The sequence below is a fragment of the Adiantum capillus-veneris genome, chromosome 16 (genome assembly GCF_014529385.1).
Source record: "Adiantum capillus-veneris isolate H3 chromosome 16, ASM1452938v2, whole genome shotgun sequence".
NCBI classification, from domain to species: domain Eukaryota; kingdom Viridiplantae; phylum Streptophyta; class Polypodiopsida; order Polypodiales; family Pteridaceae; genus Adiantum; species Adiantum capillus-veneris.
In genome coordinates this window covers 134,086,643-134,154,327 of record NC_140946.1, presented here as the reverse complement: position 1 = coordinate 134,154,327, position 67,685 = coordinate 134,086,643, and the positions used below count along the sequence as shown (strand labels likewise).

Sequence of the window (67,685 nt, the reverse complement as noted above, 5' to 3'; positions counted from 1 at the left end):
TTTAAAAACATTTAGAATGATACCTCATTCTTATAATGTTGTACAATTATGAATCAAAGACTGAGTTGCTTTTGTACAAAACTTTGCCTAGTCATCTAAAGCCAATCGTTTTTCGAACGTCATGTTCTTTGGTGTATATGTATTTAAATTGAAATAGCTACACACACCCCTAAACACCAAGGCCTCCCACGCAATTGGGTGGACCGGGGCACTGGCTTTAGCTATTTCTTTTGTATAGGCTTTGATTGACCCATTGTCTATAATTCCTTGTCAGCTTGACATGTGTTAGTGGTCTCGCCTTGACTATAGACTGGATTCTTGCTCACGACTATGGTAGTCTTTTGGCTCAGTTTGTTTTAGGTAGCAGGTTAATTCAACTTTACTCACCCATGCTTGATTTAGTTTATTCGGATGATATGAGGAACGTGTTACTTTTAAACAAACTACACATATGAGGATTTCTTTAAGGGACCAGGAGCAAAGGCAGTATCGTCTAAAGACTCTGAATGACAACCTTACTTTTTTAAAAATGGCTGCTAAGGCTTTAAAACTCCTACAGGAGTAATGTCTTCCTAGAAGACAATATCTGATATTGTGTTGATAAGACTAACTTTACCCTCTTCGAGGACACTTCGGCCCTGCACATCTCTGCTAATGCCTCATACTTGACTTTTGTTACTCTCATTTACTTGATAAGGTAGTAGGCCCATACACAATGGGCCTATTGCCAACCCATTGTGTATGGCACCTGGGATAGGGCGGGCGCGTGCACACACACACACACACACACACACACACACACACACACACACACACACACACACACACACACACACACACACACACACACTCACTTGGTCACTTCATCTAACATTAACTGTTGCATCCAACCACACACACACACATACCTTCTGGCAATGCATTTTTACTTTGGTTCTCCATTGTGTATGGCACCCGGGATAGGGCGGGTACACACACACACACACACACACACACACACACACACACACACACACACACACACACACACACACACACACACACACACACACACACACACACACACACTTGGTCACTTTATCTAACATTAACTGTTGCATCCAACTACACACACACACACACACACCTTCTGGCAATGCATTTTTCCTTTGGTACCCCTAAATAACTCTTGGTTTGGCACTTCATCGGGCTGTACTTTCTCTAGCACCTCATCTGGAGGGGTTTTGATTGTGCTTTGAATCACTTTATCTGGCTATGAATAGTTACATCCAACTATATGCACTCGATTTAAACTTGAGTTGTTGAGTTAAATGATGCCTTGTGGGAGATTACCTTGTGCTTTACTATACACCTCCCTTAAATGATGACTACTAACTTTTGTTATGCAGAATAGAGTGGATAAGTAGAGTTGTCCACCATAAAAATTTTGTCTAGTAAACCTCGCACCCATTTGGTTACCTTATAGGATGAACCCCTTAATATAAGTCTTACTAGGTTTTTTTAAACCCCTTTTTTGGCCTCGTGCTTGGGTGAGAGTCAGGGCTTCTGATTCGGTCGGGATACCTAAGATTTAGCACTTTGGCATGACGGGTCTCTTCCAGTCATGGTGCGTCACGATGAACAGATCTCATTCTGATAACCTAGCTTGATGGTGGGTGGCGTGGCACGGATTTTTGGCGATTTTCTCTTGGTATGATACTAAGCGGTAAAACCTCCATAACTGAGGACTTTTGGTGTTTTCCCCTGCCTCTTCCTCTATCACTATATAAGGTGAGGGATTTTTTCTCCTCTCTCACTTAGACTTGGTGTAGGAGAAGAATGCGTGAATGAGGTCGAAATGATGCTTGGCTCTGCAATAGTCTACATCTGCTGCTACTTTGATGATTATTAGGATGGCTTCCACTTCAAAGATTTTATTTATTCACCATCAATAATGTGTGTTGTGCATTCTACCACATTGGGCTTTTACCTAATTGGCTTCTGTTCTAAACTAGTCTTTTACTTAATCCGGTGCTTCAGGGATATTTTGGAACTTAAAATCCTACATTCCTGCTCTTACTAATTTGTTATATGCCTATAATGGGAAGACTTGGGTATAAAAAATGGTGAGAATGGTTCTTAATAGCGGTCTTTTGTATAAAATAGCTACAAAAGGGTCTTCTGTATTAAATAGCTGAACACTGGCCCTGTTCTATGTTGGAGACATTTTTGAGAAAAGTTGATATACTAAATCTAAGCTTGGTAGGACCTTGTGCTTATGATGTATGGAATAAAAGATGGGGGATTCTAGCAGTAGCTTGTGACCAACATATGGTTATTGATCTAGTCTTGTTGCTTTACTACTTAAAATTTAGCATAAACAGAGATTCTGGCTGGCTTATGGTTACTGATCTAGTTTTATGATGTTGTGGTATCGGGAAACCCGTTTGCATATACTTGCAGAAAAGATTGACCTTCAACCAATTGATAATTACTGGAATAGTGTTTGAGTTTGGCTTAAATTAAGTTCTTAGGTAAACCAAATTATATTACCTTTTCAAGCTCTTAGGTATGATACTTCCATGAGATGGGGGTATCCTTTTACAGGCATATATATTCAAGTAGGCTGATTGGTTACTGGTTGACTGGTTGTTGATGATACACTTGGCAATCACATGGCTCTTAAACTCTTTATTACAAATTCTCTAAACACTTAGAGGTTGTGGTTTTACTGAAAATTTCTGAAATTATTTCTTTTATGATCTATAAAAGAATGGGAGCTCTGCTCACATGGTCTCTGTTTTCTAGCAGAATACAATATTGATTAACTATGATTCATATGGCTTGGGCACAAAACATGATGGAATTTTTTCTGTCCAACTATTATTGGTCCTCTGGCTAATGTAGCAAATGTCTAGATAGTTGGACTGCTGGCATGCTCATTGAGGTTGACAGTCTACTAATCTAAACTTTGATATCTCTATTGATGGATTACTTGGGCACAAAATAGGATTGACTTGAGAGATAGTTTTTGACTCTTAATTATTGAGTGTATTTATTGGCATGATCTACTATATGGCTATGATTATTGGGATAGTTCTGAGTTGAACTTGGGTTTTCACTAGTAACAATCCTTGAAATTTTTGGCTGAGTTTCTTGTCATGCTGACATGGCAAGATCTTATACTTCTAGTACGTTGACTTTGTTGGATTCCTGCTGGTTGATAACTTACTTGGAAGATCTCGTCTATGGCTGGACCTTTGATCATGGTCCCTAACGTTTGCTAGTATGGTATCTTTTGATGGGACTAAATTCTACCTAATGACCTGGCTCTGTTTACTCATTATCTGTTGGTGAGGAAGTGAAATTTATTTTCTTTCAAAAAGAGAAAAAACTCCACGAAGTTCATCGCCTAATAAACCTCCTTATATGGTTTCTCAAGCTCAACCAGAGGAGATTATGCGGCAAGTGCACGAGTTAGTTGATGAGGGCATGGTTAGGCCTAGCTCATCTCCATTTTATTCACCGGTTTTATTAGTTCAAAAGAAAGACTGCACATATCATATGTGTGTCAATTATAGAGCACTAAATAAGATCACTATCAAAAATAGGTTTCCCGTTCCACGTGTAGAAGACCTTTTGATAAGCTACAAGGGTCTACCTACTTCTGTAGGATTGACCTAAAAAGTGGCTACCTTCAAATAAGGATAGTTGATCAAGACATTGTAAAGACCGCATTTCACACTACTTTGGTCTTTTGGCATTGTCATGCCTTTTGGCTTGACTAATGCACGAGCCACGTTTAATTGCTTGATGGAGAAGCTATTCAAGCCTCACCGAATCTTTACTGGAGTGTTCTTTGATGATATAATCATCTACTCTAATTCACTAGACGAACACAAGCAACACCTCCAGGTAATATTTCAAGTCTTACGAGAGAATAAACTTTATATCAATCGAAATAAAAGTAAGTTTTTCTTACAAGAGATTCATTATTTAGGTCACATTATCTCTCAAATGGCATCCAAATGAATCCATCAAAGCTAGAGGTAATAAAAGGATGGCCTAATCCAAGGAATCTACATGAACTAAGAAGCTTTACAGGTATGTGTGCATACTATAGACGCTTCATAGAAAATTTCTCACAAATTGTGGGACCATTACATGACCTAACAAAGAAAAACGTTAGGTATACATGGTCTACCAAGGAGAACAATGCTTTTGAAAAGCTTATGTCTCAACCTGTGCTTACACTGCCGGATCTCTCAAAGCCATTTGAGTCCAATGTGACGCTTGCGGTGATTGCCTTGGAGCTGTTTTTCTCCAAGAAGGGCACGCCATAGCCTATGAAAGTCGAAGGCTCGACCCTGTTGAGCAAGCTCTAGGCATATATGAAAAGGAACTCCTCGCAGTTCTACATACCTTAGACACGTGGAAGCACTATTTTTTGGGGACTCCTTTCATTTTGTGGACAGATCACAAAAGCCTTAAGTACTTCATGACGTAGAACAAGCTCTCCGACAAACAAATGAGATGGGCAGATTTCCTTTTGCAATTTCATTTTCATATTGCTCACATTGCTGGCAAGCATAATCAAGTAGTTGATGCACAACGCTAAACTTCTCTTTGGCCTATCAATAGCAAACGGATGGCCAAAGTGAAATAGATAACCTAACACTTCTTGATCCACTAAAAGCCTATGTAATGGAAGTAAATCAAAGGTTCCAATGGGAGAAGTACTTACCGTTAGTGGAATATGACTACAATAACACTATACATACCTCCACCGAAAAAGCACCTTTCGAGGTAATTGCGGGAAGATCTAAAAGTCCCCTGATACTTAAGGTATACGGGAAGATCTTCGTTGCAGTCGAGACCTACAAGAATCTTTCCAAAAGATTAAGGATGCTATCTCTATCTCACAGCAAAGGCGAAAGGCTACTGTTGATAAGCATAGAAGATCTCAAGGCTTTAAACAAAATGATTGGGTCTTGCTTAAATTTCCCAAGGCTCAATAAGGCACACAACGGGCAAGAATCCTATGGGACACCAAAAGTACTATGCTAAATTAGCAAAAAGGTACTATGGTCCCTTCCAGATTCTTAGATCAATCAATATGAGATAGCCTATCAACTCAAGTTTCCCAGTCATTGGCTCATACCCAATGCTTTCCATGTGAGCCTACTAAAGCCTTCCAAAGGAGAGCCACCTCAAGAACTAACTATTGAAGACCCACCAGCGATCGAGGACCAAGAAGAGGTCTTGCAGCCGCCTGAGTCCATTCTCCGACATGAAGACAAGATATTGAGAGGCGGTAAGATTATCCGAGGGTATCTTATTAAGTTTAAGAAGTATCCTTTTGACGATGCTAGATGGACGGAAGGCATACAATCAAAGGATAACCTAAACCTTGTCAATGCTTACAATGCTTCCCTAGAGTAAGAAAATGTAAAAATGTTTAAAACGAACAAAGTTTTTGTCTTATAAGACTCTCTTTTTCTTTATTGTGCACAAATGTTGAGAAGTATGCATGCTTAAACACCAACTAGAGCTTGTCACTCTACTATGGAAGATTGATAGGACTAATGCGCAGGCATGCTTGCGGTAGCTTAGGCTCTCAAGCACCAAATGGATTAGTCATCCATTCTAGAACGATGTCGTAGGGTAAAATAGGGATCCTCTACCCCGTAGAAAAAGGACTAATGACTAGGCTTTATCTTCTGTACCTCATAGTCGAGGACGACTATGATTTCAAGAGAGAGTCAATGTCATAATAACTAATATCTAATTCTCCTAAATGATTTTCTCATGTTAAACTGATCATTTAATATGGGGAAGTACCAGGGGAGAAAAGGCTAGAATATTGGTTAGGCTCGCAGACCGATCACAGTAGGGATACAAAGGGGGGCCATCTGCAAAAGGGCAATGTGCATCAATGGGCTTTAAAGACCCTAAGGTTCAGCCCATTAAGACTTGCAAAATGCTAAGGTTCCAAAATTCAAAGGTTATGTCCAATGGTCAAGCTTAGGGTAAATTGGATGCTTGTGGGAAGACTCAAAAGTCTTCCCACATCCCTATCCTTGAGGGGGCGAGCCCTTTTAATAAGGGATGAGAGAGAAACAGACACACACTCTTCCAAAGCTCCCTTTACACAAAGGGCATAGTGGACACATGTCAGCTGCCTAGCTTAGTTTCCCCCAAGGTGCATCCAAATCCTATTGGATCGCCATAGAGGTGGACCAATGAGAATTAGGTTTGAGTAAATTTTGTTTAATTAATTTGTAAAAACTTGATAAAAGAACCAATAGAAATTAAGCTCTCTAGAAGACTATTGGACAGTCTCCCTAGGGGTCCAATGAGCATTCAAAAGCCCAATGGCTTGCCTGATTCCTATTGGCCAGAAGACTAAGAGGTCCAGTGAGAGTTTAATTGCATTATTTAAATACCTAAATCTCTCACAAAAGGGGAAAGGGGGACACATGTCACAAGGCTATCACTTATGCTTCTTAATTGTCATTGGCTAAGCTTTGCAGGGGCCAATAGGATGCCAACATGAGTAAATAGCAAGAGGGGTCGACCAAGAGAGAGAGGGGGCTGATTTTTGCAAGGCATTATCTCTCTCACACACACACACACACACACACACACACACACACACACACACACACACACACACACACACACACACACACACACACACACACACACACACACACACACACACTCTCACACAAGCTCATGTGTGAAGTAAAGAAGACTATCTCCTTCTCAAGCTTTAATGGAAAGCTCATCATCTACTCCAAGCTTGTGAGAAGGGAGGCATACACCAACAACTCTCGGCTTTGTGATGCAAATCCAACCAAGAGCCAGGCTCCAATGCATGCTCATCTCCTCTACCATGCTAATTACTAAGCTATGCTAAGCTATTAAGAGTGATTATGTGAGGAGACATACTTCTTTTGCGTAAGAATGCTCCTTCTCAATCTACTCTCATACCCCGCTAGCTCTCACCATCTTCGAATGTGTGTGAGGTCTTGGGTTTGAGACCGTGAGGAATTGATGTTGTGTTTTCAAGTGTAAGCTTGGTGCTTGAAGCTTCCATCTTCATTGCACCAGCAAGTTATTGAAGGAACACAAAGTATTGTATTGTAAAATGTCTCCGTTGATGGGGGGAAACCTATAATACAAAGCCTTTTGGAGGGGGGACCGGCTCCATGTAAATCCGGTCCTCAACTATTGTCAATAGCTTAATTTCTCTCTCGTTTTGAAGTATTGTTCATGCCTATCTAACTAGGTGTTATGCTTTGTTTCTCTCTCTCTCTCTCTCTCTCTCTCTCTCTCTCTCTCTCTCTCTCTCTCTCCATCCAAGCACTCTTGCTATGCTCATTAGGAATCTAGTCTTAATGAAATGCTCACTATGTCTATGTTATTTTTTGCTACACACAACTTACTAGACCATTAAATGTTACATTTTGACTTCTCTTGAAGATAATTTTATTCACTACTTAGATGACGTGCAATCTTCTAGTGCTGCCTGGATACAACTGGAGAAGGCTTTTGGTGCTCAAGTTAAGTATTCAATGATGAGTTAAAAGATGGAGTTGTACTCCTTACTATGCATGCCGATGAAAACATTACATCTTTAGCTCACCGATTGAAGAGTATTAAAACTCAACTTGTTTATGTCGAAGCCCCAATGCCAGAAGAAGATCTCATAGCTGTTTTGTTAAAAAGTTTGCCTGATAAATTCCATCGGATTGTTACTGTTTTAAAAGAGAAATATCGGCTGCCCTCCTTGGATGGTATCATCAATTCATTGCAAGAAGAAGAAAGAAGGGTATCTTGTAACAATTCTCCCATTATTCCTAGTGCATATAAAATCTCCCTTGCAGTATCCCCCATCAGTTCTTCTGGTACTACCAGTGCCTATATAGTCGCTAATTATGCCTTTACCTCAGATTTATCTCCACCATCCATTGGTACCAGATCTTATGCCATTTGTGGATGCAACAATTAGTAGACAAAAGACTATTTCAAGAACATTCCTTGTGTTCATTGTGGTAAGGCAAACCATCCTTCAAATAAATGCTATCGAAAGGGTAAAAATCAGATTCATGTGATTGATGGAGACACCGAATCTCAAATACTTTTTGTTGACAACAATGATGTTTTTTAGATCAAATCTTTTTATGTTTTTCCTAGTCAAAAGAAATTGTACGGGCTATAGACATTGCCACACATGAGTGGTAAGACCTCCCAAACTATCAATTTTTTGTTCAAGTCCTATTTTGTTCTGCTATTAATGAGGTTACTGGGTACACCTTAAACCCAAACTTTGGCAGTGAACCAAAAACTCTATTTATTGATAGCTAATTTTTTAACTTACACCCTATCTGTTCAAGGGGGGGTTCACTATCATAGCACCAGGTTATGGATACACCAAAATCCTTGGTTGTGAGAGAATTTAAAACTCATGGTTGATGAATACACCAAAAACTCAAGGTATCATGAGAGTGATGTTCGGGCTTGAGGGGGGGATTGTTAGGTTTCCAAGCCCTATCAGCTTGTTGGCACATGCTCCTATGTAGCATGCAAGCAAGATCAGTTAAAAGTGGAGTTTACTTGGTTAAAAGGTTTTTATAGTTGTAAGGTTTTCTACAAAGCATATGCAATACAAGGCATTATTTCTTGGTGTCTAATCTCTCTCTCTCTCTCTCTCTCTCTCTCTCTCTCTCTCTCTCTCTCTACCTTCTACTCGCCATGGTCTCTGCACGCCTGCATCCACCCAAGTTTGCACTCAACATTGCTGAATTTAAGGCTAATTTAAATTAAATGCTACTTTCAAGATGAAAGATTTGGGACTGTTGCATCATTACTTGGGCATACAATTTAAGTAGTGTGATTTTGGTATTGCCTTGTGTCAAACAAGTTACATAGAGAAATTGCTATGTAAGTTTGGACTTGAGGAATGCAAGCCTATTGCCACTCCCATGGAAACAAGTTTGAGGTTGAGTCTTCATGATGCTGGTAATCCTACCAATGTCAATCTTTATCGTGGTGGCTGTTGGGTAGCGTGAGCTTTTGGGCCAGATGGTTTGAGATTGAATCTTTTCATGTAATTGATTCTGAGAAGGCGCAGAGCCTCTAAATATGTATCAAAGGTCTCTCTTCTGTCATTTTTGCATGATAGCACTGAGTAGAGAGAACCTTCATACTTTATACTTTGCTCAAGATATAATATAATAAGAAATACTAAAAGGGGCCATAGACTTTAGGGCCAATACCTTTGGGCACAAAACAATGTCAGGATGTGTGTCGTTCTCTAATAGAATTGTGATAAGATTTCTTTAAGTATTTTCTCATGTGTCACGCCAAATTACTAACTTGCGATGTCCAATTCTGTTACAGTGGTATCAAAGCTCAGTTTCTTCCAAGGAGAATCCGATCCCTTTTACCACAATGCACATGGATTCAGTCGAGTCTCGCAAGGATCAGAACAACCCACCTAACAACTCAGGCTCAGGTGAGAACATGGAATATTCAAATAGACAACAACCACCTTCTATTGATTCAAAAGAAGAGTACGGGCCACCCCGACCCACGAAGTATGAATGAATGGAGATGCAGCGTCAACATTGGCTGATGATCCAATATTCTAAAGATCCTCAATATGCAATTTTTTGACCAGGCACCCGATTGACGAGATGCATTCTCGATGCAGTATGGCCATCAATTCACCTTCGAAGTTAGCTTTGAAGAAAGCACATATTTTGTGGGTGTACACTGAAGATGAACTTGACGACGTAGTGGAAAGACAAGTGAATTCTCTTGAACACCAAGAAGCCTTCAAAGAAACAAGTAGATCAACAGATTACCTTGGCTACTTAAGTCATAAGTCTACTTTTGAAAATGCACAAAAGATAAAGAAGCGTGTACACTTTGAGGGTGTGCCTAGTTTGTCCTCATCCTCTTCTGATAGTTCCGACAACTCTTCCTCCTTTGATTCTAGTGATGAGGACAGAAAGGACAAGAAACAAAGAAAGACCCAAAGACACAAAACGAACAAGAAGAAGGCTACAAGGAACTGATTCCTCCAAAGATCTCGGAAATATTCAGATAGCTTCGAGGAGGATTCATCCTCCTCTGAGAGTTCGGACTCCGATGGATGGATGTTTTATTCTAAGAGGAAGCATTTTTATAAAGACAACCATTATGACTTTCTTGAGGAAAAGAGGAAGAAAACCAATGATTTCAAGGAGGGTGGAAAGCACTACGGTTTGATACTTTTTCTGGCTTCCAAGATACCCACAAGACCCTTGCCTTTATTGAACATTTTGACATGGCTTATTCGGGAGGGCACTATTCAAAGTACTCCAAGATCCGGAGGGCGTCATCATACTTGAAGGAAATCCATAGACTTGGTGGTCCACTCTTTCGTTATGAAAGGAAGCGCCGACAAAGTGGCTACAATTTAAGCAGATTTTCACTTCCTCCTGGCTCACTCAGGAGTACAAACGTGATGTGGTTACCACTTGGAATCATCTTTGGATGATCAAGGAAGATACTGTAGATACTTATTGCCAGACATTTTGGGACACTTTCCTACCGGCCTCTTCTTTTAAAAAGATCACTTTTAAGGAACAGATAGAGCGATTTTGCTGTGGACTACCCAAAGAGATACGAGATTACTGCTTACTACAGAAGTCCAAGTCCATACTTGTAACAATTGATGGGATATGCTAAGCAAGGGTTTGCTATGCATTCAAGTAATCTTACTTATCCACTGATCAACTTTTGACAACGACCGGATAAAATTTGACTAATGGTAACAGAAGAAGAGGAAATTTTTAGAAAAAGAAGGATACATGCCGCTGATTTACTGATAAACAATGAGCTGAGTATCTCAAATCTGAAAAGTGCTTTGACTATGGAGAACATGGACATGTGTCAGGATGGTTCCCTAAAACGACACCCAGAGGAAAATTAGAAGATAGGCCAGAGAGTTCTAGAGAAGCCGAAGAGCACGCAAAGAAAGGAAAGACGAAAGCGGGACTAGTATCAGACTGTGTGGGGACCGATCTTGATTAGATGGATGAAAGCACTAAACTTTGTCATGCATAGGAGAAAGTACGAGATCAAGAAGCCCTAATATTATTTGATAGAGGAGCTAAGACCAACTTATTTCATCCAAATTGGCAACTCGACTTGGAATTACACCCAAGGAAATGGGGCCACAAGCAGAGGCTGTTTTAGTGGCACCCGAATGGGATGTTGCCATTACACTTGACATTGGAAAAACTTGTTTGCATTGCTAGGGGTATTTAGGGCATGATGACTTTTACATCATGCCTTTGGAAGGGTGTTACATCCTTCTAGGAATCCCTTGGTTCTAGAAGAATAACTCCGTGGTTGATTATAGGGCCATGAAAGTTACTTTGAAGAATGAGAAGGGCCAAGAGATTGTACTTGATGTAAAGTTGAAGGTCGAGTACATCCCACTTATGTTGGCTTTGTTCATTTCCAAATTGATGAAATCTAATCTTTTTGTTTACTCGATCTTCTTGAAAGAGCTGAATGATGAACAAAGGTCAAATACGTTGTCGTGCTGTGACACGTACATAGTGGGAACGCATGCTACAAGATCTATCTTGTATTTTTTTAGATACATAATTATATTTCCTATAGTGTACATATGCATATTTAAGTATAATAATAAGCCTTCTATCTCATCCTATTATTTTTCTCAAGGGTAACATATCCTTACTTTACCATCAGAAAATACTATGGGAAAAGCATCAATAGCTCCGCCTCTTTAACTTGGGGCAAAAAGCATTGATTCTTTATTTCTACTATTTCATTATCATCTCACACCCTAGCTAGATCCTATATCTAGGGTAAACTCCAATATATATATATTCTATGTATTTTTTATACTTTTCTTATATTTCTTTTTAAATAGCTACTAGGAGAGAATCAAATCCTAGTGGCACACTAGGTGGCATGATTTCAAAGATACACTTATTTTAATGCATTATTGCAAGCATGATTACAAAACTTTGTCAAGGAGCAATGTCATGCTTTCATATGGCATGAGGTGTCCTTTGGAATTAAATGAAAGTTTAGGCTAAGGAGACCACATGAAGACTTTTGCTGCCATAAATGGACCCTATTTTGATGAATTTTTTACACAAGGTTCCAATCCGAATTGGAAAACGATTTTAAAATGAAAATCGTAGCTAATGAGCTGAAGTTTTTGCCCATATTTTTACTTTTTTATTTGGAGCAACGGTTGAGGAGATATGATCAAAATATTGGACCCCAGTCTGCCCACATCATGCAGGGACAGCTCATTTCCAACTTTTCCAATTCCTATTCACACTGGCTCCTCTCTTCTTGTGTAAACCCTTGGGGGTTCCCTTCACCTATAAAAGGGGACCTCTTCTTCCTTCGAAGGAACTGAAGCATTCAAGCAATTGATGAGAGGAATTCTCGAGGGAGTGAGTAGTAATGCCTAATTGTACTTAGCCATTAACATAAGCCCAAGCCTACACTTTCTCCTAGAGGGAGACTAGCCATTCTTGCAACAAGCTAACCTTGGAAGATCAACTCTAATCAAAGAAGGTCTTGCACTTGGTGTATCAATCAAAGTGGAATTATCCACTCTTCTTCTCTCTCCCATCAATAATGGTGCCGAAGGGTTTCAAGTAAGATGTGTTCTACATTGATGTTTTCTTGATTTCTTGTTGTTTTCATTTTCATCTCTAATCCAACATATATATCTATATATATATATATATATATATATATATATATATATATATATATATATATATATATATATATATATATATATATATATCTATATATATATATATATATATATATATGTATCTAATCTCATCTCCTTAACCAAACCTATCTCTCTCATTCTTAGTAATTCACCCTCTCTAGGTTCTCTTGCTACAGGTACATCTCTGCCCGCAGTATCCTTATTGCCTACGTGCAAGAATAGGGCTTGGTAGGGAAACTTCTCATCTCTTCACTTCTCTCATATCTACATTTCTCACATACTATCCTAGATGAATAACCCACATGATGATCATTTCTATCGCTTTCACTCTGTACGATCTATTAGAATTAACGTATGGATTAGCCAAAAAATACACTTTCAACAACGTATAGTGTTTCTCTTTGGCCCAGAAAGGCTTAATGAAATACTTCTATCACCGGATCCCATCATACTACCTCTCATAGACTATAACTTTTCTTTTGACGTAAGCGTAGTTATCTTGCTATGAACCAAGAGGATTTGTACACACAATTAATCCCAATCACTAGACAAAATATATATATTATGGTAAGCACAAAACTACAATTCCAAAGAACAATTCGTAGCCTATTTGGTCAGTCAAGATTGGATGCCATTAACTCATCTATTAACCCTTTCATATTACCCATGATACGATATGACCATAGCCTTGATGTTTTCATGTTCGTATTGTTTTGACATTATCTTTTGCGTTCTTTCTTTGTGTGTGTGAGTGCAAGAGAGAAAGAGTGAGTCTTCTTTGATTGCACTTCTTTCCAAACCCTAGTCTTCATGGCATCTATGGTTTAACTCCTTCATATAGTTTTTGTTGAGTTCTCTCACAAACTCTCAGAGCCATAAGCCCGGTGCTTTCCTGGCAAGACCACAAATTTCTCGACAACGTCCGATCTAGAAAAAGAACGACAAGGTTTTATACATGCAGAAGCTGACTATTTCTCTAAAGGCCGACCAGGCGAGTTACCTCCTTTTCGTCTTGAAGATCACACGATTGATTTGATTCATGGTAGTACACCACCGAACCGGCCACCTTACTGAGCTAGTCGAGCCCTTGTTCTCGCTATTTTCGTGATACATCATTACAACTTCAAGGATATGGTAGATAAGTATACCACCAATCCTTACTTTGTAGATATCTTTCATCGGATGAAGTGGGGAGATAGTTGCAGGCTATTCCATATGAGTCGGCTATTTGATGTGAAAAATGATGTTGTGTGCTATACAGCCTTTGAGGAAAAAGGTTTTGATAGAGTGCCACTGTCCACCTTTTTTTGGGCTACCGCGGCATTTATACCACCTTGAAGGGTGTTGATTGTTACTTCTACTGGCCGAGGCTCAAAAAGGATATGGACGAGATTGTTCGTGATTGTTTTGGTATGCCAAAAGTCAAGTTTGACAGGCATAAGGCGCCATGACTTCTATAGCCTTTACCCATGTCCTCCCGTCCCTAGGAAAGCATTGCCATGGATGATGGCATTTGGATAGTCATTGACAGATTCAATATAAGTAGGCCCACTTCCTCTCGGTAGAAGACAATTAAGCCTGACCATTTGGTGAGACTGTTTGTTTCACAAGTTTTTTGGTTACATCGCATGCCTGAGTCTATAGTCTCGAATAGAGAACCCCAATTCACTAATTTGTTTTGGAGTACAATCTTGAAGAACATTGGCACATGGATGCAGTTCTTATCCTCATTCCACCCACATATAGATGGGCAATTTGAGATAGCCAATTTACTGGTTTTGGATTTATCGAAGTCTTCAAAGTATTTGCCCTTAGTGGAATTTTCCTACAAGGACACGATTCATTCATCAAAGGCGAAGGCACCATTTGAATGCCAAGGTTTGTGAGGCTCTTGAGAAGTCTCAAGCACGGCATAAGAAGGCATTCGATAAACATCGACGTGACTTGCAGCTGAAGCAAGATGATTGGATGCTCTAACAACTTAAGAAGGCATGCCTGAGAAAACAAAAGGGAAAGGAGTGTCTTTTTCCAAAGCTAAGTATGTGATACTATCGCCCTTTCCACATTCAAGAGAAGATAAATGATGTATCCTTCAAACTGAAGTTGCCAGATATTTGGAATATTTACAATGGGTTTCATGTGTGTCTTTTGAAACCTTTCAAGGATGAGGTGCCAGTCAACAGGGAGCCTAAGGAGTAACCTGAAGTAGAAGAGAGCAAAGAGATACTCGTCCCAAAATATATCCTAGCTCACAAGGAAAGGAAAGTGAAAGGTAAAGTGATACCAAGTTTCTTAGTGAAATTCAAGAACTATCCAGCATTGGATGCGACGTGGATGGAGGAGGAGGATCGAGCAGATACTCCTTGGATACTGGAGCTTTACCTTGAAGCTTTTGATCTAGCTTTATCTATTCTAAGAGATCCTGCAGATCATTAGGGTTGAATCAATTGTAGACGAGATTGCACAAGAGGGGAGTCACTCCGCTCCTTTGTCAAAGGTTACCTAGATAGAATAAAGTCAATGAGTTTCCTTTGGATTTCAAGGATACTGATGATCTGACAGTATTCTGCTGTATGAATTTAAGAAATAAGTACTTTGAAATGGGGATTCCCAAAATGAATCTAATTTATGTGTGCTCTCATGTGGGTCGTGTCTGAGTGCATGTTTGAAAGATGAAATGACTGCAGCCTTTTGGTCTTGAGATTCAAATGAGATGATATCTCAATGGAATTTGTGATGTGATTGGAATGTTCAGTGTTTGTCGTCTATGTGCAAGTGTTGGATTTGTGTTGACTAGTGCGCCAATACTTATAGTCAATGTCTACTGCACTAGTTTTTTTGGCTTGTGTTTGATTTTGCAGGGATAATCGAGGGAGATACCCTTTGAGAAAGAAGCAGATGAAATTTTACCAATTCGCAAAAAAATTTGAGAGGCGTATTTTAAAGACTTTGAAGCCTATAAGTTGTACCAACTTATGGTACCTCTCCAAAGGGGCCGAAGGGGACATAAAGGATTAAAATTTGTGCACCAATGCTGATGTAGTAGTGCTGTATGGATGGCCCGCGTTTTACATTGATTGTTGACATGTCATCGTATGGGTTTTTGTGAATTGCACTGGCTGCTGAGCAATGCGAGCTTTTGGGTCAGAGGCTTTTGAGACTGAAGATTTTCATGTATTTACTTTTGAGAAGGTCCAGAGCCTATAAATATGTAGCAAGGGTCTCTCTTCTGTCAGTTTTGCTTGAGAGCATTGAGTAGAGAGGACCCTCAGACGTTGTACTTTGCAATGTAAAAATAAATACTGAAAGGGGTGCTAGACTTTGGGGCCAATACCTCTAGGCACGGAACAACACCGGGTAGTGTGTCGTCTTTTGTGATAAGGTTTCTTTAAGTATTTTCTCGTGTGTTGTGTCAGATTCCCGACTTGGTGTGTCCAAGTCTGTTACACAAGCCCTTTGATTCAAATGAAGCTAAAAAGTATGATTTCCCCTGTTAGGAAGCTCGTCATGAAACCTTGCAATATAGCCTTGAATTTGCATAGCAATTTCCTAGAGAACAACATTTGGCCGTCCACGGATTAGAATTAGGTCCCTCTTTTGCAGAAGAGGCATGTCATGGGTTGCATGAATCTAGATTGGAAGGGACCAACTTTGTGCAGTCAAATAATTTGCCAAGTGATTGATCTGAACTACTATATGATAATTTGCATCTACGTAGATTTATTAAGTCCATTGCTTCTAATGAAGAAGGGAAGGAAGACCTTAACAAATAGAAGGATACAAAGAGGGATCATTTTGCTAGAGATGATCCAATCTTGCCATGGAAGTAGCTTGTTATCAATGGGACCATGGGATCAATGCCAAGGCTTGCAAATATAATAAGCTCATCTCCAAGGTTTCGATAAAATCTTGACACAAAGGTGTTCAATATACCAAATATAATAAGGTAGAATCCCTTTCTGTCATGCATATATACTCGGAAGATGATTTGCGTGTGTGTACATGTGTGAATGCTCTCCCTCTCTTTGTAGTAGAGCACACATAAACCCAAAGTGGCTCATCAATGGATGTAGCAAAAGGTGATGGCCAATAAATGTGGGTGAGGGTGACATACTTTACAAAGAGAAATGTACTTAGCAGAAAGGGCTGGCTAGCCAACCCTTTATGCTTGATGCTCATTGTTGGAGCACTTGATGCTCATTGGTGCATACAGAACTACAAGTGCTAGCTGAAAGGTGTGGGGCCTTGAGTTTTACTCGCCAACTAGCCAAGGTAGTGAGTCATAAAGTGCTTGCCATGTCACCAAAGAAGTGTGAGGGGAGTTTTTTGAGGGCACCGACCACCCCTATGTGCTAACTGCACGAGATAAGAGAGAACATAACCTAACTATCATTAATTGAATCACATACATGGGGCATGGGGAGTGTTAATGCAACTCAATTCTTGAAGTGTGGTGGGAAAGTCTTCAAGATCTAATTCAAATGCTCACACATGTGACCTTTAATCATATCACTACCGCTCTTCTTTCTTTCTCTTCCTTCTCTCACACTTAACGTGGTATAGATCACATTTACGTAATTTTCATATTGTGATACTTAAAAGAGGGGGTGTATTAGAGGTTGCAATATCCTATTGGCAAAATATTTTAGTCGCACACTCCAACCATTTAGGCTCCATTGCAAGAGTCTAGAGAGAGGGGAAGTGTCTCTTTGTCTGTCTCCATATTATATATCTTTCTAGGGGTGTTTGAGGTTTGGGGTTTCCCTTTTACTCCCTCCTCCCAGATAATTCTCAGACACACCCCTACAAATTTTGGTTCAATGTGGATCTCATATGATTTCCCAAAATGGCCTTTCTTTGTTACGTAGTTGGTTCTGCACTTCATAGAGCAAATATGGTTGTTCAACCTAGTTTCTATTGTCCAAATGAGTCCCAACCCAAATAATTGGGCATTTAGGGATTAGGGAAAGCTCTCTGGATGGTCCCCTATCACAAATGCAAAAATGGAAAATACGTACATATTTACCTCCTAGTGCCTTTGATAGGTTCTTGGCTACTTGAGTAAATTGTTTCTTTTGTACATGAACTAGCAAATGGCCCTCACACCTGAGCCAAATGTCATTGAGATCAAAACCCATCGGTCAAGGGTCTCTACCCATTGACATTGGAAATGATTAGCCTCGAGCACCTCCCGGAGCTAGAATCTTGTAGATTCCATAGAGACATGTGGTCTCTTAGTCTTACAAATCTTGCAAAGTGGGAGTTATGTCACATGCCACTCAACCAAACATAAATCTAGATCCATAGAGCCAAAAGCTCTCAGCACATTCTCATGACTACAATGCATGAGCACTTAGCATGATCATGGCAACATAGAGCATAAATTCATGGGCTAAAAATCATTGATTAACATTGTAGGGCATTGGGGCAAGAAACCAAAGGTACGAATGTTGGTGGGTAATCCATGAGTGGATGAAGCAATATAGTGAAAACACAAACCAAAAATAAATGTCAATTCGTGGATGTATCTGACCTGATTAGGGCATGAAGTCTCCAAACATCATCTATTGACGTTGGGAAAAATGCATGAGAAGACTGAGCATGATATGAACCTAGAATTTCACTCTAACAAGGCACTCAAAATAACTAACTTACGAGCTAAATGTAAAAAAATACCTTACCGAAAGAAGACCAAATGCAACCAAAATAGAGTCATGAGGTAAACAGACCATGACAAACATCTGGTGAAGTCAGATCTCAAATTTGATAGGCACACCAAGATAGGCTGGATGACACCACAACATAAACCTCAAGAAAACTGATGATTGAAGCTATGGACCTATGCACTCTAAATAACTATGCTCTTGGAATCCAAAAATACTGAATGCATGTGATGAAACGAGCCTAAAAATGTCATAGGCAAGCACACTCACAAAGAGATTTAAACATAGACTAAGCATTGAAATTAAAAGTAATGACTTATAAATCACAAGAGGCTAGGAGAAGAAGCCCTGGAGAAGGTATTGTTAGTTATACAAAGTTTAATGATAAGGTTTATAACATTGTATTGTATACTTGGCCCAAAGATTCAAGTGGCCAACCAAAATGTGAACCTTTTACTAATTGTAGGGTCATTGCTGAACTCCTAGGTTGACTCATCATCTGTCATCAATAGTTACAAAGATATGTAGCAAATTACAATTGCCAGCTTAAATAATAGTTTTTGCAATTTTACAAAGGATTTCCAAAACAACAAAAAATATTAGAATTGGGAAATTTGAAGTGATGTCTAAATGTGTCTTCACTTGATCGCATCCATCTCACATTTTGCACCTCTTCATGAGCATCTTCATATTGGAATCTTTGTGGAATCTTCTATTGAAAGGGAAATCTTTTAATAGTCTCCCCTCCTTATTCTTCTTGTCCTCGACACGAGTATTTGTCTTTGTCATGCTTGGGGTATTTGTTGTCATCTGTTTGTTTTGTTGCTGAAGTTGACTTCTTTTTTGGTGTAAAGCTTTGTCACTACATCATTATTGGATCCACATGTTTGAGCTTTGTGTTATCCTTGAAGCTAGAGCTTGAACCTATACTTGTCATCATTTGTACATTAAAGTGTCTTGATAATAGAACATTGGTAGTAGCATTCTCCCCCCTCCTTTAGTGGTGTATATATATCCATGATGTGTACTAGATGGATTCATTGAGTAGGGGTATGATGTTGAGAGTGATGAGTGCTACAAGCTTTATTGAGAGAAAGGATAAAGACAAATCTCAACTAAAGGTGTTATTAGTCTAATCTAGGGTCTTTATACCTTGATAACCAAAGGGGAAAACCCCAGCGGGAAAAAAATTGCCTTTGGCTTGATGTGCATATAAGACTATAAGTACTTCAGTACTTCAAGAATTTGAGGGCATGATTTATCAACCAAATGTGAGTGTTCCCTTCATAAAATCCTTGTGTCTCAAATAGTTGGGACGATCCCATCCGCTGCCTGCAGTTCGCCACTGGCATTGGTTTGCATTTGCCTTGAGTTGTAGTAGTGCCAACTACTTTCTTTGGAATCCATATTTTCCTTTGTCTTGTTGGCTTGGACGTTTGTTTTGTTGGCCTTTTTTGTGACTGTGCATAATCTCCAAATGGGATATTTTGTCGATTCTTCTTGCTAGGTGCTTTTTAATTCAAAACCAAGGTGTACTCCCTTAGATGGGTAGGTAATTCCATGCAGTAATCTTTGGCAACCTAGCCCATATGTATTCACTTATTTTGAAGTAGCATTGTGCATTGATATAGTTTTGTGGGCAATCTCACCTAATTAGGAATATTCAGTGGTTGGCACATTGTGATGCAATATAGATGCTTACATATACATGCTACAATACATAACAAACAATGCTGTTAAGCACTCCTCCCAGAAAGAAAAACTTAAACATAAAGGTACAAAATTACTACCTCCTCACTCCCCCTGCAAATAACATAAAAAGGTTCAGGCCATAAGCTTAGAGGATTGATACAACTAAATGCTCCCCATACCATAGACTGTGTGGCTGAAGGCTCCAAATACATCTAAACGCTCCACAAACCATCAATCTACATCGTTCAAAGGTTTTCTCACTAGGTTTGTAAAAGTGCTCTAATACGCGCGGAAAGTAACCTATTACATGGGGATTTTTTCTATGAAGCCTTCTACTATCGTTATGTTGCCAAAATTGGCCTAGAGTAGGCAATGTTCATCCCAATATAAGTGGGACAGTGCATAGAGGTTTACAGGTTCTCTCCAAGACCGGAAGGGGTGCTAACCTTTGGGGCCAATAGGGTGTCATTGTCTACTTGGGAGCACTCTAGTTACCAAGTAGTGATTTGTTGTGAAGTGGTAATTCCAAAATTTGTGAAATCACTTTGTGTCATAAAGTACAGTAAAGTTAAACAACGTATAGATCGGGGGAAAGCCAAAGTTTACCGCCCTTTAGTGATGCTATAGGCCGGTTTCATGGCTTCGTCGCTTGGACAATATCACTTTTTTCTCAAGAAGTGAACCTTGGTTGGTTTTTGAAGAAGACATATAATAGAGCAACCTAGTGTTTTAGAATAGAGGATTACCAACAACAGCACCCCCATCGTTTTTGGGCCAACAATCAACCTAGCGCTTTTGGGTGGATCAACTAGCAAAGGCTAAGGCAAAGGCATGAGGCGACGAGTAGAAAGAGGAACGAGGTGGGCGAGGCAGCGCGAAGCAGGTGACTTGCACCTCGTGTGAATAATTTTTTTTAAAAAAATATTAAGGCATGCGATTGTGAACACTATTTGATCATGTGCTGGTTGGCTAGAGCCGTCCATGCAATCTTCCACGCCAACTGTGGGGGTAGAAAAGTTGATCGTGCTTGGACTTCTATTTCAACAAGGCAATTAGGTCTTCCCAAATGAAAAGCCTTTAAAAACATGTTACGTGCATAAGTGAAGGGTGAGTTTAGGAAATGAAGAGACCCATGGAAGTGGAAAGTAGAAAGGCTTCTTGTGTCCATATAAATAGAGATGGTTGAGTGCACTTTTATACATTTGTTTTTTTCTTTCCTTACTAGTATGTGACCCACGCGCTGCTGCGGCTAAAGAAACATCCTTTCTATTCTTGTAGGTATATCTTCTCGTCCAAGTGAAACACTATCAATAGTCTATTGCTACATGTATATTCTATTACATTTCTAAAAGTAATGCATTCCACAACCTCTTGAAGATTCTAACATATGTAAGATTCTACAAATCATTCTTTGATACCAAGCTTGGGAGCTTCTCATAGACATTGTTTTTCATAAGGTGCTAGCCCTTGTACAAAAAACTTAGGAGTGCTCTACTTCTATTGTGGTATACAAATCATTCTTTGATACCAAGCTTGGGAGCTTCTCATAGACATTGTTTTTCATAAGGTGCTAGCCCTTGTACAAAAAACTTAGGAGTGCACTTCTATTGTGGTAGAGAGAGAGAGAGAGAGAGAGAGAGAGAGAGAGAGAGAGAGAGAGAGAGAGAGAGAGAGAGAGTCTCCTCCTTTTGGTGTATCTTGGTTTAGCAATGCTACCAATGTTGATTATACAGATTAGGTAGTTAGCATGGTGTGGAGAGATGAAAGACGTCTGAAACCAATATAAAATAAAGCTTTTTTTGAAAATGGAGTGGGTTCTAGAATTGGTTTCAACAATAGGAATACAATTGAATTTAATGTCTCTACTCCACTCTCTTACTTACTTCTATCCTTGCATCTTTTTTATAAGCAAGACATGGTAGAAGTGAACATCATAACTTCTTATATGGCAAGAAGACCATCTTTCCCTTGGTCTACCTAGAGTTGACAAAAGTGCTACCAAGTTGAGAAGTACAAACTGGGTAAGCCAGCAAGCTTTTAAAGATGAAGGCCCAAATTGCTACAGTGTGTACTTATAAAACTTTTCATGTCTAAGAGTAGAGTTGTGAAAATATAAGGGCTCATAGTTTCCAATGTACCAAAAAAGCTTCAAGTTTCAAAGAGATGAGATGAAGTTCTTTTAATATTAAGAATGTGATTACATCTATGCTTCTCTCTAGATGCTTCTCTTGGATCTCTATCTATGTTCACAAGCATGGTAATGGTTTACGTCATCACCTAATCACAACAATACATAAGCAGCTTAGTATGATAAGGTGCACACTATTTGTGATAGAAATGAAAGCAAAATAAGGTTGCTCAATTGTTTATTTTTATAGGAGTTTTGGCCATTATGCTAAACTGAAGGACGTGGTGTAAAATTGAGGCTGTGACTAAAATAATGCATGCCAATGATCTCTATATATCTTTATCCTCTAATTACAAAACCATATTCCTCTTTGAGAGAGCAGATTGTATTCAACCAACTTGAGCCTATTTCCTTGCGCACAATCTACATTATACCAACCATTTGGCTTAATTGTTGCTCTGTTAAATGTGTGATTGGACATTGAGGCAATGTAGGACAACCTCTTTTTGTGTACACATTAGGTTCCTTGAAAATTTGAGAATATGATTATCATACCCTACTTGAGTACACACACATACACACACACACACACACACACACACACACACACACACACACACACACACACAAATACATACTATATATATGTATAAATATATACACATACATATATAGACACGTGCGTGTGTGTATACACACACACACAGAGCCACACATACATGCATATATGTGTAATTGTGTGTGTGTGTGTGTATATATGTGTGTGTGTGTGTGTGTGGGTATGTACACATATATATTCTTATATCAAAATTTGTCGCATAGGCCTTGAAGCCTCTTGTTGTTGTTATAGTACAATAACTATGACATTTAAAACTTTTCTCCTCCCTTCATGCCCCCTCCGCCCCCCCCCCCTCCCCCACCAAACCCTCTCTCTCTCTCTCTCTCTCTCTCTCTCTCTCACACACACACACACACACACACACACACACACACACACACACACACACACACTTGTTCAAAGTGTTGCTTACAGAAAAAAGAGCCTATCGTAAATAAGAGCAGATAAACCGCCTAGGTTCCTCTTACATCACGGTTAAGCCATCCATTACATGATCACACAAACAACTATCACAATAGAAACATATGGGTGGTCGTTCAGTAAGGGGCAGGATACGATTAGCTAATGCCACACTTAAACCTCTGGTTCGGGGAGAATAATCAAAGTATCCTCGTAAGTAGGGGCCAAAATGAGGACATAAGAAGAGCTTGTGATGAAGAATAAATTGTGCCAGTAGGAATAATCGCTCTGAGAACCCGCGCTTCATAGACTGCTCAATGTAATAGTACTTCGGACCTAAACCCATGGCATCTTTTACCATTGCCAGACTAATGTTCTTCTTGAAATGCTCTCGACCCCATAATGTTACTCTGGTGAGTTTATCTTGATATGTCCACCACTGTGTTTGGGCTACAGATGTTCCCTGGTTCGGAAAGAGGAGGCTGGCATATTTTTTGACAAATGATCTGCGAGCTAACTCATTAGTCTGCTGCAGGTGTTGGATTGCAAAAGCTAATATCAAATTGGTGTTTGTTGCCATGAAGGATAAGTGTAAAAAACCTTACTAACTTCCTGTACTAGTGTCTGATGCCACTCCAATGGCTTCCTTTCTCTTATACTAAATAGGGTATAACTATGCTATGCCCTGACTCGGGTTAAAACACCAAATAATAGGTATGTGGAAGATATGACCTATCCTTGATAGGTATAGGGAATAATGTTTAAGAATATTTTGAATACCTTGCATGTAGTTGCTTATGAAGTGATATAACCTAGTGTTAAAAACCCTTCATCTAGTACATATGTGCTGATGCCACTGGCTTTATACAAAAACAAGGAAATACCTTAGAACACCTAACTTGGGTGTAGGTAAGATTTTTTATAAAGGGACTTGGAAAAATATGCATTACCCCTTGAAATACTAATAGGCAGGGAATAATTGGTTCTTAGTACCTAAAAATATCATCGGGTATGGGGCCTTTAGCCTACCAAAGCTGTAGTTATCTGGAAGATATGACTTAGCCTTGATAGATATATGGAATAATGTTTGGTTTTCCTTTGAATACCTTGCATATAGTTACTTATGGTATTTTTTTTTGCATATAATCTAGTATCAAAAAACCCTTCATCTAGTACGTGTGTACTAATGCTACTCAGGCCTGCTCTACACAGTACGAGAAAATACTATAACGTTTTTGGCCTAATCCCCTTAAAAAAAGAAGAGAAGCACACCTAACTTATATTGTATAGATGTTGTGGTCTTTGTATAAGGAGAACTTTGAAAAATGTGTAGTACCCTTTGAAATACTAACTGGTTGTCTACAGTAGGATTGGAATAATTGTTTCTTAATACCATCATCAAAATTGGGCTGTAGCCTACCAGGGTATATTACCTCTTGTCTACCGCTCAGAACTTCTATGGTGCATGGAAATGCTGGCTTAAAATGGTATTTCCTTCTTAAGGGGAATTGGTAACTACTACTTCTCATAAAAGTTTAAATTGGACTAAGAGTGGGTCATTATCTTCTGCCTTCGAGATACTTAGTATTGACAACCCACACCCTACACGGCTATCGATCTACACGCCATGCCACGGCTTCTGCTTGGCTTTGTGCACCTGTGTCATCCTCTCGTAGCAGTATGACAGTATGCATATCTTGTGGGATTACGGGCTGACGAATCCGATCTTGTATAGTACGCTCTGTATTGAAACCAAGGCTATAAAAACTTGTGAGTATTTGCACTCACTTGGCATTTGTTTACTGTATATGGTAAGGGAATTTGTAAATGTTTTTACATTGAGGGGTGAGAACTGTTCTGCACTCGGATAAAATTGTCTTCTACTATCATCACAAGTGGGAAGGAAATCATCGTGGGGGCTGGACTGCCTACTACTCCGAGTTCACAGGTCGAATAGCTTGTAACTTTGTCTGCGTGGAAAATATTTTGTATTTGTTTTGGTAGTATGTTTTGATTCTGATGCGGAGATAATCTTTCCATACATGTTGTTGGGTTCTAACTTACAAACTAAATGAAGCATACGTACTAAGAATGATACCCTATGGGACATAGGATTGTTGTGGTGTTTCTCCTAGCTCATGACTGGTTCGTAACTATAAAAAACTGTAAAATGGTGCTTTGTTTTGATGATTAGGGGCATTTTTGTGATACATACCGTGGGGTTGTGGATCTGAGAAATGATTCTATTGTACTATGTCAGAGATCTGCTTAAAAAATCCGGGTTAAAGAGGACTATCTCTACCTCTGTCGTATTCTGTCTGGCTTTTGATTGGCTTCTAGAAAACTTCAATATGTATCTAATTGCAGGGCGAAGCCTGTTTTGCTGAGTGTGTGTTTTACACGACATGATGAAAAAAGTGACACCTTTATGAGATTTTTTATGGGTAAAGAATCAGGCTTGCACCATTAAAAATCCGTTTCCATAATATTTGAATAGCTAGGAGGCCTATCTTGACTTCTAAAAATAGATAATAATGACATGGATAGGGTTTTGTGTCTCTATAACATAAAAGTCCTATTTGAATAGCTAGGAGGCCTATCTTGACTTCTATTTGAATAGCTAGGAGGCCTATCTTGACTTCTAAAAATAGATAATAATGACATGGATAGGGTTTTGTGCCTCTATAACATAAAAGGCCGATAATTGGGGCACTCATGGATAGTGTACGGTAGGATATCTCTTAAAGCTGAAAAAAATTCTGCTCTAAACTGAGGAGCAATTTTTGCGTTCTCGGCATCATAGAAAACCTAATTACGACCATATTAATGACCCTGATATAAAGGTCCAGCCCGTGATCATTTGTATATTTGCCCTAGCTATGTGGTATACTAACAGGCTGTAAGGCATCTCAACTGAGGACTTTTATTCAAGGATAGCTCTATTCTATGATAGAAACCAATATTCTAAACAGTTCTCTAAAAAATGGGGTAGTGGCCTTAACTGCAAAATTAAGGATAAAAATGTGGTGAGCTACTAAATCCTAGGTGGCTAACATGGTGCACTAGGAGATGATTGGCAAGTATTCATTTCTAAGTATATATACTGAATTTTACTTTGCTCTCTAGTAGGAAGGAACGTAATATTTTGATGAAAATTTTTCTTCGATGATCTGGTTGTGTATGGAAGACTTGATCTTGGTTTCACATCTCGGTGTAAAAGTATTATAGCCTGTATTGTTGCTGGGGATGCCGTCTATCTTGTGTGGGTAATGTGTGCTGAATACTTTAGGTTCATTATACTCTTGAAAATGATTGGTTAAATACTTTAAATATAGACAATTCAATGCTTTATAGCAAGGAAGTGAGCTGCGTATTCCTAAGCAAGAAATAAGCAATATTGTGTGTATATTACAAACGTGGCTGACCTTGTTTCTGGGAATTTGCTGCCTTATGCTGTGATACCTAGATCTCTACTTATGTTGTCTAAAACCTTAACGGTATGTACTGGGTTTTAAAATTGAACAAAGGCCTTAAGAAAGTATGATAAAAATAAAAAAAACCCCCAAATGTATGTATGTAAAAGAACCCTTCCTCTATCACTTCTAGAGGAAAAATACCGAGTATTTTACTACATAAAATCTGTATGAGATACTTTTTTCTAAGTGTATATATATGGTGCTGTGAAGAATAAAAAGAAGAAGTATAGTATCATGTGAAATTATTTTTCAAAGGATCATATGGAAACACATAAAGAATTATTTGTTTTATCATTGTGACATGGATAACAACTGGGATGCCCATGCATCACCTGTATACGGTAAATAATTGCTAACTAAGCGTTTTCTTGTTTATTATGGGTGTAGGTGAGGGCTACCTTCTTTGATTAAAACAGGCTATTCTTTATGTTTTGGAATTGATGCTCGTTCGAATTGGGGGCAGCTCTACTACCATTCTTAGGGATTATATTTTTCCTATGATGTATTCTAGGTTATTGATACCATGTACAGAATTTATTTTCAAACATGCAAATAAATTTTGTGCATAACCCTTATACTTGTCTAGGATCAGGTTGTTTGTGAGTACTTGTGTTCGTTTGCGTATATATGTATTTAAAACAGTAACACACACACACACATACACACACATGTATTAGATGGATAGCAGTTTGCATGGCGCTCATGTGTGCATACACGTATGACTTGTCAGAGTGGTATAGTAGTTGAAAATTTGGCACTGCTGTTAAGGTGATGACCTCATGTCAATGCATGAAAAGAACGAGCAAACTCCTTTTTCTCAATTTCTATAAAGAAAAGTATAGATGGCTATGATTGCTCTCTCTCTCTCTCTCTCTCTCTCTCTCTCTCTCTCTAAGGTCTTGAACTTAAGACCATCGAATAGATCTTTGAGATCTCATTGGATCGCTCCTACAATATTTTAAATTCTTCTTTTTTCAAGTTGCATGTGTGTGTGTGTGTGTGTGTGTGTGTGTGTGAGAGAGAGAGAGAGAGAGAGAGAGAGAGAGAGAGAGAGAGAGAGTTAGAAGATGAAACAAAAATACTTTATTCTCACCCAAGTTGCCATTTATATCTTCTGGGATTGTTTCTATGGCATTAAAATTTTTATTCTTCTTCTTCTTCTTCTCTCTCTCTCTCTCTCTCTCTCTCTCTCTCTCTCTCTCTCTCCATAGATATTAAAGTTTTAAAGGCTTGTTGTGTAACTTTAACGTCGCTTTAGATTGTTCTTACATCAAACATTTAATTCTCTCTTTCTCCTCTTCTCCCTCCTGCTTGTTGCATCGTTCGTTCGACGCTAAAACATTTTTCTCTATGTGTGTGTGTGTGTGTGTTTGATTTTTTATAGGCACCTTTGCCTATCAAAATTTAGAAAATTTATTGATTTTTAAGCATTTTCCACGGTTTAACTCTTAAAAACAAAAAGGACAAAATATTCAAGAATTGATAAAAAGTACGTTAAGTGGGCAATCTCTCTCCCTATTCGGAGTGCCAATGTGAGGGTTGATTTTTGTTGGGCATTCTATTTATTTTCTATGGGTGAAAAATGTTAGCTACCCTTTTGAAAATACACTAGTACTCTAAGAAAACCATATTATCTTGGAAATTTGACTTGGCGTGTCAAATATAAATTTTGTATATCACGTGCGTTCAAGGACTATTTTTAAACTCCTTATCTACGAATTTTTGACAAATAATTTAGTATGTAAAAGAAAAATTCCAATTACATTTTATGGTACCTTTTTGTATGTGAAAATGTGAGAAAAAATTTTAATAACCCCTTCTGCTGTACTCACGTGGTAGTCGCATAAATATTAAGTGACCTCCCCCCCCCCCCTTTCCCCCCGAGAAATTTGAAGGGCTTGAAAGGTGTCCTTGGTGAGACGGAGCCCTATGAGCTCGAAATAAAAATCTCTCTCTCTCTCTCTCTCTCTCTCTCTCTCTCATATGCACGTACACGCACACGCATGCAATGCGACTCTCTCTCTCTCTCTCTCTCTCTCTCTCTCTCTCTCTCTCTCTCTCTCTCATGGTCAATAACATGGATAACTACTTCTTCATTTGCATGTATTTTCTCAAAGTGAAACAACTCCAAGTCGACACCACACGAGTTTTTTTTTTCAATCTCTTTAAAGAAATAAAAACTTTTTACAAAAATATATCAATATTGGTCTTGAAAACGACCTCTTGAAAAGAAAAAACCAAATATATCTTCAAAAATTAAATTCTCATTAAATAATAAAATCTCCACTAAATTTATCTCTTTTTTGTTATGTGTATTTAACCAATAAGTTTATTCTATGTAGAGGAGAAAGTCTTTGACTTTCTATGACTAAAGCACTTTCTACTGCTAAAGAAAAAGAAATTCTTTTGATTTTACATTCTGACAAAAGCTTAAAAGCTACTTGTTGTTTCTTACAATCGTACTCTTCCTTTTGCATTTTAGAGAGGTTTTCTCTTAAGTGAACAGTGAGTAGTGAGTGACACATGGAGGGTTTCTTCTTCCTTGAAAAATTTAAGCTACATTATAAAGAGTATAGAAGTATAGATTTCTCTTTAAGGTTTTCTTCTTTTTATAGTGTCCTTGTACTATGTAAGTAGTGAATATAAACTCACCCTTCACTTATGCACTCAAGATGTTTTGAAATGATTTTTTAGATCCTCCCTATCTTTGAAAAATAAAAAACATCTTTAAGTGCATTAGTGAAGGGTGAGTTTAGGAAATGAAAAGACCCCTCGAAGTGGAAAGTCAAAAGGCTTGTTGTGTCCATATAAGTAGAGACGGTCGAATGCACTTTAATACATTTGTGTTTTTTTTTTTTGCATATTTCTTTTTAGGGTTTTTTTTCTTTTTATAGTGTTCTTGTACTATGTAAGTAGTGAATATAAACTCACCCTTCACTTATGCACTTAAGACCTAATCAAGGAAGAAAATTTTTTTTAGCTCATGTCAACCAAGAAACCATTCGAGACTTGTATGAAAGTGACTTATTGTATTACATTGCAATAACTCATGCCTTAAGAGGCACTCTTTGCGTGTCTTATGGGCGAGGGGGAGAAGGATGATATTTCAGATGGGCGAGGGGGAGAAGGATGATATTATAGTTTTATGATTAGGCCACTCACCCATTATTATTGTTTTAATACACACCAAGCCATTGATGTATCACATTAGATCATAGTGAGCTCTCACCTTATTAGGTTAAAATTTGAACTCTCTACAACCCTAAAGTTTTTCACAAGTACTAAATGTATATGAGTTTGAGAGTTTAGATCTTAAAGGATTTATGCTTCAATTTTTCTTTATAAGACTGTTGATACTTCTGTTGCATATTCTTATTAGCTACAATGAGGAGAATGAGGAATTAGAACTAAAAGAATTGGTATAAATGGAAGGAAAATCAAACATCCTATGTCTTTCTTTTTGGCAAATGTTCAAAAATTGGGCAAATTTAAGTGTAAATGGATTCTGGCTTTAAATGTTTAAAAGAAGTTTGTGCTTTGGGCAAGATTCTGGCTTTAAGTGTAAATGGAATGGAATTTTGGCATTTTTTTTTTCAGAATTTTGTGCTTGAGCAATTTTTTTTGGTAAACTTCAAGTTTAATGAATGGAATTTCTTTTAGAAAGTTGTGCTAGACGTTGAGCTTTAAAAATCCTGATGATAGAAAAGGTATATTGCAATTGACTACTTTGTTTTCCTATGATTCAAAGGCCAGAAAATGTATTACATTTTATTTATTTTTTGGCCTAACTAACGGAGTGTGTGTTTTATATTCAAGGAAAACCAAGAAGTACAAATCATAACCCTGCTCAGCTCGAGGTAGGGCACCTCTGGATCATACCAACCAAACACCTCCTTCTAATACACAGTCCATAACCCGGCTTTTTACAGGAAAGCTGCAAACCCAGGTACAAATAGGGTTGAGCTATGTGCACTAGCTGCCGACCCACTCCCACCGAATCGGCCATGCCTAATGCACATAGCTGAACAGGAAACCTTCACATAGAACTAACAGCACCAAGACAAGCAAACAGATTTACTCGAACCAAACCCGAGAACGAGATTCACAAGCCCAACACACAAAGGCTGCTGACCTCTGCCACAGGCAGCCACCATTTTCGTAGGCCGTCGCCAGGCCCGAGTGTCCAAAAATGAAGAGGAGCAAGCGAGGACGGGAGCCGGCAAGGGTGTCACCAGCGCCTCGGAGTAGATCCCTGATGTCAGGGCCTTGCCACACAGCACCTGTTGGCACCGTCAAAGACACGGACTACAACAACTCCAAACTACCCTGCAACAGCCTCCTAAGGGGCATCCACCCATGAGCGCCACACATAGCTAAGTCTGTCAAAACCCTAAACCCCCCATACCTCACGCATCGCTCAAATGTATTAAATCTTCTAGTAATGTAGGTAGTTAACTTTCAGAATTAATCATAGCTTTATTTTTGGTGAAATCACTCTCTCACACACACAAAAACACACACACACACACACACACACACACACACACACACGGTCACTTCATTGAACATTAATGGTTGCATCCAACTACACACACACACACATACCTTCTGGCAATGCATTTTTACTTTGGTTTCCCTAAATAACTCTTGGTTTGGCACTTCATCGGGCTATAGTTGCTCTAGCACCTCATCTAGAGGGGTTTTGATTGTGCTCTGAATCACTTTATCTGGCTACGAATAGTTACATCCAACTATATGCACTCGATTTAAACTTGAGTTGTTGAGTTAACAGATGCCTTGTGGGAGATTAACTTGTGCTTTACTATACACCTCCCTTAATGATAACTCCTAACTTTTGCTATGCAGAATACAGTGCATAAGTAGAGATGTCCACCATAAAAAAATTATCTAGTAAACCCTGTACCCATTTGGTTACCTTATGGGCTGAACCCCTTAATATAACTCTTAATAGGTTTGTTTAAACCCCATTTTTTGCCTCATGCCTGGGCGAGAGTTAGGGCTTTTGATATGTTTGGGATACCTAAGATTTAGCACTTTGTCGCGACGGGTCTCTTCCACTCATGGTGTGTCACGATGAACAGATCTCGTTCTGATAACCTAGCTTGATGGTTGGTGGCTTGGCACGGATTTTTGGCCATCTTTTCTTGGTACGATTCTAAGCAGTAAAACCTCCTACCCTCATATTGAGAAGGTTCAATGCTAGGCGGTTGCGGCACCTCCATAATTGAGGACTTTTGGTGTTTTCCCCTGCCTCTTCCTCTTCCACTATATAAGGTGAGGGATTTTTTCTCCTCCCTCACTTAGACTTGGTATAGGAAAGAATGCGTGAGTGAGGTTGGAATGTTACTTGGCTTTGCAATAGTCTACATCTGCTGTTACTTTGATGATTATTAGGATTGCTTCCACTTCAAAGGTTTTATTTATTCACCATCAATAGTGTGTGCTGTGCATTCTACCACATACCTAATTGGCTTCTATTCTAAACTAGTCTTTTACTAATGTAAATTGATGAAATACTTGTTATAATCCGGTGCTGCAATGATATTTTGAAACTTAAAATCCTACATTCCTTGCTCTTACTAATTTGTTATATGCCTATAATGGGAAAACTTGGGCATAAAAAATGGTGAGAATGGTTCCTAATACTGGTCTTTTGTATATAATAACTTCACACTAGCCTTGTTCTGTGTTGGAGACATTTTTGAGGAAAGTTGATATACTAAATCTAAGCTTGGCAAGACCTTGTGCTTGTGATGTATAAAATAAAATATGGAGATTCGAGCACTAGCTTCTGACCAACATATGGTTATTGATCTAGTCTTGTTGCTTTACTACCTAAAATTTAGCATAAACAGAGATTTTGGTTGGCTTATGGTTACTCATCTAGTTTTATGGTGTTGTGGAATGGGGAAACCCGTTTGCATATACTTGCAAAAAAGACTGACCTTCAGCCAGTTGATGATTTGGAATAGTTCTGGCTTAAATTAATTTCTTAGATAAACCATACTATATTACCTTTTCAAGCTCTTAAGTATGATACTGCCATGAGATGGGGGTATCCGTTTACATGCATACATATTCAAGTAGGCTGATTGGTTACTGGTTGACTGGTTGTTGGATGATACACTTGGCAATTATATGGCTCTTAAACTCTTTTTACAAATTCTCTAAACACTTAGAGGTTGTGGTTTTATTGATTTTTTTTGAAATTATTTCTTTTATGATCTACAAAAAAATAAGAGCTCTGCTCACCTGGTCTCTGTTGTCTAGCAGAATAAAATATTGATTAACTATAATTCATATGGCTTGGGCACAAAACATGATGGATTTTTTTCTCTTTTACTATTATTGGTCCTCTGGCTAATGTAACAAATGTTTGGATAGCTGGACTGCTGGCTTGCTCACTGAGCTTGAGAGTCTACTAATCTAAACTTTGATATCTCTATTGATGGATTACTTGGGCACAAAATAGGATTGACTCTTGAGATAGTTTTTGACTCGTAATTATTGAGTGTATATATTGGCATGATCTACTATATGGCTGTGATTACTGGGATAGTTCTGAGTTGAACTTGGGTTTTCACCAGTAACAATCCTTGGTTGGACCTTTGATCATGGTCCCTAGCGTTTGCTAGTATGGTATTTTTTGCTGGGACTAAATTCTACCTAATGACCTGGCTCTGTTTAGTCATTGTCTGTTCGTGAGGAAGTTAATTTTTAAAAAAAAAAGAAGAAGAAAAAACTCCACCTAAAACCTGTATTCGCCGGTATTATTGGGTATTTTTAGTAAATAGTTTTTGGCAAGATCTACTATGTAATAGTGCTTGATCTTGGTCCTAGGAGATATGAGAACCTGTATAGCACTAGATTACTTTGCTTTGTATGGTTGGAGATCTAGCTTTGATTCGTAACCTTATACAAACATACATATTCTTGGATTTGAGTTAAACCCTGGTTCTTACTGCTATATTTTGATTTTCTGACTTTGATCCAATAAATCTTCTTAGAAATTCTTAGTCTCCTTTCTGATTGCTAAGCCGAATAAATCTTCAACTTAAATGATTGAAAGTTTGGATTTTGCTACTACAACTTTCTAACTTATGGTGAAAAAATGGATTTTTTTGATAAACCTATATAGGGCTAACACACTCGTAGTAATGTTGTTTGTGAGCTTGCTCTAAAAGCTTCAATACTAACCGTTGTTATGATGAATGATTTGGGTAATCTGAGATTTTTGGCCATTGTGTTCTACTATGGGTAGTTGGTTTGTTCTATTTAAATGGCTTGACTTTGGTGCATATATTTGGATGTAGTTACAAAACAAATCATTGCATACAACTTTTGGTCCATACATTTTTTGTAGCTACAAAACAAAGAAGTGCATAGAATTTTCTAACTTATGGATAAGTGGACACTTTTATTCCCAGTAAATGGTTATTATAAAAAAGAAGTTTTACATATGAAACAATTCTGGAAGGAATACTTATGGATAACAACTCATAGGTTCTTTGAAGATTGCCATACGTATCCAAGTTTAACATATGTGTTGTCTTGTCTATATGGATGCATGGGAGAATTCTATCTTGACTTAAAAAGGTTTAGCATGTTGCAGTCTGACTTTGAAAACACTTGAGGATTCAACTGGGATAGTTCTGATACCTTTGTATAAAAACATTTGGAATGATACCTCATTCTTATAATATTGTACAATTATGAATCAAAGACTGAGTTGTTTCTGTAAAAATCTTTGCCTAGTCATCTAAAGCCATTCATTTTTTGAATGTCATGTTCTTTGGTGTATATGTATCTAAATTAAAACAAACACACACACACACACACACACACACACACACACACACACACACACACACACACACTTACACTTGGTGACTTCATCTGACTATGACAACTTCATCCAACTACACAACATACACTTGAGTTTTTGATGTAGCAAGTAGGTATCTTGTCCTATGGGTAAGTGCCTTGCAGTATATACCTTGCACTTCTATCAATGAATAATTCTGGCTTTAGCTATGCATAATGGAGCTGTTGAATTTATTGTTCACTTCACCTGACTATGAGTGCTACATCTAGCTACACTCACACTTATAATTGATTTGTTTGGATTGCTACTTGCACTATTGATGAAGTTGATGGCTTCATTGTCTCATGGGTGAATACTTGGGATAAATACTTCTCCTCAATAGAGGATTTTGGCTCGCGATATGCATATTGGAGCTATTGAAGATCATGTCGTGTGGTGTTCACCATAAACCTTATACCTTATATACTCCGCTCTCGATGTAAATGGTTGGTGAGTATCATAAGCCTTTATGCTTAGACTAAATCCTGTGATTTATTTTGACTTGTGGGTGTACACCTTGAGTTTATACATTGCAATTACCTTCTAGGGTGTTTTTGATTGTGTTCTAGATCACTTTATCTGGCTGTGATGGCTTCATCTAGCTACACACACTCATTCCCACTTGATCTGCTGATTTAATTGATGGTTATTTTACCTAGTGGGTGATTACCTTGAGTCTTTACCGTGCACCTCCCTTAATGGGAGTTTCTGACTTTTACTATGCATAAAGTAGTTGATAATTATAGTGTCTTATGGATGTTTACCATGAGTTTTTATGTTGTATTTTCTTCAATGGATATAACAGCGAATGATTGCCATTAATTTTAATATTTTACAAGCCTTCATGGGCGTATCTGCATCATGCTATGCCTATTGAAGCTGATGGTTAAATTGTCTGGTGAGGGATTACCATGAATTTTTACCTTGAAATTCCTACCTCTGATTGGAATGATCTTCTAGGACCAATAATATACTTGACTTAAAAGCATTAGAATTTATCCTGGGTTTCCTTGCCTAATGTCCCCTTTATAGTACTATCTCTAAACTATTGGGAGGCTCCCAATTGGGACCCTTTCTTGGCAGCCTCCTCTCGCTATTGTACCTTGCCATCATCGCGATGATATACATCCTCTTTCTTTTGCACAACGCTCACATCTCTTTGCTTCCCCCATTTGTCGGGTGTACTACGCAAGGTCTTTTGCCTTGTCAGGTACATGGCTTCAATGCCCCTTCAATGGGCTTCCCTTTGTAGATTGTTAGACTTGCCTCGTCGGGTGCTTGTGGCATCAACGCCCCTTCAATGGCACGCACACATTAAAAGATGGTAAGATATTGGGCTACATATGCAGGTGAGGGATCTGTGCTCCCTCACTTAGACTTGGGTTTGTTTAATTGAGAGAGAGAGAGAGAGAGAGAGAGAGAGAGAGAGAGAGAGAGAGAGAGAGAGAGAGAGAGAGAGAGAGAGAGAGAGAGAGAGAGAGGTTGAAAGTGGCTTGGCACCGCATTAATATTGTCCTAATAATCAATATCTAATTCTCCTAGATGATTTTGTCATGTTAAACTGATCATTTAATATGGGGAAGTGCCAGGGGAGAAAAAGCTAGAATATTGGTTAAGCTAGCAGACTGGCCACAGTAGGGATCCAAAGGAGGAAAAATAGGGATCCAAAGGGGGGGCCATCTGCAAAAGAGCCATGTGCAACAATGGGCTAAAAAGACCCTAAGGTTCAACCCATTAAGACTTCCAAAATGCTAAGGTTCCAAAATTCAAAGGTTGTGTCCAAAGGTCAACCATGGGGGAATTGGATGCTTTGTGTGTGTTAAAAAAGTCTTTACAAATCCCTACTTAGGAGGGGACGAGCCTTGCTTGTAGGGGATGAGAGAGAAAGTCACACACACACACACACACACACACACACACACAAGCTCCGTTTACACAAAGGGAATGAGGGACACATGTCAGCTCCCTAGCCCAGATGCCCACAAGGTGTACCCAATTCCTATTGGATGGCCTTGGAGGTGGACCAATGAGAATTAGGCTAGAGTAAATCTAGTTTAATTAATTTAAAAACACTTAATAAAAGAATCAATGAGAATTAAGCCCTCTAGAAGACTATTGGACAGTCTCCCAAGGGGTCCAATCAGCATTCAGCAACCCAATGGCTTGCCTGATTCCTATTGGCCTGGAGGCAAAGGGGTCCAATGAGAGATTAGTTGAATTATTAAATTACCTAAAGCTCTCACAAAAGGGGAAAGGGGAACACATGTCAGAAGGCTATCACTTATACTGCTTAATTACCATTGGCTAGGCCTGGGGAGGTCCAATGAGAGTAGAGCATGAGCAAATAGCAAGAGGGGTCGACCAAGAGAGAGAGGGGCCTGATTTTTGCAAGGAATTATCACACACACACTCACACAATCTCATGTGTGAAGTAAAGAAGATTCTCTCTCCTTCTCAAGCTTTAATGGAAAGCTTATCATCTACTCCAATCTTGTGAGAAGGGAGGCCTACACCAACAACTCTTGGCTTTGTGATGCAAATCCAACCAAGAGCCAAGCTTCAATGCATGCTCATCTCCTCTACCTTGCTAATTACTAAGCTAAGCTATGCTAATATGAGTGATTATGTGAGGAGATGTACATCTTTCTCGTAAGACTACTCCTTCTTCCTGTCAATCTACTCTCATACCCTGTCACCATCTTCGAAGGTGTGTGAGTTCTTGGGTATGAGACCAGGGAGGATTAAAGTTGTGTTTGATAAGTGTTTTGTGTTGAGATGTCGAGCTCTACACCTTGAGCTGGCATCCACTACGGGTCTTGGCCGCTTACGGCATTTACTCACTAGCGCGTTAGGTGACCGACACGGAGGATCTCTGCCAGTGATTCTACAGCTGGACTACACTTATAGTGCCAGCCTAGTACGCTTCTAGCGAGTTCACACTTAGTGACCGCATGTACATATGTGCTACTTTTCAGCTTTAGCACTTAGTCATTTTGTACTCTCTTTTCTGTGAAGAAGAAGAAGAAGAAGCTTTCCATCTCTGTGTGCTTTGTGCTTGTCTTGTGTAGCTCTCTTGCATCCTCATTCTTTACATGGTATCAGAGCCTGGTGCAGGCAAGAGAGGCTAAGAGAGCAAGAGCATCACAATCCCTTCGTTCGCAATCCACGACCAGATGCCGAAGGCGCCTCGCGCAGCGAAATTTTTTTTAGGGGTTTTTCGCACAAGTTTCTGAACAGGTCTCCAAAGTGCAGTATACAGAGATTTACTGTACAAGTACAGTGGTTGTGAAACGCTTGATTGTGGACACTCGTTGAGTGTAGAAAGCGTTACAGGAACCACGATAGCAGGTTCAGCAGATTTGCAAGTTTTTACAGATTGCAGCTATTTTGTCTTAGTGCTTCAAGATGTCTGGCGGTTTCAGTCAGATTGTTACTGAGAAGCTTGAGAAAAATAACTACCCTGCATGGAAGTTCAGAATAACAAATTTCCTAAAAGGAAAAGGTTATTGGGACTATGTAGAAGGAGACAATGAAAAGGAACCAGAGATTCCCGAGGCAAATGCTACAGCAGAACAAAGGAAAGCTTTGAGGGACTGGCAACAAGGCCAGAGCAAAGTGATGTATTGGCTGTCTATGAGCATCACAGATGGCATGATGGGCTATCTACAGGATGCTGAAACCCCCGCCATTGCATGGAGAAACTTAGGCAGAGTGTTCGAGGTGAACACCAAGGCCAGGAAGCTTCAACTAAAGTCGGAGCTAAATCAGGTTAAGAGGAACAACCTCTCAATCAATGATTATGCCTTGAAGATCAAGAGTATCATTGAGGCTCTTGTATCTATTAAAGTCTCAGTGGAAGACGATGACATTGTCCGTGCATGCTTGGATGGTCTAGGAGATGAGTATGTACATTTTAGGTCTTCCATGAATACAAGAGACGACATCCCCGTGTTCCAAGATTTGATTTCTATGCTTATTCTTGAGGAGAAGAACCTTGACACATCTTCTTCTCATGGCAGAAATAATTTTGAACAGGCCTTCTATTCTAACTCCAACAGAGGTAGAGGTAGAGGTCGTGGTCGAGGCCCAAGGGGTTGCAGGGGCCAATTTCTGGAAGGTCAATCAAATCAAAACAATACAGGTGGCAGGGGAAACCAGTCTCAAGGCAGGGGGAGTCAAAGAGGTCGTGGTGCAGGATCAAGCAGGCAGCAACATACTCCAGATAGTAGAGAATGTTGGACTTGTGGTGAAAGAGGTCACATGTCACGTGACTGTCCAAAGGGAAAAGCAAGTAGAAAGAGAGAACAGGGCAACTATGCATCTACTAGCAGAGATGCAGATGACAGCAAAAACGAGCGCATGTTTGTTATGCAACATGTAATGAATACAATGACTGCAGAGAATTCCACCCAAGATGATGTTTGGTATGTGGATTCAGGTGCCTCTAATCACATGACATCTCGTGGAGAGTGGTTTAGAGATATGCGCAAACCAGATGTGTCAGGCTATGTGCAGACAGGAGATGACACAGCTCACCCCATTGCTCATGTAGGGGACATACCTCTAAATACGAAGAATGGGAAATCAAAGTACTTAGCAGATGTACTTCATGTCCCAAACATTACAAAGAATCTTGTTTCTGTTGGACAAATGGTTGAGCAGGGTTTGCAGGTTCGCTTCAATCCAAATGGCTGTTATGTAGAAGATTTCCAGAATGGCTGTAAGCTGATCACAGAGGGCAAATGTGTGGGCAGAATGTTTACGCTGAATGTAGACATGCCTGAGGTAAAAGCTGCATTATTTGCACAGGGCACAGGTGTTGTGGCTGATGTTGAAATTTGGCACAAATGCATTGGTCATGTCAATGAGCAGAGACTGCGCAGCATGCAATCAAAACAGATTGTAAAAGGTTTGCCCAAATTCAAGGTGGATGGTATGCATAAAGTGTGTGCAGCATGCCAGTTTGGAAAACAGTCAAAGGGCTCATTTTCACATGAGCGCAATGTATGTAAAAGGCCACTTGAGGTGGTGCACACAGATGTTTGGGGTCCAACCGATACTGCAAGTATACATGGTTGCAGGTATTATGTCTCTTTCATTGATGACCATACAAGGAAAGTATGGGTCTACTTCATGCGTAACAAAAGTGAAGTGTTTGGTCACTTTCAAGACTTCAAAGTCATGATTGAGAAGGAGACAGATATGCAAATCAAGACATTGAGGTCAGATGGAGGGGGAGAGTACTTCTCTAATGATTTTTCAGATTTTCTGCGAATGCATGGTATACACAGGCAGTTTACATGCAGATATACTCCACAGCAGAATGGGGTCGCAGAAAGGAAAAACAGGCACATTGCAGAGGTTGCACGTGCATTGATGAATGAGAAGAACATGCCTCATCATTTCTGGGCTGAAGCTGTAAATACAGTTGTGTACATTATGAACAGGACACCTACAGCTGCGTTGCATGATGTAACACCTGAGGAAAAGTTTACAGGTACAAAGCCTGATTTGGCACACTTGAAAGTGTTTGGCTGCATAGCTTACGTGCATGTACCAGATGAGTTGCGTAGGAAATTGGATCCTAAAGCAGAGAAATGTATTCTTGTGGGATATTCCCTTGAACAAAAGGGGTACAGGTGCTACAATCCTACTACACGAGAATTACGAGTGAGCAGAGATGTAGTCTTTGATGAGATGAGCAGCTGGTACAGTAATGCGCATGGCACTATTGGGGCTGATGTAAAAGATGATGTGGTTGTACAAAATGTGAGGCCACAGTCACAGGTTTTGAGTGGACCACAAGAGTCCTCTTCTCGTGGCTCTGTTGAGAAACCATGGAATGGTAGACTACGTACGCAGGTTACTCCACCAACATGTACAGGGAATGTATCACGAAAAGGAAAGGAAAAGGTTGATGAACCTCCCCTTATGGTTGATGCATCATCAGGTTTTTCACATGTAGACATGGATTCAGATGGTTCTGAACAAAGTCTTGATGAGGAATTTGGAATTCCGGCTGTCAGGACACCTGGTGTAAGGAAAGTACAAGAAGATGCTAGAGGGCAAAGGAGTGACCCAGGACCGCGCAGATCTAATAGAGTCAGAAATCTAGTTCAGAAATTGACTTATGATGGGTATCTAGCGCATCACCAAGCCTACATGGCTAAGGTGATACAGGATGTGGAGCCCACATGTTTTGAGGATGCAGTTGGAAATGTGCATTGGGATGATGCAATGAATGAAGAGATGGCTGCATTGGAAGCAAATGACACATGGGAGTTGGTGCCATTGCCAAGTGGCAAGAAAGCTATTGGCTGTAAATGGGTGTATAAAACCAAGCATAAGGCTGATGGTAACATTGAGCGTCACAAGGCAAGGCTGGTCGCAAAGGGTTATGCACAGACGTATGGCATAGACTATGAGGAGTCCTTTGCTCCAGTGGCAAAGATGACGACAGTGAGAGCTGTCATAGCAGTGGCTGCATCTAGAGGATGGATTATGCATCAAATGGATGTAAAGAATGCCTTCTTGAATGGTGAGTTGCAAGAGGAAGTGTATATGGATCAGCCACTTGGTTATGTCGATCCAGGTTACCCAGATTATGTATGCAGACTTCTCAAAGCTTTGTATGGTTTGAAGCAGGGCTCTAGAGCATGGTATGACAGGATTGCCAAGTATCTTGTCAGTATTGGTTTTAGGAGAGCTCATGCTGATCATTCACTCTATGCACGTGAGAGTGATGTGGGGATTGTGGTCATTACCATATATGTAGATGACCTTATTATTGTTGGTGACAATGCTATGGAGATTGACCATGTGAAGGGTCTTCTCAAACAGGAGTTTGAAATGAAAGATTTAGGCGAGTTGCGCTACTTTCTTGGCATTGAGGTGATCAGGACTCCAGAGGGTGTATGGCTATCACAGAGACAGTATGCTTTGGACATGTTGTCAAAGTATGGTATGGCTGATTGTAAGCCAATTTCTATTCCCTTGGATGTGAATGCAAAGCTGAGTGCAGAGAAGGGTGATGTTGTTGAGGATGTCAACATGTATAGGAAGATTGTGGGTAGTCTAATCTACTTGACTATCACGAGGCCAGACTTGAGCTACACAGTAGGCTTGGAGAGTCAGTTCATGCAACTTCCGAGGAAGCCACATTTGGATGGAGTACGACGCACACTTAGGTATGTGCAAGGTACTCTTGACTACGCATTGTTATATGCAGCAGATGCACCATTAGCATTGTATGGGTATACAGATGCAGATTGGGCAGGTAGCATTGTTGATAGGAGATCTACGAGTGGCTTCATGTTCTCTTTTGGGAGTGCTGCTGTTACTTGGAGTAGCAAAAAGCAGCCTACGGTTGCTTTATCGAGCACAGAGGCCGAGTACAGAGGTGCAGCAGTTGCGGCGTACGAGGTAGCTTGGCTACGCACATTACTTGAGGACTTGGGAGTGCAGGTGGACCAGCAGATTTTCATCCATTGTGACAACCTCAGCAGCATGCAGTTGGCTAGGAACCCAGTGTTCCATGCCAGGACCAAACACATAGAGGTCCATTACCACTACGTTCGAGAGCGAGTGTTGGCGGGCGACATCGACTTGGTCTACGTCAGCACAGAGGAGCAGATAGCGGATATCTTTACCAAGGCCCTCGGAGCTGAGAAGCTTCGACGTTTTCGGACTATGCTTGGACTCTGCGACATGCAGAGCTCGAGGGGGAGTGTTGAGATGTCGAGCTCTACACCTTGAGCTGGCATCCACTACGGGTCTTGGCCGCTTACGACATTTACTCACTAGCGCGTTAGGTGACCGACACGGAGGATCTCTGCCAGTGATTCTACAGCTGGACTACACTAATAGTGCCAGCCTAGTACGCTTCTAGCGAGTTCACACTTAGTGACCGCATGTACATATGTGCTACTTTTCAGCTTTAGCACTTAGTCATTTTGTACTCTCTTTTCTGTGAAGAAGAAGAAGAAGAAGCTTTCCATCTCTGTGTGCTTTGTGCTTGTCTTGTGTAGCTCTCTTGCATCCTCATTCTTTACATTTTGCTTAGTGCATGAAGCTTTCATCTTCATTGTGATGGGGGCTTTTCACAAGCCAAGTTCCCATACCCCTCTTCTCACGTCCCCACCCCATGAAAACCTCCTCTTAGGAAGGGAGTGAAAAAAGGCATTGGAAAAAATTAAGAAAAAAATAAAGTATGATTATGTAAATATATAAGAAAGGTAAAATAGGCCACCTCATGCCTGCGGGGTAGCCCATCCCCACCTTGCCTCCTTTTTCTTCACTGTTGCCCCGCCGTGTGTCCTTTTTCCTCTCCTCCACTCAAAAGGTCAACCTCCTCTCTCTTCCCCTTGTCCTTTCTCCTTTCTCTCTCCCCTCAAGCTACCCTACCTCTCACCAATAATGCATTATAACTCACCAATAATGCACCCTAACTCACATGCAACTTACCCTATCTTCCAAAATAGTATACCCCACCCCCTCTTTCTCTCTCCTATCATATCCCATGACCCAAATACCCCCCTCTCTCTCTAAAGGGCTCCATATCTCGTGTCTTGTAGCTAAATAACCTTCCCCACACTCACACACACTCAGTTTCACTGAAAAAGGTGTCCACAGACCCATCCCCACCCGGTGGTTACCTGATTTTTCTTGTGTTCACACACATTTGCACACAGATTCACCTCTGAACACACTCCCCTCTCTCCCCTCTTGTAATTACTTTATTCTCCATGTCACCTCTCACCTTTTTTCATCAACCCATCTCTCTCTCTCTCTTAGTCTCTCTCTCTCATGAGACTGTTGTTCTGGCACATATACACAGAGCCAGACAAGTGGGGCCCATAGTCACATGGCCTATGTAGATAATGATTTCTTCATTTCTAAATTCTAAAATTTCTCCCCCCTCCTCCCCTATATAAAGGGGGGTCACCATCACACTAAACACACACAACATCACCAAAGAGTACACTATGCACTGTGTGTGCCTAGTGCACACACACACACCCACACCATCACCATCACCATCATCGCAATCACCATGCTCGTCTTGAGCATGACCTCTACACACTTGGGCTATGGAAGATGAAGGGAAACTAAATGAAGGATGATGGCCATAACCCTCGTGCGAGTCTTCGCCATCAACTCCCACCTATCCGCCATGTGCTCTACCACTCTCTCCCTTCTCATTCCCCTACCCTATGCTCCCCATTTCATCGCCTTATTCTCTAAATAAAGCTTGAGTTTTTGTGAGTATGTTTTCCTGCAATGTTTTGCCCATGTGAGGTGTGCGGAATTGCCACCTAGTCTTGTGTTTGGAGTGAGCTTGTGTATGTGTGAAGGGTGTGTGGATTCGCCATCCTTCTGTGGTGCCTAAGTACTAAGCCGCTATACCCCCTCCCTCACTCACTCTCTCTCTCTCTCTCTCTCTCTCTTACTTAATCTCATTTCCCTTCCTCTTCATCATTACTCCCAAGCATCCATCTCTCTTGGATGAAAACTTTGTTATGGTGGTGTGTTGTTTGCGTCCTAGCCGCTGAAGCTAGGTGGTGCCCCCTATTTGCTTTACCATGACAGGCTCGAGGCGCGCCATTCGGTCCCCGGTGTTTTAGAGGCCGTCGGGGGTTCGGGGTTCGCTTTGCTTAAGAATTTACTTCTTGATGATGCATCTCCTTCCGAAAGGAGAACTCAAGAGCCTCCACCAAAGGAACGAGAAAGAAGTGAGTCTCCCGCCACCTCGGTGGAGATGGCTCCATGAAGACGGCGGGCTAAATGCTCTCCATCACCACCAAAGCGGCGAAGACCATCGCACCCTTCTCCACACCATAATTCAAAGAGGGATGATAAAAAGCAAGAGAAGAAAAAGGCGAGAAAGAGGACACCCTCTTCTCCATCTTCTTCATCCTCTTCCTCTTATGAAAGTGATGGTGAAGACGACGAAGATTAAGACAAGAAAAAGGCGAGAAAGAGGTCACCCTCTTCTCCACCTTCTTCAAATTCTTCACCTTCTGAAGAAAGTGATGGTGCAACCTTTGAACCATCAAAAAGAAGAGGCCATAGGAAATCCTATGCCGCATGGAAGAGGTCATCCAAGCTGAAGAAGTTCAAAGAGGGAGGGAAGAGCATCTCTTTTCGTACCTATGATGGCACCTTTGGTGCTACGGACAAAGTCTTGGCCTTTATCCAACAATTTGATGCGGTGTTTGGAGATGAGGGCTTCAAGGAGTCCTCTAAGCTACGCCATGTAGCTATGCACTTTCAAAAGTCCGCCAGGCAATGGTGGTCTAGCCTACGAGCCAACGGTGAAGCTCCGCGAACATGGAAAGCTTTAAGAGCTTCCATTATGAAGCAGTTTTTGGCCACCGATGCCAAAGACAAAGTACTCACCGAATGGCGAAGCTTAAAGCTCTTCCCCTATGAATCCATCCACAAATATGTAGACAAGTTTTGGGACCTACAACTCAAAGCCACTGTCTTCAAAAAGTTGGATTTTGGAGAGAAAAAGCAACAATGTTGTGCGGGCTTAACCGAAGAAATAGCGGAGTATGTCAACTCCCAAAGGCCACGTACCATATTGACGGTAATACACCATACTATGGTGGCCTCTCGAATCAATTTCCAAGGGGGGGCTAAAAGAAATAATAAGCCCACGGAAAACAAGGGTTTCAACGAGCCTAAGGGGAAGGACAATGTCCAAAAGTCTCCTAAGGGCAACTCCAACAAATCTAAAGAGAAGGGAGTTTACAAAGGTAAAAAAAAATTCTCTCCTGAAGAGCTTGAGTGTTATCAAAAGGATAACCGGTGTTTCAAGTGCGGCAAACAAGGTCATGCGTATCGCGCTTGTCCCCAAAAGAAGAACCACCAAGATCCTCCTAGGGCTACCTTGGTTGAAATCCAATAGGAGGAGACTCACCAAAATCACCACAAAGGATCTCCTCTATGCCATGCTTGGGGAAAGGTAAGAGAACATGATGCTTTTATTCTCTTTGACCCTGGTTCTAATCACAATTTTATATCTATAGAGTTGGCCACCAAGCTAGGCATACAAGCCTACGAGATGGGAGATGTCCTACCCGTAGACAGTGCTTTCAAGGGGCAAGAAGCTTCAGTCACTCCCTTAATCGGGAAATTGAGGCTTCATGTCCAAAGCTATGTGGACAAAGAGGAATTCTTTATCTCTCCTCTCAAGCATGAGGATGTAATCCTAGGGGCACCATGGTTTGATCGCCTGGCTGCCAATGTGAAATTCCCTGAAAGGAGAATCTCCTTTAAGTTCAGGGTAAAAGACATGTATATAGATGCTAAGGAAATGGGTAACACTATCCCCATTGTACATATACCAGCTTTCAACAAGTCAATAAAGAGCTCTATTTCCGTGTACATGATTTTTGTTAAAGATTCTCAAAATTAACCTAATGCTTTAGCAAAAGAAAATAAAAGCAACCAAAAGGAATTAGAGTCATCCAATTTTCTCAAGGGGTTTCAAGATGTTTTTATTGATGATATCCCTTGTGAGCTACCTACTAAAGGAGGTAATGATGACCATGCAATTGAACTTCTCCTAGGATGTTCACCGCCTAACAAACCTCCTTATAGAGTTTCTCAAGCTCAACAAGAGGAGATTATGTGGCAAGTGCATGAGTTAGTTGAGAAGGGCATGGTTAGGCCTAGCTCATCTCCATTTTGCTCACCTGTGCTATTAGTGCAAAAGAAAGACGGCACATATCGTATGTGTGTCGACTATAGAGCACTAAATAGGATCACTATCAAGAATAGGTTTCCCGTTCCACGGGTAGAAGACCTATTTGATAAGCTACAAGGATCGACCTACTTCAGTAGGATTGACCTAAAAAGTGGCTATCATCAAATAAGGACAGTTGATCAAGACATTGTAAAGACCGCATTTCGCACCACATTTGGTCTTTACGAATACATTGTCATGCCTTTTGGCTTGACCAATGCACTAGCCACATTCAACCGCTTGATGGAGAAATGTTCAAGCCTCATCGAACCTTCACTCGAGTGTTCTTTGATGATATTATCATCTACTCTAATTCATTAGACGAACACAAGCAACACCTCCAGGTAATATTTCAAGTTTTAAGAGAGAATAAAGTTTATGTTAATCGAAAGAAAAGTGAATTTTTCTTGCAAGAGATTCAGTATTTAGGTCACATTATCTCTCAAGATGGCATCCAAATGGATCCATCAAAGTTAGAGGTAATAAAAGGATGGCCTAAACCAAAGAATCTTCATGAACTAAGAAGCTTTATAGGTATGTGTGCATACTATAGACGCTTCATAGAAAAGTTCTCACAAATTGGACGGGACCATTACATGACCTAACAAAGAAAAGCGTTAGGTATACATGGTCTGCTAAGGAGAACAATGCTTTCAAAAAGCTTAAAGAAAAGCTTATCTCTCAACCTGTGCTTACACTACCAGATCTCTCAAAACCATTTGAGGTCCAATGTGATGCTTGTGGTGATTGCCTTGGAGCTGTTTTGCTCCAAGAAGGGCACGCCATAGGCTATGAAAGTCGAAGGCTCGACCTTGTTGAGCAAGCTCTAGGCATATATGAAAAGGAACTCCTTGCAGTTCTACATGCCTTAGAATCATGAAAGCACTATTTATTGGGGAATCCTTTCATTCTGCGAACGGATCACCAAAGTCTTAAGTACTTCATGACGCAGACCAAGCTCTCCGACAAAAAAATGAGGTGGGAAAATTTCCTTTCGCAATTTCATTTTCATATTGCTCACATTGCTGGCAAGCATAATCAAGTAGCTGATGCACTATCAAGACGGCCGAGAGTGAATGCGGTTTCCATAGCAACTCACAATGATCTATCTTCAATGATAGATGAGTATGCTATTGATCCCGATTTTAGAGATGTGATTTTAGCTCTTGCATTAGGGAAGAAAGAAGAACCATTTACTTTACAAGATGGTTATCTTCTCTATGGAAATAGACTATGTGTTACTAACTCACTACGTGAGAAAGTAATGTATGAATCTCATGCTCCACCTTATGCGGAGCATAGAGGGATTCAGTCTACCTTAAAGGGAATTGAAACATATTTCTATTGGCCTACCATGAAAGTGAACATACAAGAGTATGTTTCTAAATGTGTGGTATGCCAAAAGACAAAATTTGATAGAGGGAAGCAATTTGGATTGCTTCAACCCTTGCCAATCCCTAATTCACCATGGGAGAGCATATCCATGGATTTTATCTTTGGATTGCCTAAGTCTATCCATGGGAATACGGGAATATGGACGATAGTAGACAGGTTCAGTAAACAAGCTCATTTTATACATATCAAAAAGACTATCACAGCCCATCAAATGGCAACCCTCTTCATTTCACAAATTTTCAAGTACCATGGCTTGCCAATGTCCATAGTGTCGGATAGAGATCCTAGAATGACCAGTAATTTTTGGAAGGGTCTCTTTGAGAATTTAGGGACAAGGCTAAACTTCTCTTCGGCCTATCATCCACAAACGGATGGCCAAAGTGAAATAGCTAACCTAACAATTCTCGATCTACTAAAAACCTATGTAACGGAAGTAGATCAAAGATCCCAATGGGAGAAGTACTTACCCTTAGTGGAGTATGCTTACAATAACACTGTACATACTTCCACGGGAAAAGCACCTTTCGAGGTAATTGAGGGAAGATCAAAAAGTCCCTTGCTACTTAAGGTACATGGGAAGATCTTCGCTGCAGATGAGTATAGCTGGGACCTGCAAGAATCTTTTCAAAAGATTAAGGATGCTATCTCTATCTCACAACAAAGGAAAAAGGCTGCTGCTAACAAGCACAGAAGAGCCCAAGCCTTTAAAGAAAATGATTGGGTCTTATTAAAATTTCCCAAGGCTCGATTAAGGCACATGACGGGAAAGAATCCTATGGGACACCAAAAGTACTATGCTAAACTAGAAAAAAGGTACTATGGTCCCTTCCATATTCTTAGGCCAATCAATGAGATGGCCTATCAAATCAAGTTTCCCAATCATTGGCTCATACACAATGCTTTCCATGTGAGCCTATTAAAGCCTTACAAAGGAGAGCCACCTCAAGAACCAACTATTGAAGACCCACCAGCGATCAAGGACCAAGAAGAGGTGCTGCAGCCCGAGTCCATTCTCCGACATGAAGACAAGGTACTAAGAGGCGGCAAGACTATCCGACGATATCTTATTAAGTTTAAGAATTATCCTTTTGAAGATGCTAGATGGATGCAAGGCATACAATTAAAGGGTAACCTAAACCTTGTCCATGCTTACAATGCTTCCCAAGAGTAAGCAAATGTACAAAATATTAAAAATGAACAAAGTTTTTGTCTTATAAGACTCTTTTTTTCTTTATTGTGCACAAAAATGAAGTAATATGCATGCTTAGATCAAGTTTGCGGAGACGACGTCTCCCAAACACCAAGTAGAGCTTGTCACTCTACTATGGAAGATTGATAGGACTAATGTGCAGACATGCTTGCGGCAGCCTCAGGCTCTCAAGCACCAAATGGACTAGTCATCCATTGTGGAATGATGTCGTAGGGTAACATAGGGATCCTCTACCTGCTAAGAAAAGGACTCATGAATATGCTTTATCTTCTTTACACCATAGTCGATGACGACTATGATTTCAAGAGAGAGGTAATGTCATAATAATCAATATCTAATTCTCCTAAATGATTTTCTCATGTTAAGCTGATCATTTAATATGGGGAAGTGCCAGGGGAGAAAAAGCTAGAATATTGGTTAAGCTAGCAGACCGGCCACAATAGGGATCCAAAGGAGGAAAAATAGGGATCCAAATGGGAGGCCATCTGCAAAAGATCCATGTGCAACAATGGGCTAAAAAGACCCTAAGGTTCAGCCCATTAAGACTTCCAAAATGCTAAGGTTCCAAAATTCAAAGGTTGTGTCCAAAGGTCAACCATGGGGGAATTGGATGCTTTGTGTGTGTTAAAAAAGTCTTTACAAATCCCTACTTAGGAGGGGGCGATCCTTGCTTGTAGGGGATGAGAGAGAAATTCACACACACACACACACAAGCTCCCTTTACACAAAGGGAATGAGGGACACATGTCAGCTCCCTAGCCCAGATGCCCACAAGGTGTACCCAATTCCTATTGGATGGCCTTGGAGGTGGACCAATGAGAATTAGGCTAGAGTAAATCTAGTTCAATTAATTTAAAAACACTTAATAAAAGAACCAATGAGAATTAAGCCCTCTAGAAGACTATTGGACAGTCTCGAAGGGGTCCAATGAGCATTCAGCAGCCCAATGGCTTGCCTGATTCCTATTGGCCTGGAGGCAAAGGGGTCCAATGAGAGTGTAGTTGAATTATTAAATTACCTAAAGCTCTCACAAAAGGGGAAAGGGGGACACATGTCAGTGTTGGGGTATAGGCGCTTGTGCCTTGTCCGGTCGCCCAGAGTCTAGGCGCCCACTGACTTGTATACCTTATACATAGCATAAGTGTATAGGGGGCTGCTCACTCATGGAGTCTCCCCACCCATATCATTGTGTCGTGTGTCTCCTTCTCTCTCTCACTCTCCGTCTGTGGTGCTCTCCGATCCCCTTCAATTGGTATTAGAGCGACAAGTGTGAGAGAGTAGATGGACGGCTTCGCGATGAACTCGTCTGCTATGGCGGAGAGGTCACAGATCTGAGCAAAGAAATAGAGGAGGCTTGTGGAAAACCATATAGAGACTTACAGGAGAGCACTCAGGAGCTTCCTAGTGCTCACAGATCAATCCACAGTTCCTCTACAGATCAGCCCACTATGTACAACATTTTCCCTCTTCTCGGCAAGATCTGCAACGGCTACATCTACGATAGATTGGAGCTTGGAGCTTCCATAGACATGGAAGCATTGTGAGATTGATGCATTCAGCTCACGCATCAAGGTGGGAAGTGAGTTTGAGCCTTTCTATGAGCTCAAAGAAGCACATAAGAAAGTCGTTCAATTTTTGGCAGTTTGACAGCAGTCTACTGTTTTGCTCATAACTTGGGCTACAAAGCTCCGATTTCAAAACTTTTTGGTTCAAAACGGAGCCGGCTTCAAGCTCTACGACTTTGTAGGAGAAATCGCTTTCTGATTCGGAGTGCAGGTGGGTCTAAAATTAAAAACACAGAGACTATTTTTCAGGACAGTTTTGGGCTCTGTTGTTTTCTTTGCTGTAGACAGCTTACCCGTGCACATTGTAGGTAGCAGGCACATATGAGGTGTTACAAGATCGGGTTTGACTCCTAGGTACAGGTTGAGTCTAGTACTCCCACAGGTGTTGCCAGTTGCAGTTGAGTGGTTCTTCTGCAGTGTTGTGGCTTGTATACATGGTCTTTGAGCGGGTAATGCTCTATGTATGCTTATGTGGTGAGCAGTAGATCTTGTGAGCAAGTGCAGAGGTTGGTTGTGGATGATATGTATGGTCATCTATGGTACTCTTTGTGATTATTTGCTCGACACAGGTTTGTAGAGCTTATGCATGTATGTTGAGTGTAGTTTGATGCGCATTGATTGCTCATTGTATTGAGCTTGCAGGACAATGGTTATTTTGGGTTGATAGCCATTGTGCGTCAAAACTCTGGCGAAATTTTCCCAAGAGTTTTATGCGCATAAGTTGATGCAATCCAGGCTGTAATTGTGATTGCACTCATTGATTTGTGTGCGGTGTTCTCTGCAGGTGGGAGATTTGTGCGTGTGTATGCATCGATACCGCACAATGTGGGCTTGGTGATTAGGTCACGGTTTGACAGGCGTACAGTTATCTTGGCACACTCACAGGAGTGAATATTGTGATGTATGCTTGTGTGGCTACGAGCTAGGTAGCCGGATTCGAGTCATATTGACTTGTGATTTTGTGCAAGGTTTTGCACGATTATTGGTGCAATTTTGCATCAGGTTTTGAGCCATATTTGCAGAATTTTGTTGATGCGATTCGAGCCAGTTTAGGGCTGATTTGGTTGACATTTTCTACTCATTGTTGGTTGCTCTTTTGCGAGCATTATGGCCGATTTTTCATTTGACTTCCAACGTTATGGTTTGACACAGTTTGATGGTGCAGATCTTGTTGCTTGGAAGGAGCATATGCTTGTTGCATTGGTGGATTTGGGGGAGGATAAATCCTTGTGTGGTTTATCGGCGAAGCCCAAGTCTATGCGTGATGATGATTGGCAGGATCTTGATGAGTTAGCCATGTCTACGATTCGTTTGCATCTGCTTTATGGCAGAGTTTACATGCTATGTACGCGACATCCTTGTCTACAGGGGAGGCTAGTCCCACTTCTATGTCCATGGGAGAGATTGGTCCCACACGCAAGTCTCGACGGCATAGAGACTTGACATGTTGGCATTGTGGACATAGAGGGCACATTAGGCGTCGATGTTTCAAGCGTTTGAGACAACAGAGGCGACAGATGCGTGATGCAGATTTGGACATGACAGATGCTAGTGAGATCAGTACGGTGGTTACTGAGTATGCTTGTGATGACAATGTCACATTTACATCTAGCTTGTCTTCAGAAGATCTTATGTCTATGGATTGCATATCGGATTGCACATTGTCTTCACATTGGTTACTAGATTCAGATGCTACTTTGATTGGTTTAGCACGTTTTCTAGTGGGAGACTTGGTTGTGTGCACATGGCTGATGGTGTTGTGTATGACATTGAGGGTGCAGGGGACGTATGTTTGTCCCACATGCAAGTCTCAACGGCATAGAGACTTGACATGTTGGCATTGTGGACATAGAGGGCACATTAGGCGTTGATGTTTCAGGCGTTTGAGACAACGGAGGCGACAGATGCGTGATGCAAATTTGGGCATGATAGATGCTAGTGAGATCAGTACGGTGGTTATTGAGTATGCTTGTGACGACGATGTCACATTTACATCTAGCTTGTCTTCAGACGATCTTATGTCTACGGATTGCATATCGGATTGCACATTGTCTTCACATTGGTTACTAGATTCAAATGCTACTTTCCATGTCACGTCGCATCGTGAGTGGTTTAGCACGTTTTCTAGTGGGAGACTTGGTTGTGTGCACATGGCTGATGGTGTTGTGTATGACATTGAGGGTGCAGGGGACGTATGTTTGTCCTTGCCCAGGGGTATGAGATTTACCCTGCGTCATGTGCGTTATGTGCCAGATCTGAGACGGGATTTGATCTTAGTCAGACAGTTACGGGATAGTGGATGTCGGGTATCGCTGCTTGAGCGATCTTTTGCATTGCATTTGGGTTCGTTGGTGATTGCGAGAGGTGCTAGAGTTGGCACATGGTACCCATTGCACGTAGTATGGTGCAAGATGGTCGAGTCTCAATCTTGTTACAGCCATGCAGAGAACGAGAGACCCGGACAATCTCTTTTGCTCATGGGTTGCAGGGTGCTTTGCATGGAGTGTAGAGTAGTGAGCTCGTTGTGCACACAGTTGGGGCACGAGTTGAGCAGTCCCACAGAGAGGTGACAGAGTCGGACATGCATGCTTTGCTAGTGATTGAGCAAAGCAGAGAGTCAATTGTGCAAGATACTTCTATGTAGGATAGACAGGTAGAGCGGTCTTGCTCTAGTGAGTCACGACAGGAGGAAGTTGTGCAAGAGTCTATGCATAAGGAGTTAGAGCATGAGAGCTCTAGTGAGTCACATCAGATTGAGTGGTCATGTTTGCAGTGGATGATTGCAGAGGAGGCTGAGATGTCAGCGATTATGCAGTCATTCCTTTCTATGCTTGACAGTGAGCATGGGGGTATAGTTGTGCAGGATATGTCTTCCAGCAGACACCTAGAGCAGCTGGTTTGCTCTGAGGTTGCACGACAGGTTGATGCGTCTTTTGCGGGAAGTCAAGAGATGCATGTGGCTGACACGCCTTGTCAATCCGAGATGCCTATTTCCAGGGATATATATGTTGATGCATGCTCTGTAGAGCTAGCAGGGCCTGCTAGCATTGCATCGGCATTCGGTGGTCTCATGTATGAGATGCTGATCTTGAGACCGGATATCGCAGCTACAGTTGGAGCATTTGCAGTTGGGGTTGTCAGTCGTTTTTTGACTGATGATGGCATAGGGCACGAGGGAGATATACAGGTATTGCGTACATACTTGCAGTACGTGTGCGGTACGTCTGGTGGTGTACGGACTTACACGAGAGTAAGACAGCCGGATGCACACGATCACAGCCAGCCAATGGACATCAATTGAGAGCAGTTTTCTCTCGCCTTTTGTAGTCTTTAGACTAGGTTCTCTTGCTTAAAGGCACAGTCGCCTTTAAGTAGGAGGTTGTTGGGGTATAGGCGCCTGTGCCTTGCCCGGTCGCCCAGAGTCTGGGCGCCCACTGACTTGTATACCTTATACATAGCATAAGTGTATAGGGGGATGCTCACTCATGGAATCTCCCCACCCATATCATTGTGTCATGTGTCTCCTTCTCTCTCTCACTCTCCGTCTGTGGTGCTCTCCGATCCCCTTCAGTCAGAAGGCTATCATCTACTCCAAGCTTGTGAGAAGGGAGGCCTACACCAACAACTCTTGGCTTTGTGATGCAAATCCAACCAAGAGCCAAGCTTCAATGCATGCTCATCTCCTCTACCTTGCTAATTACTAAGCTAAGCTATGCTAATATGAGTGATCATGTGAGGAGATGTACATCTTTCTCGTAAGACTTCTCCTTCTTCCTGTCAATCTACTCTCATACCCTGCTAGCTCTCACCATCTTCGAAGGTGTCAGACGTCTTGGGTCTGAGACCGGGGAGAATTAAAGTTGTGTTTGATAAGTGTTTTGCTTAGTGCAGGAAGCTTTCATCTTCATTGCACTAGCTAGTCTTGAAGGAACACAAAGAATTGTATTGTACAATGTCTCTCTTGATGGGAGAAACCATAATACAAAGCCTTTTGGAGGGGGGACCGGCTCCATGCAGATCCGGTCCTCAATTGTTGTCAATAGCTTAATTTCTCTCTCTTTTGAAAGTATTGTTCATGCTATCTAACTAGGTGTTATGCTTTTTGTTGCTCTCTCCACGCAAGCACTCTTGTAATTCTCATTAGGAATCTATTCTAATGAAATGCCCACTATGTTCATGCTAATTTCCACTAGACACAAGTTTTTAGGCCATTAAATGTGACAATATACTTTCCTTGTGACTTGGATAATTATGGGGAAGGTTTTTGCTTCACCTATTTTATTGGCCATTGAATTCAACCCCTCACTTAGACTTTGGGTACTTAAGCTTTCTGTCTTGCTTTAAAAAGAGAGAGAGAGAGAGAGAGAGAGAGAGAGAGAGAAGAAGAAGAAGAAGAAGAACAAGAAGAAGAAGAAGAAGGAGAGAATTTTCACGTTGTAGGGAACTATCCCAAGAGACCTTAAAGATCTATCCGACGAGGAGAGTTGAACTCAAGACCTGTTATTCAAGAGGGAAATGGCATAACCAATCTACCACACTTGGGTGATAGAAGGGTTATACCGTTTTCCTCTTCTTATTAGAAAGTGAGTAATTTCATGGAATGATTCGGAGACATTCAACTTTACCACTCTACTTTCAACATTGATTGTGTGGCGGTTACCTATTCCTATAGGTTGTCATCTAGAAATTTAGTAACAATTTATATTGATGTGCTACTTAGTTTTTATGGTGCTTGTGGATCTTTTTTGGCTCAGGATATATGATTGGGTTGATACTTTAAGTGGCTAGTTTGATTGATCTGGTTGAATAACTTCTCTTGATACTCCTATGATGCTTTTGGAAGTATACTAGCTCATGATTGGTTGGCTGCTTTAATCGGTTAGCATGATTGATCTGATGTATGTTTGCTCTTGATACTCTTGTAAATGGTGGAATGAATTAAGGGGGGAATCATGCTCATTACCTTTGACTAGAGGTTTACTTCTTTTCAATTGAATATCTGGCTTGAACTGAAAAGGGCTCTATCACAAACACACAAGTTCAATTTGTCTTATATCTGATTTTGTTCAATTGGGGTGACTACTGGTCTTTTAGCCTTGCTATTTGCTGAACCACCAGTTCATTGGAAAACCTCTAATTAAATGGTTGAGGACTAGTATGGATATACATTAGTCTAAATGTGCTATTGGAATGAGGTGATACTTGAGGAATGTTTCGGATTATGGGGATCCAATTATGGGGCTTACATCTGATGGGTATTATTCTAATATAATGATATAGATCTTGGCTTGGCTATTGCTTCCTGTGTTGTTGGTTATGATATTTATACTCTAATCTTAATCTGATCATATATACAAGTTAATGTTTGTTTTTTTTTTTTGGATTAGTGACATCATGTTCAATAAGCTTATCCGACTTGGCAATTATTTTGGATGACTGCATGCCTAATGTTCTGGGGAAGAATGTTGTTCTCTGGGTAGTGTCTGACTAGGACAATCAAGTTTTACGTTACTTTTGGTTGCCATCTTACTATTGATGGTTGTCCTGCTAACAATTGGTTGCCATAATTGGGGAGGCTTTATCTAGAAAATTATAAAAACTTTTTGCTCCAATATAATTTTGCTACTCTCTTTGATTGTTTCAGACTACATTGCTTGGACATATGCTTGAAACCTACACCATGCCTACTATGCTACTGGTCTTGAGTTGTGCTTGGCCTTGGTGTGAATTGCTAAGACCTATTAGCATGGTTCATATTCTTAGTTGGTTACTAGCATTTATTGAATTATGTGCAGTAGTCATATCTCTATCTGACTGAGTGTAAGATTAGATAGGCTTTTGTTGGCTTTTTACGGATTCTGACTCTTGTATCAAGGATTCTTCTCGACCTAGATTTTGATGGGTGTTAGTTTGTTGCATATCAACATTGGCTCCGAGGAAACTTTTACAATAATGTTTGATACTATTTGGCTACCAATTTACTCATGAAGTCACGCTTTTTATGGATGGACACTAACTTCCCTTTAGCTACCCAAAAATGGGAGGTAGTTGGATTATGGCTAAATTTTTGGCACTTGGACTTAAGATGTGGTTGCTACTTGTGGTATGTTCGCTCAGATTTGGTTCTAATAACTGAAATATGGTCTACTTCAGTTTTAGCTCATTGTTTACAATACTTTGCTTTGGCTTTCCTTAGTTATTATTATTAGACATAGTCTCTCTATCAGCTCTCCTAACTTGACTTTAGAAAACTTTCTCCAACTGAGAAGTATTTGTCCCAATATTTGAATGGCTCGACTTTGGTCCATACATTATGTTGTAGTTACAAATCAAAGCATTGCATACAACTTTTTGGCTAACTTATGGATGGTTTGACATTTCTTTACAGTAAATAGTTACTATAAAAAGTAATTTTTAAGATCATATGGTACATTTTTGGTAGGACTACTTTAAAGAAAATATGGGAAAAACTTGGATTTGTCAAAAACTTTAATATTTAGGACAATAGCTAGTCTAATAATTTTTAAGTTTGAAATGGATAATAGCTGATAGCTTCTTTGAAGCTTGCCATATGTAGCCAACTCTAACAAATCTATTGTCTTGATTATATGGATGCAGATGAGAATTCTATCTTGACTTGAAAAGGTTTAGCATGCTACAATCTGATTCCCTTGATGATTCAACCGAGATGATCTCAACAACTCTACTACTTTTGTATAAATCATTAAAATGATGCCTTATTCTTACTATGTTGTACTTAAATGAATCAAGGACTGAATCATTTTTGTACATATGTTTGCCCAGTTATTTAAAACCAGTTGTCTTTTGAACGGTGTGTTCTTTTGTGTATATGTACCTAGTTTAATATAGCAATAGACACACACACACACACACACATATATGAATAAAAATAAATTAATAAATATACACACACACACACACATGCGCGTTAAACATAGTACATCCAATTTGTTGCGCAACTCATTAGGCACATATACATAGGCAATAAACCTAATAGAGAGAGTGTATTTATTTATATCACTTTGGTTGCATCCAACATATTTCCCATCTCATATGTCATATTTTAACTATAGTTGCTAGGGATAAATACTTCTACTTAGTATCTTATTTGAAAAGCTAAGCATCTAGCCCTTTTTTTATTATAGTTTTTTTCCTTTTAATTGAATGTAAAAACTTTTTCCTTCAGCTTTGATAGCAGTGGTTCCCTTCTGCAAAGTCAGTGATCAGCATTTATTTTAATAATTGGTTAATTGGTCCGATAGAAAAGAGAATAATTACTAATATTTAAACAATAAATGTTCCATTCCAAAAAATGGTCACTCACATGATGTTTTATTTTGCAATATGGCAATAATACTAAGAATTTGCTTGAAAATTCTTATGATTGTTGTTTTTGATGTTATGCTTCACGCCAAGCCTACTTATCAGCATTACATGTCGAGTTTTCACTTTGGACTTTAAGCAACATGGCCTCCATCACCTACCTCAACTCAAGGAGGATTGACTCTGTGTGGCTCACCCTATGTCTTACATAAAATCTTAAATGACTTAAAATTTGTATTTTAAACTAATGGACTTAGGCGATTGGACACAACTTGGCCGACTTAACCTGGATATATATATATATATATATAGCTTTGTTGGTGGAGCTGGGTGGCTAGGGGCAATTGTTAGAGTTTTGGCATCTCAAGTGAACTGGCCAAAGTGATCCCATTATTTGTTTTGGCTTTTAGGTATTTATTTTACTTATTTGTCAAAGTTCGGGTAGGGCAATTTATTGAGATGGCTACATAAGCAACCCTCAACCCCCATTGTATTTGTATAAGTTGAGAGCCACTTTCAACCCTTTTCCCCATGGCGACGTCTTGAGATGCACCATCAGCAAGGGCGACATTGTCACTAGGGAGCAGAGGGAAGCGGATCTGGGAAGGCCCTTGGTGATGTGCATTTTGAAAACATGGCCATGTGAGTTCATAGTGGGAAGTGCTAGGGCATTGGAGATCGTAGAGGTAGCACCTTCGATGGCGTTCTAAAAGCCACCCGATGGCACCCTATTCTTTTCTCTCTTGACGGTGACAAGGTGAGACTCTTGCCGACAACCCAAAGGTTTCCCCACCTTCCTTTTGCGTTTAAAATTCTACAAGTTGAGGGATTTTTTACGTGGCCTTTGGGCATTAGAGGTAACCTCTATGATCGACTGTCTAGATGTTTTGGAGAGCAACTTTTTTGAAGTCACCTCCTTGTGCATAGTGTGGCCATCCTTTGAGAGATGCGATGTTGATTGGCTTAGGGCGAAGCAGCTTGGTGGAATTGTTTTGGCACCACCTAGAGTGCAAGAAGGAATCCAAAAATTTTGAGATCTTGCAACTTAAGTATGCCCCCCCCTTGCTTGAGTGCCAGTGACATCAATGATCAAATCCAACAAATGGCTATGGATAGCAGATCCCCATTAGCGGCCTATACTCAACCACATTTCTCAAGGAAATTGAGAAAATGTTTGGCTCGAGATTGTGAAGCCAAAAGCAAATGGATGACTTCGCTAGAGGATAGAGGCAAAGGAAAGCTTTACAAGGACGACATTACCAGTACTTAGTTAGTTGCCTCGGTACCCACGAGGTTCGACAACAATCATAAATGTGACACGATGCTTTGTTTGGATCAGGAGTTTGAAGCCAAAGACAGAAGCAAGAACTCACGAAGAGACAAAGACAAAGGAAACCTGGACATAGATAATGGCAATAAAGATTTGATAGAGGAGATCAGCATGGCACACATGGTGGAAACTACAATGACCACGGCACCAAATTTATAGTCAAGAAGCAATTGCCGCCACTAGCTTTAGCCAGAGAGAGGCTTGTGAGCAGCACAGAGGGGAAAACAATGCTCCCTATAATAAATTTGGACCCTTGTGTTGGGAGTTTAAGTTATTGGTGTTTGAACCCATGGGTCGGAGTTCAAGGCACATGCATCTGGCAGGGAACCAATCAGATGTATCTAAAACACTATGGATGAGTGCATCAATCCATTGTTGTTGGCCAGATTATGGATAGGATGTGTTCCATAGCTCATTATCTGGGAGTATTTTGGACGTGATGTGTTTACAATTCACGAATGGGGATTCTTGGGTGTAGTGTGGTCTACTGTTCAAATTTTCTACAAGGCAACCGATGCTCAAGATGGCATTCTTCTAAGGTAAAAGTTGAGGATAACAAATCTGAGGCGTATCCAGTAGATCCGCTAATGGGGTGTCCATGGTAGAGTTTTGCCATGTCAAGTGAACTGCCCAAAGTGATCCCATCATTTATTTTGGCTTTTAGGTATTTATTTTACTTGTTTATGAAAGTCTGGGTAGGGAAATTTACTGAGGTGGCTATATAAGCAACCCTTAACTCCCATTGTATCAATTTATTCATTGCCAAGGTTGGTTGGTTCAAGTGACTCTCTCTCTCTCTCTCTCTCTCTCTCTCTCTCTCTCTCTCTCTCTCTCTCTCTCTCTCTCTCTCTCTCTCTCTCTCTCTCTCTCTCTCTCTCTCTCTCTCTCTCTCTCTCTCTCTCTCTCGCGTGCTTTCTCCCCTTGGTCTCTATGCTTCTGCATCATCAACTTTGACAACAACGTCTTTGGGTCTCCACACCGAATTGGTTTGCAAATTTTGTTGTAGATTTGAAGAAACAACTTTTAATCTCCTATAAAAAAAGGTAGTCTAGCTTCATGTTAAGGTCTGAAATCCATTTTCTGATTACACCTGCTCTAACAAGGTCAAGACATGTAGCACCCAAAGCATACAAAACATTCTTCCCCACCTAGTCTATGCACGTCCTCGAGCATGTTAAAATGTTGTTGAGGATCATTCGTGGGTCGTTGGCTTTGATGCTTCAAGTGATGGTAGTGTATGCGGTTGTTGGCATTGATAGCATGAGGTCACTTATATTGGGGATATCCTATACAGCTTGAAAGCATTTTAGATCGGGCTTGACTGTCTTTCAATGAATTTAGTCTATTGGGACCATCTTGGCTGGAGAGCAACTACGAGGGCCACATCATAATAGAAGTGCTTGAAAGCGCTAATCACCAAATCTTCTTATGGACATTTCCAAGCCCTTCACACCACTTTTAAGTGCTTGAAAGTATTGGAAAGTGCTTCAAATACCCACATACAAAAGCACATACACAAGCGCGTGCGTACACACACACACACACACACACACACACACACACACACACACACACACACACACACACACACACACACACACACACACACACACACACACACACACACACACACACGCGCGCGCGCGCGCGCGCACGCACACACACACACACACACGTGTCACTTTCATACGTGGCCTACTGTTCTAAGATTGGATACTTGCTGATATTGAACACTACATGGATGGTACATATATGTTAAAAAGGCTTTAAGTAGGACATGGATAACAACTGATAGGTTCATTAACACTTGTAATATGTATTCAAGGATAACGAATCTATTGTCTTGTTTATATGGATGCAAGTGAGGACTTTGTCTTTACTTAGGATATTTTTGGTTTCGCTATTGATGCAGGTGAGGACTCTGTCTTTACTTAGGATCTTTTTGGCTTCGCTATTGTCCATCACTGTCGAACCTAGCCTCTTTCACTTCAGGATAACTTGTTCTTGACTATCTTAAATACAAAACACTAGAGTGATACCTCATTCTCACTATGATGTACAAAAATGAATTAAAGACTAGGTTTTTTTGTGTGCTAATCATTGTCCTTTGTCTAAAGCCAGTTGTCTTTTGAACTGTTATGTTCTTGTGTGTATAAGTATAATTCTAAAAACAATAGCACACACGTCTTATAATATTACAATCTCATTTTAAAAAGGTCCTAAATGTTTGGGAAAATTACCAAAATACCCCTCTAATTCATGGAAATTTCTAAAATACCTCTCAAATTTTAGAAATTTCCAAAATTATCTTGTATCTATTTTGGCTGGTTTGTTCAAAATTTTCTAATCTTTATTCCTTTTTGAAAATTGATATCCGTTTTTGAGTGCTTAGCATGTCATTTGTCACAAGTTATCACGCAAAAAAGGCAATTATGTCTAAAGGAAGCAACTCATCTCCAAAGCCTACATAACAAACTCAAATTCCACTTTTAGCATCTTGTAGTGATAGACAATCAATTTTCTTGTGAAAAACTACAATTTTTTTTAATCTTTAGAGAAATTTAATCTCACAAGCAAGGGTATTTTGGGAATTTTGAAAAATTTGAAGGGTATTTTGGGAGTTTATGACAAAATACTGGGGATACTCTGTAAATTTTTGAAATTTAAGGGATATTTTTGGAATTTCCACAAATTAGCGGGGTATTGTTGTAATTTCCCCTAAATGTTTTTCTTACTATATACATGTGGTAGTGATGTGTGTGAACACACTAGGACCGCTAGGGCATTTTTCCCCTCTTTAGGAGGTTTTTTCCCCGTGCATTGTATATATGCCCATCATTCTAGGTCTATCTATCTTTCCATTGCACACTAAGTAACACACTCTCAGTTGTGTACCTTGAGCTTCCTTTGTCTTCTCCAAGCTGTGTGCGTTTCTCTGCAACCCTAATTCCAACAATTGGTATCATAGCAGGTTGCATCCTCTCGGGCTTAGTCGCCAGCAGCTCCAGCACACGCCTACTTACTTTCTCCGATTTCTGTGAGCTTTGGCGAGCGTTCACATGTCGACAAATGTTTTGGGATACCTCATATAGCTGAGTCTGCTCAGACTTTCGATTTGGGCTCATTCCGGCCTCTGTTTCCACTACAGCCAAGTCTGTGCAGGCAATTTTGTCATTTTGTGCAGAATTTTTTTCAGTGTCAAATACTGCATTACAGGTCCCATACAGTCTACTAGGGGTTGTGCTATATAGCACTTACTGTTCTCACTCAGTTTCTCCTCATTTCAGGCAGTTTTCACATAAGGTGCACGCATTTTCCATGGCTGATAACAACACATATGTGTTCAAGATGTTTGTTGCTGCTGAGGACAGATTGGATGGGGACAATTACCCTATGTGGGCTTACATGATGCAACATGTTCTTGTGTCAAAGGGTGTCTTGAATATTGTGCAGGGCATTGATGTATGTCCTGGTTCTGAGGATGTAGGCGATGTTGAGGATGTTGTAGGTCTTGCTGCTAGGATTGATGCTATTAGAGTTGTTTTGCCTACAATAGAACAAGCTCGTTGGGATGTAAAGGATGCGCACCATTACTCCTCACATTCGTTCAATGAAATCTGCAAATAGGCTTGGGATATTCTAGTAGGTCTTTATGCAAGCCGCAATGAGGCTAAAATTGCTTTGCTATGTAAAGAGTTGGAATCAAAGATCATGCATGAGGAAGATGATATGGACACTTTTCTTGCTAGTGTCAAGGATATCAATGAGCAACTTATTTCTCCAGGTGAAGTCATTTCATACAGTTCCCTAATGCAGACTGTTCTTGATGCCTTACCAGATTCTTACTAGACTTTTGCTAGTACTTGGAGACTTATGACCCAAGGAAATCCTGAAGTTGTCAAGTTTGATGCATTGTGCACATTGCTGTTGCAAGAATCACTTTCCAAAAAAAAAAGGTTTAGGCAGTGTGCAATTGAACATGCTTTTATTGCTTCTCAAAGAAAGGGTGGTAACAACAATGCATCCACTTCTTATGGTTCTGATGCGAGTGGAAAAAATTATGTTCCTAATGCTTCTATTGGAAGCAATTCATCTGGAAATTCTGGTGATAAGGGAAAAAAGAAGATGCGTTGCCATTATTGTAAAGCTAATGATCACTTAATCAAGCACTGCCCTAAGTTGAAGGCCAAAGAGGCTAAGAAGAAAGAGGGTGGTTCCATTGCAAATGCTGGTTCCACTACAAATGCTCGAGTCTTTTGTAAAAGGAGACTTTGATGCTGATGTTGGTGCAGAATGGGCTTTTAGTGTAGAGTGCAATTACAATCATCCTGTCCATGATGCACAGATTCACATGTGTGGTATTTCGACAGTGGTGCTACAAAGCACATTACCTCACATCATGAATTGTTCACCTCTCTTGAGTCTGTCCCTCATGGGAATTTAGTCACTTGTGCCAACAATGCCTCTTATCCGGTTTAGGGGAATATTGTGCTTACTCCTGCAAATGGAAGTTCTTTCACACTTGTTGATGCACTTTATGTACCTGGGATAAAGAAGAATCTTTTGTCTGTATCTGAACTTGCTAGACTTGGACTTGTAGTCAAATTTGTGGATGACAGATGTACAGTTCATGATCTCAGTTTTGGTGATGAAATTGTTGCATCTGGCCTTTTGTGCCATGGGCTGTATAAGCTCACTTTGTATGACAAGTGTGGTCCACAAAATTTTGCAAATGCAGTTGTAGATTCAAGGGCTGTTTCAGATGCAAAACTGTGGCATGCATGTTTTGGGCGGTTGAATTTTTCCAGTTTGTTGCGTTTGCAGAAATCTGATATGGTTGCTTCTTTGACGCCTCTTGAAGCACCTGTCATACATGTTTGTGAAGGCTATAGTTTGGGTAAAATGCAGCGTTCTAAGTTTCCAAAGGATGGTTCAGTTAGGGCCACATGTAGGTTGCAGCTTGTGCATAGTGATGTTTTTGGACCCATGCAAACTCAGTCCTTGGGCAATTACCTGTACTTTGTGACTTTCATTGATGATTACTCCAGGCATGCATGGGTATTTTTGCTTAAAGCAAAGTCCAAAGTTTATATGTGCTTGAAACAATTTTTGGCTATGGCTGAAAATGTATCAAAATGTACTATGGGTACCCTCTGTTCCGATTGAGGGGGGGAGTATATGTCTCATGAATTCAATGGTTTTCTGGCTAGTTGTGGGATAAAACACCAATTATAGTGCCTTATACACCTCAACAAAATGGTGTTGTTGAGAGGAAAAGCAGGTCACTTACGAAAATGGCACGATGTATGGTCAAAAGTCAAGATTTGTCGCATTCTTTTTGGCTTGAGGCCATCATGTGTGCCACTTATGTACTTAACACGTGTCCTACAAAAGCTTTGTAGTCTATTACTCCATATGAAACATGGCATGATAAAAAGCTTCTATTGAGCACATGTGTGTTTTTGGCTGTTTGGCATATGCTTTGGTGCCACAAACACAACACATAAAATTGGATGATAAGCCTGTAAAATGTATTTTTGTTGGTTATAGTGCTGAAAGCAAAGGTTACAGGTTGTATCATCCGCAAACAAAGCGTATTCTGGTTTTAGGGGATGTAGTGTTTGTGGAAGATTTTGTTCAACCCTTGCTGTCATGTACTAGAGACAGTAATGTAAGCTCACATGACATTTATGACACTTTGTTGCCTCTTTTCAACTGTGGAAGTTTGAATGTATGGTACAGCCTATGGGGGTTTCCGAAAATGTTACAGATTAGCCTATTATTGATGCAGATATACACGATGTACTTGATGAGGAAAGGGCTGAAAATGAGCAGGCTAGAGGTATGCCAAAATGGCTGGTGCATACATTGCATGACAGTAAATTGGATGCACCTTTGTCTAGTCGTACTCGTTCAAGCTCTCGCCATGCATCAGATTGTTATGCGTTGGCTGTGTCTAGCTTACATGATGTTGAGAAACCTCTTTCTTTTGATGAAGCACAGAATTCAAAAAATTGGATGGCTGTCATGCAATAAGAATATGATGCACTTATAGAAAACGACACATGGACTTTATGTGGTTTGCCTCTTGGCAAAAAGGCCATTGGTACAAAGTGGGTTTACAAGTTGAAATGCAAGCCGGATAGTGAGATCGATCGCCATAAGGCTCGACTTGTTGCAAAGGGTTGTGCACAACAAAAAGGTCTATATTATGAAAAGACTTTTGCTCCCACTTGTTGTATGACTACTGTGCATTTTCTATGTGCATTGGCAGCTCATTTTGGTTGGGATGTACATCAATCAAACATTATTACTGCTTTCTTGAATGGTGACATATTTGAGGAAGTTTATGTAACGCAGCCTCGTGGTTTTGTCAAGAAAGGACAAGAGGACAAAGTGTGAAGATGTAAGAAGGCTTTGTATGGGTTGAAGCAATCTCCTCATGCTTGGTATGAGAAAGCTGACACTCATTTGTTCAAACGAGGCTTTCGTAACAGTCCAATAGAAAGCACATTGTATGTAAAGCGTGAGGGTGATGTACTTCTCATTGTGGTTCTTTATGTAGATGATTTGCTCACTGGACTAAATGAGAGACATATTTTTGAATTTTAGGCTGATTTGAATGCGACTTTCAAGATGAAAGATTTGGGGCTGTTGCACCATTACTTGGGTATACAATTTAAGCAGTGTGATGGTGGTATTGCCTTGTTTCAAAAAAATTACATAGAGACATTGCTATGTGAGTATGGAATTGAGGATTGCAGACCTATTTACACTCCCATGGAAAGAGGTTTGAAATTGAGTCTTTATGATGCTGGTGATCTTGCTAATGTCACTCTTTACAAAATTGATGTTGGATGCCTCATTTATGTATGCAACACAAGGCCGGATATTCAGTTTGCAGTCTCACAGGTCAGCAGATTTATGCATAGCCCAGGGTCTAAGCATTGGCAGGTTGTCAAGAGGATTTTCCACTACCTTAGTGGCACTTTATATCTTGGCTTGTTTTATCCCAAGGGGGATCATTACCGCCTGACTTACATGCTTTTTAAGACTCAGATTGGGCTGGTCGTTTTGACACACGAGTGCCCACAAGTTTTTTTTGTTTCATGCTTGGCAGTTCATGTATATCATGGTTGAGCAAGAAGCAACCTACTATGGACACTTCTAGTTGTGAGGCTGAGTGCAGGGCGGTCTTCACAGCTACGGGTGAGTGTGTATGGCTTAGACGCCTTATGGATGATTTGGGTGTTGGACAGGACACTGCCGACGCTATCTACACTGATAGTCAGAGCGCATTGGTAGTTGTGGGGAACCCAATTTTTCATGCTCGCACAAAGCACATTGAGGTGCATTACCACTTTGTCAGGGAGAGGCTCTCAGCAGGAGATATTAGCTTGGCTATGTGCCAACACAGGACAACCTTGCAGATCTTTTCACAAAGGCAAACTAATGTATGTGTGTGTACACGCACACACACTACTCACAAGCACCATCTACATGGTAGCCCCTTGCTTTAGGGTGAGGCTTCCAATGCTGGCGATGTTAGTTGGAATCTCCCTCGGGATATGCACGTCTAGATAGGAACCCTTTGTAAAGAATTTTTAAAGCCAATCTGCGAACCCCCCCCCCCCCCCCCCCCCCTCTCTCTCTCTCTCAAGTCTACACACATATAGATTAATACACGTACACAGACACATAGTTAGCCTTAAAAACAATGAACAAAGATCCAACGGAAAACAAATGAAAGTGGAGAGAAAATTTGGGATACACAAGTAAAAGTTTGTCATCTGACTCAAAGAAGAAAAGGAAAAAATGTACACCTGAGGCCCCCTCACAGTAGAGCGTCTTCATGTGATGACAAAGGTTGAGCACAAATGCAATTTGCTCGTGGGCCTTTGAATTTTAGCGGACGCGCTCAGAAAGTGTTTGGGATTCTATATTTCTTTGTTGAGGAGGGATAAAAACTCAAGAGTCCACCTATTTGAGAACCTGCTAGTTGTCCCCAAAATACAGGGCAAGAAACCACATCAATACCAATAGCCAAAAACCCAAGACCCTTTCACATTTATGGATATGGATATGATAGTCACAAAAAATGAGCAGATGTGCAATGATGGGGTCATGGTCTTAAAAGAGATTTTATCTAACATAGATAAATTGAGGTATTTAGCTTGCATTGTATTGGCTATCAAATGGTTTGGGGAGTGGCTTCTTTCAAAGAGTGGGCAAGATGATGACGATGATGAAGAAGATGCTGGAAATAGGGATGCAGGGAAACACACATAGATTGGAGAAGACAAAGGAAGCTCAAGGCACACAACATAGAGTAGTATTACTTAGTGTGCAATGGAGAGATAAGATAGCCCTAGAGTGATGGGTGTATATACAATGAACGTGGGAAAAACCCTCCTAGTGAGGGAAAAAATGCCTCGGCGGTCCTAAGTGTGTTCACACA

At 40.3% G+C, this 67,685-nt stretch overlaps 1 long non-coding RNA gene across 1 annotated transcript; it reads left to right on the top strand.

Annotated features, from left to right (window-relative positions):
* Positions 1-30,609: 30,609 nt before the first annotated feature.
* On the top strand, positions 30,610-57,379 carry LOC147439907 (uncharacterized). Its single transcript, XR_015184666.1, has 2 exons — positions 30,610-31,123; positions 57,172-57,379. It is a non-coding gene; the product is annotated as an uncharacterized LOC147439907 (long non-coding RNA).
* Positions 57,380-67,685: the final 10,306 nt, after the last annotated feature.